The sequence below is a fragment of the Rosa chinensis genome, chromosome 3 (genome assembly GCF_002994745.2).
Source record: "Rosa chinensis cultivar Old Blush chromosome 3, RchiOBHm-V2, whole genome shotgun sequence".
NCBI lineage: Eukaryota > Viridiplantae > Streptophyta > Magnoliopsida > Rosales > Rosaceae > Rosa > Rosa chinensis.
The window spans coordinates 27445114-27506061 of record NC_037090.1 but is presented as its reverse complement, the minus strand read 5'-3'; the positions used below and the strand labels follow the sequence as shown (position 1 = coordinate 27506061).

Genomic DNA, 60948 nt, shown 5'->3' with positions numbered 1-60948 from the left:
GCAGCTAAAAACACCCCATTTACAAGAGAAAAGAAGAAAATAGTACACATACCCCTATAGATAGGCAAGTTGCCTGGCCTCGAATATCCAGTTGGATTAAACCAAATGTAGCATATAAGCTCAATCTTATTCAGACCGAAAAAAAAAAAAAAAAAAAAAAACTCAATCTTATGATTGTAATAGGCCTTTTTCTCGAACTTGCATAGAAAAAGAAACAAAATTCCATGACATCTTAGCTAGTAATTTGCAAAACCCAGTTGGCAACTCGCAACAAATTCTACACTTTCTTGTCCAAACTTTTTAACAAGTAGCTATACTATATAGTATAGCTAGGTAATCTTGGCTTGAGTTGCAGTTAAGGAAGAATAGGATGCAAAGAAAACCCATTTGCCAACCAGGTATTTCCTATCCCTAGCTCCAGTTTCTTTCAATTTTCAACTGTTATTTTTGGGCAACAACAACCTTGTCACATAGTATTCCTCTTCACACGTATCAACTTCCAAGCATCCCACTACTACTACGGAATTCTTGTCCACCACCGGTCATTCCCGTGTTATGTAATTTTGTTTCATTCAATAAAGGATCCTTTTCACAAAAAAAAAAAAGCATCCCACTACTACACGTGTCATTTCCTTTCCTTTACCTTCACCCAATAATTTTGTCCCCAACATATGCAAAATGCAATGCCATAGGGTTTTCAATTTTTGCATTTTTGTCATTTTTTTTTTCCTCCAAGGCAAGACAAAAAAAAACCAAAAAAAAGGGCATATAAATAATAAATGTGTGAAAACCTAATGAGAAGGCAGAGCGGTGGTGGTAGGGAAAGGGCGGAAGCTTCATAAGCACCTTACAAGAAGAAAACGAAAGCCGGTCTTCTTTGTTTCGTGAATTGAATGTGACCCTCTCTCTCTCTCTCTCTCTCTCTCTCTCTCACTACCTCCTCTCCCTCTTAAGACCATTGGACTCCAAGATTCCCTCTCGTGCTTCTCCTTGCTACAAATATGAGAATGTTTCGAGTTCTCGAGATATCTTGCAACTTCTTCTACCACCCCTCTGATTTTTTGCATCCCAAGTTTGTGTTGATTTGATCTCAAGCCTCCTTTACACACAAAACTTGAGCTTGAAAAAGTGGGTTTTGAGTCCTTATAGGGCCCCTCTAACACACCCCGAGACTTGAGCTCGATTTGTTTTGTGGACCAATTACTACTTACACAGAGGTACCTGGGTCTTAATCTGTTTTGTGGTTGTTTTTTTTTGGCTTGGTCAGTGTGTTTTGATCCATATGTTGTGGTTATATTGAGTTTGGGTTTTGTTTTTCCTTGCATTTTGATGTTCTTTGCTTCCTCCCCATGTTATGTCTTTTGTCTTGTTTTCCAGCTGTTGTATTTTCTGGGCTTCGTTTTTGTTCCTTTCTGTGTGTATATTTTCTATGTTGGAAGGAGAGCGTTACTGGGCATCTGGGTTTTGATTTTTTGAAGTCCATTGCGTTTGTTTCCATGTCAAAGTTTGTATTTTTATTCATGGCTTTGGATTTGTTTTGTTTTCATTGCAATTTGTTCCCTTTGTGCCTATTCAGCCTAGATCTTTCATATGTTACTAGATCCAGAGAATTATTCTCATATTTCTCACTGTGTTTTGATCAGGGAATCTAGAATTACAGGAGTATAGTTCTCAATGGTAAGCCCTGCATACTTAATTTCTGCTATATTTTGGTAAAAATAGACTTGTATCATGTTGGAGCAAGATGGCTGCTTTGTTGTGATTTAATATTGGGTTTTGTCATCAGGGAGAAGCCCCAGCATTCTTTGGTGATGAGCTTCAGAAGGGATATGCAAATGGGTTTGATCTGAAGTCCAAAGGCGGTGAAACATCCATTGTCGTGGGCAACAGAACAGTATGATACTTAACATACCAATATGATTTTCTCATCCAATGCCCCCCATGTTTGTTCTTCAGTGATTTACCACCAGGTCAATCATATTGCATTTTTTGACAGTATGTGATTGGTGGAGACTGTGAGGAATCAGCATTATCAATTGGAGTTCGGATTTTTGACAAAACTAGTGGTGAATGGTAAGTGTATATTTCTAGATTTTAAGTTAATTTCATTTGATTTTCTGTTGCTAAGATCTGGTTTGTATCTGCAGGATAAATCCTACTGTGTTGGGGACTCAACCCAAACCAGGTAAAGGCCATTCTGCAGTGCTTATGAGTGGAGATCGAATATTGATTATTAAGAGTGGTTCAAATTCAGATGATTTCGCCTGGTTTCTTGAGGTTGGTACCTTGAACACTATTGAGATGATCTGGGAGTATTGGACAATAAAAGATGTCATGTTTTTGAACTCATTTTGGCCATAGTATACCTTGAGATGGCAATGGAATATAGCAGGAGCCTGATAAATTTGGGATCAATTAAAAAAAAAAAAAAAGGAAAAAAAAAGAGTAGTACTTGTAGAATTGTTGATGCCACACTCTTCTATCCAGCAATTATTACTTGCAGATGATTACCGAATAATTCCTATTTCTAAAAGTGTTTTTTTTTTTCTGTTAGGTGGACACCCAATATGTTAGGCAGCAGAAGAAAATTTTAGGCACAGAGGTTGTTGCTTGGAGTAGGGGTGTGAGAGGCAGTGCTGAGAAGCCAGTAGTTATTAGTGGTCCTTCTGGGGTAGGTAAGGGGACACTAATATCAATGCTCATGAAAGAATATCCATCCCTGTTTGGATTCTCTGTGAGCCACACAACTCGTGCTCCAAGAGCTATGGAGAAGGATGGGGTTCATTATCATTTCATCGAGCGAAGTGCAATGGAGAAAGAGATAGAAGATGGGAAATTCCTTGAGTTTGCTTCTGTGCACGGAAATCTCTATGGAACTAGTGTTGAAGCAGTAGAAGCGGTAGCAGATGCTGGAAAGGTAAATGCCTATTTTTATATATTTTTTGACAAAAAATCTGGTTTAAATGATTATAAGGGTCTAGGAGCATGGCCCATTTGTTTATCCCATGTGAATGTCTCCTGGGATTACTTACAGAATCTGTACATTGATGAATCCACTTAGTTCACAAAATCACAAGCAAGGCCTGCATATTAGTCTAGACTCGAGACTGCTTGGGTTTTCAGGTTTGAGAGGAAGTAAAAGGTTTTTCCCCATCACGTGCATGGTCGACCTCAACCCTCAATCCTAAAGCATTAGATAATAAGATATTGGGTGTGCTTTGCTTGAAACATGCCTAATTTGTATCGTTATTCTTTCTCTTAATGTTCTTTGCTTTCAATGTAGATATGCATTCTTGACATTGATGTTCAAGGGGCAAAATCAGTGAGGGCTACTTCGCTTGAAGCTCTCTTTATCTTTGTGTGTCCTCCCTCGATGGAGGAGCTTGAGAAGCGCCTTCGTGCAAGGTAGTTTCACATGGCATTTAACTATTTCCGATTCTCGAATTCCATTTTTCTGGTTCCTAGTTGAGGATGGTTGAATATGGTGTTACAGGGGAACCGAGACAGAGGAACAGGTCCTAAAGAGACTTCGAAATGCCAAGTCAGAGATTGAGCAGGGGCAATCATCAGGCATCTTTGGTCATATGTTGTATAATGATAATCTTGAAGATTGTTACAAGAGTCTTAAGGTTGTCATTGCTTTTATTCTATTGCTGAATTGCTTCTGGTGATTTCATATATTTAAATTTTATATGTTAATTATAGCACATGCTGACATAGAGAGCTCCTCCTTTGTGCAGGAACTTTTGGGGCTGGATGAAAGTATGGCTGCTCCTAAATCATGTATGAGGTTCATCAATTGTAACTGTTGTTTCTTTGGATTCATCATTTTTGAATGCTAATAAATGGACATCTTATGGGTTGTAAATTTTAATTCAGCATCTAAAGTGGTTGATCTGTTTATCGACCATTCCGTTTCCAAGATTGACAACAAAATCATCATAAACTCCACAAACCCAGAACTGGAAAAGTCATCGACCAACATGTAAGTTTCATTGCTTTGTTTGTTTAGTTGTTATCTATGCCTTAGAGTTGGCTTGTTTACATTTATACATCTGGGATGAGCAGGATTGTGCTTGATGTGTCATCCCTCAAGGGAGGATCGCCTGGACGGACAAGAGGACTAAACATCTATACAATGGACTCAATTTTGGATGGTTGGGCTGGGATCCCACAATGAGCTAATATTTTCAAGCTACAAGAAGATCCTCTTTAGTTTTCTGTTTTTCTAATAATTTTCAATTTCAATTCTAATTTAAAAGAAGTTTGATATATGATTGTGAGGAATCATTGCATAAATTGAATTAATTCTTCCCATTCTTTGCTTGGTTGGAACAGATATTGAGATACTATTAGTCCTATTTTGGCGGCAAAAATGAAGATTGAACTAAGAGGATTATGTCAATAATCTGATTCGCTTTTTTCCTTCCTACTCTGTTATATTATTCTCTAGATTCGGCGGATTGCTTGCTGCTTTGGTTTGCCCTAGTTTAATAAAAGGTTGTAGTGCGCCAGTAGTCATGCTTGTATTAATCAATGGCCTCCACCATCTTCATGTACTTTAAATATCTGATGGATGCTGCATCTGTCGTGGCCTTGTTAATTTGTTCACTTTATGTTTAGGGTTCTTTCTTGTTTGACTAACTCAAAAGAAAGGAGTAGGGCAGCAATTGCATCATATGCTAGTCAAAAAAGGCGGAGGACTTTGGAGTTTGAATGTCTAGGTGCGGTGTAGAATTTCGTCCAGGAACTGGTCCTAGTCTGAGGAAGAATTGGTCAGATTTGGTAGTTGTGTTGGATGTATTCTTCTCCTGCTTGAAGACGTAGAGACTTCATCAAATTTTAAATTGACGGGATTTAGGACGATGATGTGACTTATAATTTAATCTTAATGAATCAATCCAATTAAAAAATTCGAGATTACAAGATCATCATAGAAACACACTAAAGGAAAGAGAAAAAAAACAAGACAAAAGACTAAAGTTTGTCGTGTTTTGGCATGGTGTAGATTGGGGGCATATATTCACTTAGGCTGTGTAAAGAGCATCTTTAACAGTATTTCTTATCATAAAATTAAGTTAGTACATTCAATTTTTTCTTTTGTTCTCAACTTCTCATCAAGAAGATTCTGAGAATAATGAACAATGGCCTTTAGTGCAGTTTTCGGTTGTGAATGTGAGATGACCTTTCCATTAATTGGCAAGCTAGCTACACCCTATCATTCATTCCAAACGCAGAATGGGAAGGAAAAGCTAGGTACCAAAAATCTCTAGCTGTCCTGTCATGGGGTGCTTCTCATGTGGGTTGTGTGACAAGGACCTGGCATTCATTTTTTGTTTTGTTTTGTTTGTATGTCTATTTGTATAGGAATAAGGGTGGGCATGGTCCTTACTCCTTAGTACTAGTCCTTATTCAACTTTAACCAGTTATGCATACCACACTGCTGGTTTGGTCTAGTGGGGCAAACAAACCTACAAGAAGGCCTAAGATCCTCCACATACACACAGTACATAAGCCAAACATTTGAAGGCATGGGCATTATGGCCCAGTTGGGAAGCTTCTGCCGTGCAAGAGTTGGAAATCTGCCACCAAAATTAGCTCTCAGCCTCAGTGGGGGACCCTAATTGCTGAATAAAGCCGCACAGGAGCAAGTGGAAGTTAGGATTATGATAGTTGGGGGCTTCCTCAGTTTAATTGGGTAGGATAGATCCTAAATAATGTAGGTCCTATTTACATTTTATCACTTCAACAATTCACATGCTATGTGGTTTGGTTCTTTGCTGTTTGTGTTGTTTCTTTCCTTTCACATGCTCAACAGAATGGAGGACTGTTGGCTTTGGGGGGCCTAATGAGGTATTATTGTTCGACTAGACTCTGCTTACACTGAACAATATAGAAACTAGATCCATCATCAATCAAGCCTCAAGGTAAAGAATTTTGATTCCACAGTGCCTTAGAGGAAACCAGGATGCAATGCAAAGTGAAGGTAAAGCAGATCAGTTACTTGGAGTCTCGTTGGCTCTCCGGATTGCCATGTTCTGGTGTTCATTCCCAACTGGTCATCTAATCTCTAGCTAGTTGCAAGTTTTGAACATAATATGTAAGATGGAGATCGACCAACAGCAGTATGTAACTATGTAATAGAACAGTAGGGGTTGTGTGGCTTGACCACCGTCGACCAAAAGTCACTATTGACTTTTATAATACATACTGTTTTAGTTTTAGTACATACTACTGCTGTTTAATTGACTTTTAACACTAAATATAAAAGTTTTATAAAAGTCACTATTAGTAATATTTGTATAAAAAAAAAAAATTATGGCAATGGTTAGGTTGTAGCTAGACCTGGCATCTGAGCCCGTGACCCGTAAACCCGCCCGAAACCCGCACGGTAAAAGCCCGCACGAACCCGTCCATTTATTAAATTCGTGTTAAAAAAACCCGCACGCAAAAAGCCCGCAAATAAACGGGCCTTGCGTGCTAAACCCACTGGAACCCGTGGAACCCGTTTACTTCCAAACAAACCTTCGAACCTTTCCGTCATTCACCAAAACGCAACTCTCTCTCTGGAACTCAACCCACTCTGAGCACAGCAACCTCCCATTCACTTCCGTCACCCAAATCCCAACTCTCTCTCTCTCGCTCTATATCTCTCATCTCTCTCTGCGCGCCCAATTTGTCAAGGTATTGCATGGATCTGTCTTTTGCTTTGGGTTTTCTTTGATTCCTTGCAGTCTTTGTATCTGTGTAAATAGTGATCTGGGTTTGCTTCAATTTCTAGATTTGGTAATAGTGATCTGGGTTTGCTTCAATTTCTGATCGTTTTTTGGTTATGGGTTTTTGGTGGGTTTTTGTTCTTGGAGTCGGATTTCGATAGTAGTTTTGGTTCTGGGTTCTTGGTGGTTTTTTGGTTCTGGGTTCTTGGAGTCGTTTTTTGGTTCTGGGTTCTTGGTGGGTTTTTGTTCTGGTAGTAGTTTTGATTCTGGACATGGAGATATGGCTGTGAGTACGATATATATCATATATCAGAGTTGAAGTGATGCTTGAGGGTAAATGTAATTACACATTTACAGTTGAATCCGATAATATCATACCATATTCTTTTGTCAGTTTTAGGTTGTGACTTTTAAGTGTCTATAAAGGCATCACTACACTTTGATATGTTCATGCTTAAGTCTGTGTTTGTGCTTGCTATAAACCGCATAAGGGAGCAAAGGCTATTGCCCCCTTTGAAACAGGAAAAACACACGTAACATATAATGCTTATGCATCTGATATTGGCCTTCCTTACTAGGCTTCCACATTTGATTTGCATGATGCAATATACTGCAGGTTGCATAATGTGTTTGATCAATTTTTTGTTTTTATAATCCATATTTAAATGACCAGTCATCATGTCTACATGTCAAAAGATGGCATTTGGCAATGTCAATTCTCATTAGTGAAATCAAGTATTAAACGTTGGTTCTTTTGTATTCTATTTCTCCTCAGCTGCCCCTTAAATTGAAGAAGCCAAGGGCAAGTATGTGGACCAGATGAAGTGTGTGCATCTTGAAGAACCCTAGAGTACAAGTCGCAAGCAAGGTGCCATTTTGGTCTAATAGTTTAATATAGCAGAAGGTTTGGATTTGACTCTTTGATCTATGAGGAAAGCAAAAAATAATGACTTTTTGCTTTGTTTAGATTTGTTCTAAAGATTTTTGCTTTTTTCAGTTTTTCCTTGTCTTAATCATCATTCGGGTTTCTTTTTTTGTAGATGAGTTTAAATGATGAGTCCCAATTTATATCTGTGGAGGAAAGAGGAGAAGATGCTACAACAAATGTACAAGGAGATGATTTGCCTTCTAGAAGAAATCGGACGAGAGGTTTTACAGTTAAGAAGAGGAAGAAGAGTTCTCAATGTTGGCTGTCTTTTGAGGAAATTCCTTTGGGTGAGGATATGATTGAGCGTGCAAAATGCAAGAAATGTGGAGCAATACTCAAATGTGATTCGGCAACAGGGACAGGTAGCATGTTACGTCATCACAATTCGTGCTCTACTTCCTCTGCTAGTAATGTTGTTTCACCACAATCTGCCATACGTTCAACTAAGTTTCAGTATGAGAAATTCTGTGAGTTATTGATAGAAGCTATTATCAGACATGATTTACCTTTCAGCTTTGTTGAGTATGAGGGTATTAGAGATGTATTTTCCTATATCTCTCCTGCACTTAAACTCCCTTGCAGAAATACTGTTAAAGCTCATGTGTTGAAGTTATTTAAGAGTGAAAAAGTGAAACTTCAAACTTTGTTAAGTTCTGTTCAAGGGAGACTTTGTTTGACTGCTGATTTGTGGACCTCTTTAGCAACTGATGGGTATTTGACAACTTGTAGCCCAGCGGTTAGCTGTTTATTCTAAACAATCATTTTTCATTGCAAGTACGGTAAATCTATATAAATTAATATGGTTGGGGCTACATAAATTTTTATTTTTACGAGGTTATTATTATATTGATGAATTAATACTTTATTAATTTATGGATGAATGAATATTTATAATTTAGAAACAGTATTATGTTTTTCCTAGTTGAGTTACATAAATTAGTCTAGTTTAATTAATTAGGTTTTCTATTTCTAGTTGGATTATTGAAATGTCTACCAAAGATGATCAAGATGCAGATGACATTTGTGCTTTGCCAACAATTTCGCCAAATGAAAGAAAATGTGCTAAATTTGATGCATGCATTGCAAAAAAAAAAAAATTACGAATGAATTCAATTTGCTTATACAAGGAAAAAGTAAAAAGACTATAGAAAAATATTTCAAGAAATAGCTTCTTTTTTTTTAACCGAAGGATTTATAGTATTAATATGACCCTAACCAAATGTTAAAATAGTACAAAAAGACTACTCCACTTGAAACATTTTAAGCTCTCAGTTGTCTATACCTAAGCAAAAACACTTCACATTTGTAGGCAATCTAGATTACTTGCCACCATACGTCGAGCTCACAATTGTGGTACAATAGATAACAAGTACTTCTATAAAGACTTATAGAAAAACTTTCACTAGTATAGACCTGCAAGCCTAAGCAACTACAAGCACCTTCCTCTTGGGGTCGTAGTTCTCAACATCTCTTGGAGGAGTAAAAATAGGGTGACCGTTGACCAAACTCTCTTTCTCCTTCCCTTGGATAGCCCACTCCTTTTTGGACCAATTATTAGGTCCAAAAGACCCAACCCAAGCCCAAGAAAAGTGGAACCACCAAGAAAGTTCAAGAATGTAGAAAAATTATTTTTTTAACTTTTTTAAATTATTTAAATCAAAGGTCCAATTTGCTACATCAATTTTCATTATAGTCCGGCCACTTTTTTATTTTTAATTGCGGTCCAACCACTTTTTTCGTTGTTCATTTTGTCCCTCAAGATAAATAAAGGAAACAAATCAAAATCTCATAATTTGGGAACTTTGTTTTCAGTTTAAATATTTAAATTTTGAATTTTAAATATCTCAAATCTAATCAAGGAAAATTATAATAAACAATATGCATTTAAATTCATGTAAACATATCATGTATACGGTGTATACCTACATGAAAGACCAATAAATTTTCAAACAATGTAATGTATCTATATCATAGACTCAAAAAAGAAAAAATAAGACAAACTGAGTAGCATCGTTGACACAACAATACTTAGAAGGGTTCTTGCCCAAAAGCACCAAAATGAGCCAAACTTTTCCCACTTACCCCAGCAACAGATTTTTTTTCCCACATACACAATTTCACACAAAATGACCATTTTACCCTCAAGTCAATTAAATAATTACAACCACTACCGCTCAATATCAATCTCTCTCTAGCTAGTGCCGATATCTCTCTCCCTCCCTCCCTCCCTCCCTTCCTACTGACCTCCGGCTCCGGCGCACGAGCCAGGGCGTCTCCAGCTCCGGCGCACGAGCTCCGGCGCTCGACCCAGGCAGTCTACCTCTCTCCTCCAGACTCGGGCCGCCCACCACAGCGTCGTCACCAGAGGAATCGACCTCGACGACTCGGTCCAGATCGGAGTCGACCTCGACGACTGGCTGGTCCTAATCCAGATCGGAAGAATGCTGAACCTGAAGGAAGTGAATCGGAGATTGGGGATGTTGACCAGGCTCCTTCACCTCCTCCAGCCACCACTTCTCCGCAGATCACAGAGCCGAATTCGAAGTCGACGACTTCTCTGCCAACGATGACGGCGGTTCCACTCCCAAATCCTCTTCCGCCGCGGCGATTCATCGAACACCTCGAGCTACAGGTCCACCGGTAGCCTCCGGGAGCTCGATCTCATCCCCTCTGATGCGGTGAGGACGATGATCTCGGGTTCTGATTCCCTAGCCAGCCGCCTCATGCGCTGTCTTCTTACTCCAACAATAGCGCCAATAACGGCGGCAGTGGTCTTCCGGCGTTTTCCACGACTCGACCTACTAGATCTTCGTCTCCGGCGGTAATTTTCGAACCTAGTTTTGAATTAGGATGCCGCTTTTGAATCTGATGTAGGTTGGCTAGGATGCTGAATGATTTGAATTTTGTTGAAACCGAGTTTGCTTTCAGAGCATTTGTTCAATTCTGGTGTTTATGTTGAGATCTGAAGAATCGATACTGTGAATCTGTTTTTGAATGAATTAGACTGAAAGAAGTGTCAACATGATTTTGGAGCTCTCAGAGTTTATTGGAGTGTTTCAAGAATGGAGTCGATCTAGATGGGGCAGAAGGCCTATAATGCAAGCAAAAAAGACAACAAAATGTTTTATTAGGGGCGCAAGTCCATTTGTTTCTTTGGTTTTTTTTTTTATTTGGGATAAAATGAGGGCAGAAGGCCTAGTAGGAGAGAAAAATGAAAAGAAAAAAGTTATATTGAGATAATAGAGGTCTATTGAAGGTCTATTAAGAGGCAATAGACGGCTATTAGGGGGCAATAGACGGCTATTGGGGGGCAATACATGGCTGATAGTCGTCTATTGGGGGGCAATAGACGGATATTGGGGGGCAATAGGCATTTTGAATTGATGTAATCTCCTTGTTTTTTTTTCTGTAATCAAAGTTTTATTTGTCTAAATTTAGGGAGATTAGTTCCCATTCTGGCAACTGAAAGTCCTATTGGGGGGCAATACATGGTTGATAGTCATCTATTGGGGGGCAATACATGGCTGATAGTCGTCTATTGGAGGGTAATAGACGTCTATTAGGGGGCAATAGACGTCTATTGGGGGGCAATAGAGGTTTATTGCCCATCTACTAGGGGGCAATAGCTGTCTATTGGGGGCAAAATAACTTTCCGGTGAGATTTTCAGCAAATTCCGGTGGGCGGCAGTAGGTGACCGAAATCCGGCGACCGGCGACCGGTGACCGGATTCCGGCGAAAGTTGGCCGGAATCCGGCGAACGTTGGCCGGATTTCGGCGACCGGTGACCGGATTCCGGCGGCCGGTGACGGGCTCCGGCGAAGTCTCCCATGGTTTCTCTCTCTTCTATTTTTTCTCTCTCTCTCTCTCTCTGAGTAACAAGGGGGTGAGGGTAAAATGGTATTAAAAAAAAATTAAAAAAAAAAAAAAAGGTATTAGGGAAGACTCTCTTAGAGTGTATTGGGTAAGAGAGAATTAAAAAAACTTAATGGGGTAAGTGGGAAAAAAATCCCTAGAAATGGGGTAAATGGACAAAATCCCTACTTAGAAATATAGTAATAGACTAGTCCATGGTCGAGTTCTAATATATATTATTCCTAATTAATAGGTAGGGAAAAAGAAACCAACGACACTACTCTACCTTTTTTTATGATATGAAAAATGGATCTCCATTTCTAGAATATTACCTTTGTAATAGGTATATATCTCTATGCACAAGGTAATGAAAAAAGAGCAAGGTAGTTTAAACATGGTTCATAATAAAAAGGTATGGAAAAAAAAAAAAAAATCATTGCAGCTTGCGTTTCCCTAAAGAAATTATCTTTGTACTAGGTATCAAAATTGCAAATATATCTATATGCACAAGGTAATGAAAAAAAGCTTAGTTTTAACATTGCTCCTAATCAAAAGGTACAAAAAAAAAAAAAAAAAAAAAGCCCATCGCAACTTGCATTTCCCTTAAGATATGAAAAATGCATCTCCCTTTCCAGAATATCTCTCCTTTATAAGATTTATCTTAAGGTGCAAAGGTAGATATGCACAATGTAGAGTATTACCTCTCTACATGGATCAAGATCTTCTTATGAAATACCCATCTGAAGTATCTATTTGATTGAATAATGAAGTTGAATAACATGACAATTCAATATTGAAGGTGTAAGTAGAAGAAGAAAGTGATGAGAATAAAGGAGAAGAAAAGAGACCTGATATAGGGTGTAGAAAATTGATGGTAATGTATGATTATTTTATTTAAGTTATAATTTTTTTTAATGACTATGCATCAATTAAGGGTTTTGTTATGCTGATGACATATTATAATATGTAAAAAATTAACTACCTTGCACCAAGGAGCTTCTCAAGCTTAATTGTAAAAAAAAAATAACTTTTCAATTAATTGACTCATAAATTATTGATTTTTTTGATTAATATTGTTATGGGTAAATTCGGTATGTCGAAAAGTAGAAGTTGACTTATCATATTAATATAGGAGAGTAAGTTGATGTGGATGCTTAGTCACTGGACCGCAACTAGCAAAAAAATTCCTCTGGATTACATTCAAAATATGTCATTGTTTTTGGACTTAAAACTAATTTTCTCGCCTTTGGGTTGCTCTAGCATTCGTCCGTATAGTTTGCAAGATGAATCAGTGAGCCTCTCTCCCCTAAGGCCATGTTTGTTTCCCAGAATCTGGGCATTGGGAAAGGAAAGTGTTTCATTTCATGCGTTTGGGACAGCCAAGGAAGGGAAATTGGTTCCCAAAGGAAAGAAAAAAGTGGAGAAAATTGGTTCCTCCCCCCCCCCCCCCCCCCCCACCCCCTCTTAAGGATTCACTTTCCCAATGGAAAGGAAAATGATTCCTTTCCTTTCCATCAACCAAACAGGGCCTAAGTGAGTAGAGTCTAGATTCATATCAAGTGGATAATGCAGACCTTTATTACTTCTCCTCATGCTACAATCCATTGAGGCTACCTTTATTACTTCTCCTCATGCCTCCAAACCACAATCCACTAATTAGCCTCAGTTGTGACGTGAGGCACTCATGCATGAAATGTATGAGCCATTGCAAATGTCTGGATAATATGACACATTATGTTTAGCTAGCACATCAACCAACATATTTCAACTCTCTGTGAATATGAATAACTTGTATGAATGTGAACTGGTGCATCAATTACTTGTAATTCAGTAGACCTGTAAATGGACAATGGACAGGATTTTGATCCAGATCTGCACCGAATCCGTGGTTATTGGATGAGTTTAGATTGAAAATTTGATCCATTGATCCGTTAATGATCCGGATTTGTTAATCCGTTTATTTAACAGAACAAACACGAATTTAGATTGATCTAATCTGTTAATGATCCGCTCAGTTTTTAAAATAATTAAATATTATTTTTTATTAATATATATATTTTTTTCAAAAATATAAAATATTAATAATACTTTGAAAATTTAGTTTTTTTTTTAATGAACAAATTAGTATTTTGGTTACCATAGTTTGTTGTCGTACGAAATATTTTGATAATGTAATTCAACTTTTAGCAATAATTTTCATGTTGTTTTAATATTTTATAAGGTATCATGATAAAAATTTGGGCAAATTACTGTTTAGTCCATGAAGTATGCCTTCATCCTCGTTTCAGTCCCTATATTTCTAATTTAATCCCAAAAGTCCCTGAGCTCAAAATTTGAATGCCAACTGGACCATTCCGTCCATTTCATCTGGTTACTTGATGAGGTGTCAGTTTTGTACTTGCCAACTCAGCGCCATGTAAGACACTGATTTTATAAAGTGACAAAAATGCCCCTGCTTCAGTTTCTTCCAAAATTTTCTCCAAAATGGTGAAGTCTCATGAGAGAACTCTCGAGGAGAGTAGATCTAGATTTCTCTCTCTCTTCCACCACTAGTGAATATCTTGGCACCACCGTGCCTCACCTCCACCACCACGATGTCCACCAGTCCTTGGCGATTCAAACCAGCTTCCACATCGTCTGGAGGCGCAGGAAAATGACTCACGCGCCGACGAAGCAATATCCAGAATTGCTTTGGACACCCAAACCTTTCTGGGTATTTGAATTCTCTTTCTTCTCGGCGAACCCAAATCGCCACCAATGACTCCTCCAAGTTGTCACCACCACCTCCCATTACCATGAATTTCTTCAACCTGCAAATTTCATCGTATTGGGTTCATAGAGGAGAGAGAGGATAGGAGAGAAAGAAATCGGGAGTAGGAACAGGAACAAGAACAAGAAATTCAATAAACCAAGCACTAAATTCTAACCCAAATTTAGACAATTTCATATATCAGAGATGAGTACCCCACAAAGTCAGAGGAGGAAGAGAAGAGGAAAGCTCTGGCATGCCTAGAGAGCAACGTCGGCGGTGATTTTGGTGGAAATTAGGAGGAGGAAGACGACATTGTCGAGAGCGACGCAGGCGGTGATGTTGGTGGAAATCAGGAGGAGGAAAATAAGAGGAAAGCTCCGGCATGAGGTTGTGAGAGTGAGCGTGACTGATTGGTCCACCGGCAAGAGGCCCAAGTCGGAGTGGTTGCCCCTCACGCACTGGGAGGTTGCGGCTGCTCTCTCTGTTTTCTTCATATTCTCCTCCGACCTCTTCTATGTCTACTTGACCATGCCCGCCATCGATTACGGTAAAATCAAAATCAAACGCACCATTGCTGATCTCCGCTTGCTCAAGTACATTCCCTAATTCCCAATTCTCAATTCCCAAACTCACTCTTATACATTTTTTTTTTCATTGATTTTTCTCTATAAATCATCTTGGGACCTATGCAAATGATTATCCAGCTCAATTCATTCTGGGTTACTGTTCTACATACATCTTCATGTAGACAGAAGGAGAAAGAAGATAAGAAAGAAGGCAGAGGAAATTTGGAAGAAACTAAAGCAGGGGCATTTTCGACACTTTACAAAATCAGTGTCTTACGTGGCGCTAAGCTGGCAAGTACAAACTGACACCTCATCAAGCAACCGGATGAAATGGACGGAATGGACCAGTTGGCATTCAAATTTTGAGTTCGGGGATTTTTGGGATTAAATTAGAAAAGCAGGGACTAAATAAAGACGAAGGCATACTTCAGGAACTAAACAGTAATTTGCCCTAAAAATTTAGTATGTTTACAAACCATAAAACATACTCCAAGTTATTAAAAATTTCAATTTGTTGGGATAAGAATTAAGATGTATAAGAAAACAAAAAAGGAAAAGAAAAAAAAAAAGGTAATTGTAGAGAAAACTGAACCCGTGTAAAAGAAAGGAAATAGGCGTATCTTACACGCAAACCCGTAAAGTACGCGGTTTCACCGCCGCCCCTAAACCCTTTAAAACCACCACACCTCTACCTTTCTTATTCCTCCCCAATTCTCTGTGACCCTAGCCCTCGCCATCGCCATCGCTCTCACTATCGCTCCCAATCAATTGGGCTTTCTAATTCTTAGTCTTCTTCCTGTGAATTTCTTACTTTAGGGTAAATTCCAATACCTCACCTTTTCTCGTTCAATTTTCTCTGGGTAAATTAGGGTTTTGCTTTGACGAAGACTCCGTAGAAATTAACCCATAACCCATTACTGCGAATTTTAGATTTATTTGGTCAAGAAACCTTCAATTAGGTGGAGTCCGAATCCAATTGGGAAAACGAAAAGACGGATTCCCGTTTCCTGTTTCTTCACGCAATTGACAAGTTTCCCTTTCCGACTTGGGAATAGATAGAATTCCTAATCCTAATTGGAAGTCTTCGAATTCTATAAAGGATTACCAGGACTTTTGGGTCTGTGTTAACTAGTTCTTGATGGCTTCTTCTCGCCGCATTTTCGTTGGGAACATCCCTTATGATGCCACCGAGCAACAGGTCAAGGCTCTCTGCGAGGAGGTTGGCCCTGTTGTGACTTTCAGAATGGTTACAGATAAAGACACCGGGAAGCCAAAGGGTTTTGGGTTCTGTGAGTACAGGGATGAAGCGACGGCGTTTAGTGCGCTGCGAAATCTTCAGGATTGTGAGCTCAATGGCCGGCGTTTGAAGGTTAATTTTGCTGCTAATGATAAGGCCAATCATCAGCCGATTGGTCTCCAAGCAGCTGTTGATGCAGCCGCCGCAATGGCGGGAGCTCTAGGCGGTTCTCAGCAGCAGGCATTGGCTAATGATCCTTTGACAGTCCATCTGTCCAAAATGTCGAGGAATCAGTTGGCGCAAATGGTCTCGGAGATGAAGGGAATTGCTGTGGAAAATCAGGAGATGGCTCAGGAGCTGTTGCTTGCAAAGCCGCAGTTAAACAGGGCTCTGCTTCAGGCACAAATGATGCTAGGAATGGTCACACCACAAATGTTGGGACAGGTTAATATGAGGCCAATGCTTCCCTTCAATAATGGCCAGCCGCAGCAGCAGCAGCTCGTTCCCAAATCGGAACCAGTACAGATCTCGGAGCCTCAGACTCTGGTCACCCCACAAATGATGCAAAAGCGGGCAATGCCTCCATTGAATATGGGCCAGCAGCAGCAGCAGCAAGTTCCAAAATCAGAACCAGTGCAAATCTCTGAGCCTCAGATTCTTCCAACGGGGGTGGACCCTGCTTTGTTGCAACAAGTTTTGAGCCTACCTCCCAAAACGGTGGCTTCATTGGCACCCGAACTGCGACAACAGGTCATTCAACTCCAACAGATGTATAGGCAAGATCAGAGGATCCCTTGCAGCAGTGGATGAGCCTTATCACCAACTTGGTTAGAATAGGATAAGCGTTTTGTTTTTCTGCTGTCACAATGTAAAAATCTTCATGTATTTGTCCTTTGGTCCAAACATTAATGAGAAATACAGCTTATTTTCAAATTCATTTTCCGTGTGGTTAATTTTCGTTTGATAAGAATAGTTGGACAGTTGTTTTAAAATCTTGCTCTTCATAATGCTTGGTTTTCATGCCAATTGTTCTATTTGTTTTGTGCACTTTATTGTATTCTCCTATGGTAATTTAAGTGTTGGTTTCTAAATTGTTACACTCGAAAATTCCATGCTTTCATGCCAATATATATATGCTCAATTATCAGACAATCCAACAAGGAATGCAAACAAGGAAAAACTTCAGAATTGGTTTGGTTATTTCATCTCCAACATGTAGCACCATAGTCTGGAAAGTTGCTACTAATGTTTGAGCTTTACTCCTATATTTTGATAAACCTAGTCAAGCCTAGAAATCAGCTAATTTAATTGTGAATAACTGCCAGGAAAAAAAACAAGTTTTGAGCTAGACACCTGCAAAATTGGTTCATTGCCACAGGAACAGTAAGAAGTCATTATCTCCAACACATGCTTTGCCAACATCAGAGGATCCTCTTTAGTGCAGGCATCATTATTAGATTGATGTTGCATATACAGGACTGTGTTTCACTGTAGTCAGTACATTTGTTAGAATAAGAAAGTTTTGTTTATTTACATTACTTAGAATAAGGAAGTTTGCTTCTAGTTTATAAATTGATTTCCGTAATTACTAACTATAATTACTAACAATACAGAAAAGAAGCTAATGTTTTTGTAAAATACGACTGGTCAGAATTTAGTTAGCCAGAATTCTTATTTAGATCAGCAATAACAAGCTCATTTTAACAAAAGCAGTCATACTTTAACTAGCTAAACCAGAGCATTATCATCTTTTGAAACTAATATCTCAACCTAAAAGGACATTGTGATTAGAGTGCAGTAGTTTCATCATGTTGTTCTTGTGCTTGGTGTTTCTTTCTTTTTTTTGGGTTCTCTTGCTGGTGTATCTTGGAGTTCTTATCGATTGTCTTGTGACTCTTGTCCACTTCTTTGTAAATGTTTTTTTGTTTGAGAAAATATGGTTTTGTTAGAGAAGAAGAACAAAAAAAATAAAAAAATCTAATATCTCACACATGAAAGGGTTGTGAAGAAGAGCTTTCATACTCCCAAGAGCAAGAGTAGAAGATGAAGATTTATACCTTCTACAGAACAAGTTGTGTCCTTGTGGTAGCTAAAGCCTTCTGAAGCATCTGAGAAGCTTACCGAAAAATTGGGACATGACAGTTGAGGAGAGATTATTCTGGGACTTTTCATGTTGCAAATGACACTAAGTGCAGGGATCGTGGATTACTGATTGCTTATATGAGATGGAATCGCATTCTTAGGGATTGTATGTTAAATCAAATGCAATGCCTTGTACTAACACTCACCAGTTACTACTTGTCAGGTGTATGATATGTATATTTGTGTAACAAACAGAATGATGATGTTAATGGTGGTTTATTTATTACCGATTGGAAATATATACATACATTATATGTTAACTAATCGTGTCCAATACATGAATTCAAGTTTGTATGCCTGATAATCTCTTTAACAAGTTTGTGTTACTACGATTGGCGACAAAGAATGACGTCCGGGCTTATAAAGCATGGTGTCTAGTTTCAGTTTAGCACTCTGGGTGTCCTTGGTCTCTCTTATTAGTGACTTTAAAGCTTATTTGTAAGCGCAAAGTTTAGTCCAGAACAATGACTTTAGGGAGTTCAACCTCACCAGTTAGCAGAAGGATTTTAAAATTGGCTAATTGAATTTCATGGACTTCCTTACTTCTTTGCATTAACTGGATATGTCTATAATGGTTTGACGGATTGAGCCTCCTCACTCATTGAGTCATTGCTTCTCTCCAAGCTTAATGTAATTATATATTTCATTGCGCAATATTGAAGGCATTTTAAAGCTTGTAACAAGATATCTCAATCAATATAACGTATCTTTCATACTCATTAACTGATAGTTAATCTTAAAATCGTTAGTTTTAATCTTGTAAAACACCCAAATTGCACAGCAAGAGAGGACCGCGAATGCTTTTAGAAATAGGAATCCCTATCGCTTTATAGAACAGCGGGTTAAGGCATCCCACATCAGAAACAAGAGGAAAAGAACAAGCTTTATAAGGGATTGGCTGGCATTCAGGCTTGTCCCTTCGGGGACATCCGATAAAATTGGAACGATACAGAGAAGATTAGCATGGCCCCTGCGCAAGGATGACACGCATAAATCGAGAAATGGTCCAAATTTTTTTTTTTTGGGCAATCTTCTTCCTCCCTCCTGCGAATCAAGCAAAAGGTAACTTCAGAGGTTTCCCTTTTCCTCTTCTGTTGGTTTTTTTTGTCAAATCCTTTTCTGTTGATTAGTTGGATTAGTAGCACAACTGAATTCTTTATTTATATCAAGTTTCTGGCTTTGTTTTTGGTTAATGCATATGAAATTTGGAATTTGATTATGCAAAGAGGCGTTGTTATGTTCAAAGTTCAAACAACTTTGATATTCACATGTCATTGTCCAAAGGACAAAGAAACTATGTCTGATCATTAAACTGACTAAGTAATCAAGCCTTGGAGGTAGATCAGATAGACTTTCTTTTGCTTAATTAGATGAGCCAAGCCTCGGAGAAGTGGAAATTCCTTTTGGTAACAAGTATATGCTAAACACGATCCACTGCAGTCAAAACTAGCATCTTCACATTGTATCTCTGCCATACCACTGACGTTTGTCATATCGAGTCAAGTTTTTAATGAAAATCTAATGACCGGAACAATCAAAGTAACTGGCACTAATCTGTGTTCACTCATTTTGGGTGTAGTGACTTGCTTATTGTTTAGTTTGGGGGCTTTTTCTTAAGGAGAACAACAACACTGGTTGGCTCTCCACACCTTGTGAAGCAAATTTGTGTTCACCCCACAAATGATGCAAAAGAGGTCAATGCCTCCATTGAATATGGGCCAGCAGCAGCAGCAGCAAGTTCCAAAATCAGAACCAGTGCAAATCTCTGAGCCTCAGATTCTTCCAACGGGGGTGGACCCTGCTTTGTTGCAACAAGTTTTGAGCCTACCTCCCGAAACGGTGGCTTCATTGGCACCCGAACTGCGACAACAGGTCATTCAACTCCAACAGATGTATAGGCAAGATCAGAGGATCCCTTGCAGCAGTGGATGAGCCTTATCAGTAACTTGGTTAGAATAGGATAAGCGTTTTGTTTATCTGCTGTCACAATGTAAAAATCTTCATGTACTTGTCCTTTGGTCCAAACATTAACGAGAAATACAGCTTATTTTCAAATTCATTTTCCGTGTGGTTAATTTTTGCTTGATAAGAATAGTTGGACAGTTGTTTTGAAATCTTGCTCTTCATAATGCTTGGTTTTCATGCCAGTTGTTCTATTTGTTTTGTGCACTTTATTGTATTCTCCTATGGTACGTAATTTAAGTGTTGGTTTCTAAGTTGTTACACTCGAAAATTCCATGCTTTCATGCCAATATATACATGCTCAATTATCAGACAATCCAACAAGGAATGCAAACAAGGAAAAACTTCAGAATTGGTTTGGTTATATGCTAAATTTTTTATATGCTTAACATAAAAAAGCAATGCAAACAAGGAAAAACTTCAGAATTGGTTTGGTTATTTCATCTCCAACATGTAGCAACATAGTCTAGAAAGTTGCTACTAATGTTTGAGCTTTACTCCTATATTTTGATAAACCTAGTCAAGCCTAGAAATCAGCTAATTTAATGTGAATAACTGCCAGGAAAAAAAACAAGTTTTGAGCTAGACACCTGCAAAATTGGTTCATTTCCACCGGAACACTAAGAAGTCATTATCTCCAACACATGCTTTGCCAAGATCAGAGGATCCTCTTTAGTTCAGGCATCATTATTAGATTGATGTTGCATATACAGGACTGTGTTTCACTGTAGTCAGTACATTTGTTAGAATAAGAAAGTTTTGTTTATTTACATTACTTAGAATAAGGAAGTTTGCTTCTAGACTTCTAGTTTATAAATTGATTTCTGTAATTACTAACTATAATTACTAACAATACAGAAAAGAAGCTAATGTTTTTGTAAAATACGACTGGTCAGAATTTAGTTAGGCAGAATTCTTATTTAGAGCAGCAATAACAAGCTCATTTTAACAAAAGCAGTCATACTTTAACTAGCGAAACCAGAACATTATCATCTTTTGAAACTAATATCTCAACCTAAAAGGACATTGTGATTAGAGTGCAGTAGTTTCATCATGTTGTTCTTGTGCTTGGTGTTTCTTTTTTTTTTTTGGGTTCTCTTGCTGGTGTATCTTGGAGTTCTTATCGTTTGTCTTGTGACTCTTGTCCACTTCTTTGTAAATGTTTTTTTGTTTGAGATAATATGGTTTTTGTTTAAGTATAATGTATTTGAGAGAGATTGATGAGAGAGATGTGTTCTTATTATTGAGAATAGGAGCCCTATATATAGGGATTACAAAGTGCTAGTTCTAATGTTACAAGGAATACCAATCCGTGTAGGATTGGGAAATCTAGAACCTTCACTCCTATTGCTACTCCTAGTTTGATAAGGCACACTAAATCGATATTCCTTCAACACTCCCCCTTGTGCCGCTTCAAACTTGGTGGTGACGCTTCATCCGTTGCCTCGTTAAAAACCTTGCCAGGTAACAAAAACCCTGTGGGATAAAAATAACCCTGGTCGAAGGACAAAAAGAGCACAACACGTCCTTCACTCTTCGAGATCGAACATGTAGACATCATAACTCCCCCTGATTGCTATAATCGTGGGAGTTCGGATAACTTTCTCAATCCGATGCTCTTCACATGTTTCTCGAAAGTGGATTTAGGTAACGACTTAGTGAATAAGTCCGCTACATTATCCTCTGATCGGATTTGATTCACTTCAATCTTTAGGAGTGATTGTTGTTGCTGATTATAAAAGAACTTAGGCGATATATGCTTGGTGTTGTCGCCCTTGATGAAACCTAACTTCATTTGTTCAATACAAGCTGCATTATCCTCATAAATGCATGTAGGTTCATTTGTGGTAGACTTCAAACCACAACTTCCTTGAATGTGTCGAATTACGGACCTTAGCCATATACATTCACGTACAGCTTCATGTAGAGCAATAATCTCTGCATGATTTGAGGAAGTAGCAACAAGGGTCTGTTTTGTAGACCTCCAAGATATCGCAGTGCTTCCCATGGTAAAGACATAACCAGTTTGGGAGCGACCTTTGTGAGGGTCAGAGAGGTACCCTGCATCAGCAAAACCCATCAAGACATCATTGTCGTTTTGATGGAGGGAGATAGGATAACGCCGGCCACCATGAGCGGTGGCGGCGCCGGCGGCGGCAACATGGCCGGCGGCCATTCCATGGACGGGGGTGTTTTGCCTTTTGGGGTCCAATCCCAATTTTCCGTCATTCCTTTTCTCTCTGTAGGGATAGAATAGGCCCATATCAATCGTACCTCTTAGGTATCGAAAGATTGTCTTTATACCAATCCAATGGCGGCGTGTTGGAGCAGAGCTATGTCGAGCTAACAAGTTCACTGCGAATGAGATATCCGGTCTTGTGCATTGAGCTAAGTACAATAATGCGCCTATTGCACTCAAATAAGGCACCTCGGCCTCTAATGGTTCTTCGTCCTCATCCCTTGGACGAAACGGATCTTTTCCGGGCTCAAGACTACGGCCGATCATGGGAGTACTCGTAGGCTTTGCTTTATCTTCATTAAAGCGCCTTAGGATTTTCTGAGTATATGCAGACTGATGGATCAAGATTCCATCACTACGGTGCTCGAGTTCTAAACCGAGACAAAACCGTGTTTTCCCAAGATCTTTCATCTCAAATTCGGATTTCAAGTATTTAGCAGTTTCCTTCAACTCATCTAGAGTTCCAATTAGGTTCATGTCATCGACATAAACTGCTACGATTGCAAATCCGGAACTTGTTCTTTTAATGAACACGCATGGGCATATTTCATTGTTAATATATCCCTTCCCAATCAAGTAGTCACTTAGACGGTTATACCACATCCGTCCGGATTGTTTTAATCCATATAGTGAGCGTTTTAATCTTATTGAAAACGCGCTCCGTGGTTTAGAGCCACTTGATTTGGGTAATTGAAGTCCATCTGGAACCTTCATATATATCTCTGAATCTAGATCCCCATAGAGATATGCTGTAACCACATCCATAAGCTGCATGTCAAGTTTTTCGGAAACTACCAAACTGACAAGGTAGCGGAACGTTATAACGTCCATTACGGGAGAATATGTCTCCTCGTAGTCAATTCCAGGGCGTTGTGAGAAACCTTGCGCCACAAGGCGGGCTTTGTATCTTACAACCTCATTTTTCTCATTACGCTTTCTAACAAAGACCCATTTATGGCCAACAGGTTTTACATCTGGGGGTGTCTGCGTTATAGGCCCAAATACCTGTCTCTTTGCTAGTGAATCCAATTCAGCCTGGATCGCATCTTTCCATTTAGGCCAATCCGCTCTTCGTTGACATTCTTCGACAGAGGGAGGTTCGATATCATCATATTCTATGATTCCTTTTGCAACATGATATGCAAATGCATCATCAATTGCCATAGAATTTCTATCCATCATCTCATGTACACTAGTGTAATTCATGGAGATCTCTCTATTCTCTGGAGTTGGTTCTGACATTGGAGCGTCCCCCAATGATGTCTCTTGGACATAACCATAATCCGGAATGTTCTCATGAGATGGATTATTTACATCGATGATTAATGGATTATTTTGTGCCAAACTCGCTTTCTTTCTTGGGCGAGAATCCATCGAACCTATTGGCCTCCCGCGCTTCCTGGCAGGAGCCGTGGGCCTAGCCACAACGTCACTACCACTGTGGACGTTGGCGCCATGCTCAAGTGCCCTTGAGGTGGCGTCATGTCCTCTAATTTTAGGGACATCAATCCTTGCAGGCACATTTGCAGCAGGTATGTGTGATCTCGTCACTTCAGCAATATCAGAAAACGCATCAGGCATCGATTCTGCTACGTTATGAAGATCAAGAATTCTCCGCACTTCAATTTCGGACTGTGCGGTTCGGGGATCAAGATGAGACAGAGTGGGGACAGACCACGACAATTCCTGTCGTTCCTGTTGAACATTTATGTTCTTATCTCCCCCTAACGACGGGAAGACTGTCTCATCGAAGTGACAATCCGCAAATCTTGCGGTAAAGAGATCGCCTGTCAAGGGTTCTAAATAGCGGACAATAGTTGGAGAATCATATCCAACATAAATGCCTAATCGTCGTTGAGGACCCATTTTGGTGCGCTGTGGCGGCGCAATAGGCACATATACTGCACACCCAAATATGCGTAAGTGTGAGACATTAGGCTCATACCCAGTCACCATCTGGGACACAGAAAAGGGTTGAGTGGCAGTGGGCCTCAGACGAATAAGCACAGCTGCATGCAGAATTGCATAGCCCCAAGCAGAAATAGGGAGATTGGTGCGCATTACCAATGCCCTAGCGACCATTTGTAGTCGTTTAATGGCGGCTTCTGCGAGACCATTTTGGGTGTGAACATGAGGAACTGGATGTTCAACCTCAATCCCAATGGACATGCAATAATCATCAAAAGTTTTTGATGTAAACTCCCCAGCATTGTCTAATCTTATAGACTTAATAGGATGATCAGGGTGGTGAGCCCTCAACTTAATAATCTGTGCTAGGAGTTTAGCAAATGCAGTGTTCCTAGTGGACAATAGCATGACATGTGACCAGCGTGTCGATGCATCAACCAACACCATAAAATATCTAAATGGTCCGCATGGTGGTTGAATAGGTCCACAAATATCACCTTGGATTCTTTGCAAGAATGGTATATTTTCTTTAGTGTCCTTTGCATAGGATGGTCTCGATCCTAATTTTGCTAAAGAGCAGGCTTTGCAGAACGAATAATGGGCTTTAGAAACAACCAATGAGGATTTTGGTTGAGCCACGAAGTCACAATGGACTTGAGAAGTAGAAATTGGAGTCAGGGGAGCAGAGGTGGCGTCAAAGCCACCCTTGGGCCGTAGGGGGATGGCGGCGTCGGCTTGTGATGGCCGAACTTGAAGGGGAAAGGCACCGTGAGGCGCAGGTGCTCCTCCTTGATCCAAATTTCAAGTTTTACTTCTTTTCGTTCTGAAAAATGGATGTCCGTGTGAAGTCTTTAATATACGGATCATCATGTCACGACCTGGGTGTCCCAAACGGTCGTGCCAAAGCCTATACGTGTCGGAATCCCATAAATCATCTCTCATGACATGGTTGGATTCAATGACTCGAATAGTGGTTGCATACAACCCACTAGAGCGACACATAAGTTTCTCTAATACTCGTTTATTTCCGTAGTCATTAGAGGTGATGCAAAGGAACTCTTGTCCATTCTCACAATGCGTTTCCGCATGAAAACCATTGGCTCTTATATCTTTAAAATAATAAAGTTCGAAAAACATGTCTACGACATGAGATAAAATAAATCGATACTTTATTAATAATATCCAATGATTACATCAAAGTTTCGTGACCATAATCTAATCCAAAGAAAAATCAAACATTAGACAAATTGTAGTCACTCAATTCGTTCGGTAATTCCAATTAAATATGACCAGGGAAGTAGAGAGAGATGTCGGTGGAGCAAAGCTCTCTTAAGTACCACTAATCTCAATTACTTTCCTAGACATCATACTTAATTGAGTACGCCTAGAGGAAAAGAGATATTCCAATAAGTCATTTTATTGATTAAGGCATAATTGCCATTACATAATTCTTGGAAATTAAAAGACTATTCTAAATAAAAATCTGCGGCATTCTATCTTCATCGCCAGATTTAAAGTCTTTTATAGCTCGATGTATTACCTTTGATCAGGTACTCCATAAAATATCATGAAGAGGATGCTCTCTTGATTGAGGTGTATTGACACAATACATATGGTCCCTAGAACCAATGGCGTTGGAATAGTGCAATCATGGCCAAAAATGGCGCCATGGTGTCCAACCCTATACCCTCAACGTCATGACTCCTATGGTCATGTTAGGGTTTTCTCAATCAATTTGTTATTTTGTGTTTTTCCACAAGCATGCATAAATAATATGATGCAGAGAGCCTCCGAACAATATTTCATAACTCTTTCAAAGTTATAGTGAAGCAGATATTATTCCATCGTGCTTCTATGTTCGGAAAGTTGTGAATGTTACTAAAACGTTCACTAGGCGCAACCCAAAGGTTGTTAGCGCTATCCTCATTCATGTACTCAAACTGGAGGGCCATCTTCATGTGGCGCTTCATCAGGGTAAATGCCCTGGAATTTTCTATCTCAGTTTGTGAGTCTTGAGCGGTTCCTTTAGAACAGGGCTCTTGGATTGTAGGCAAATAAATATCCCGTGCCCGTTGAATCCAATGGAGTAAAATCGAGCTCGTTCAAGTCTTACATCTTGAAAGGAAAGCAAGAACGTATTAGTTTCGGAGTCAATGCTTCCACGAAAACTAATATAAGATTTCTGAGCTATGCTACCAAGAAATCGATTTCCAAGAATAATTGGATTAGACCGAAACAATGATGTTTATATGGTCGTTAATCGATGCTTACGGACGCTCTTAGTCCGAAGTCTTACGAACGCTCTTAGTTCGTTAAATTGCGTGAATCCCCACGATTCCGCTTTTCAAGAATCGAACCCACGTTATAAGAAAGGTGGGATGTAGAAGAAGGGAGGTTTTCAAGTCCCCGAGAAAAGAAGAAGTATTTAAAATGCTGAAGGCATGAACTTTATTCTTAAAATACTTACTTGCTTAAATACTTACTTGTTGATTTCGGGTTTTGGATCACGCGCGTGTTGATGCAGGCGTGATGTGGTGTTGAATGCGTGGGGCAGCAGGGGCTGCAGTGATGTTGCAGTAGCAGTAGGTTGCAGCAGGAGAAAGAAGAGCTGCTGAGGTGGGTGTGCTGCAGGGGCAGCAGATATACGGCAGATTCTGTTCTGAACAGCTTGTACCTCGATTGGTGTACAGATCTCAATATGACTCCGATAAGGCTGAAATTCGGAGGTTAGATGGAAGAGACAGAGACGAACAACTTTTATGAAGAAAGTTTTTCGATCTGAGCTTCCGAACTAGACGTTTCGAGGCTTGCAAGAAGACGGATGTGCACAGGAACGGGAAAAAGATGCAGTGGGTGTGCGTTGGCTTGTTTGCGCAGCAGGGATGCTTCGGTGGCAGCAGGCTGGAACGCAGGGCTGCAGGGAGGGAGCAGCAGGGGCTGCTGTGCAAGGTTGCAAGCACACGGGCGCTCGGGCTGCAGCAAAGGCTCGGCTAGCTCGGGCTAGGGGCTGCTTTGTGAATGAGTTTTGGTTTTCTGTTTTGTGGTTAGAGTCGTGCTGATAACGTGTTTAAGTATAATGTATTTGAGAGAGATTGATGAGAGAGATGTGTTCTTATTATTGAGAATAGGAGCCCTATATATAGGGATTACAAAGTGCTAGTTCTAATGTTACAAGGAATACCAATCCGTGTAGGATTGGGAAATCTAGAACCTTCACTCCTATTGCTACTCCTAGTTTGATAAGGCACACTAAATCGATATTCCTTCAACAGTTTTGTTAGAGAAGAAGAACATGCTGGTGTATCTTGGAGTTCTTATCGATTGTCTTGTGACTCTTGTCCACTTCTTTGTAAATGTTTTTTTGTTTGAGAAAATATGGTTTTGTTAGAGAAGAAGAACAAAAAAAATAAAAAAATCTAATATCTCACACATGAAAGGGTTGTGAAGAAGAGCTTTCATACTCCCAAGAGCAAGAGTAGAAGATGAAGATTTATACCTTCTACAGAACAAGTTGTGTCCTTGTGGTAGCTAAAGCCTTCTGAAGCATCTGAGAAGCTTACTGAAAAATTGGGACATGACAGTTGAGGAGAGATTATTCTGGGACTTTTCATGTTGCAAATGACACTAGGTGCAGGGATCGTGGATTACTGATTGCTTATATGAGATGGAATCGCATTCTTAGGGATTGTATGTTAAATCAAATGCAATGCCTTGTACTAACACTCACCAGTTACTACTTGTCAGGTGTATGATATGTATATTTGTGTAACAAACAGAATGATGATGTTAATGGTGGTTTATTTATTACCGATTGGAAATATATACATACATTATCTGTTAACTAACGTGTCCAATACATGAATTCAAGTTTGTATGCCTGATAATCTCTTTAACAAGCTTGTGTTACTACGATTGGCGACAAAGAATGACGTCCGGGCTTATAAAGCATGGTGTCTAGTTTCAGTTTAGCACTCTGGTTGTCCTTGGTCTCTCTTATTTGTGACTTTAAAGCTTATTTGTAAGCTCAAAATTTAGTCCAGAATAATGACTTTAGGGAGTTCAACCTCACCAGTTAGCAGAAGGATTTTGAAAATGGCTAATTTAACTGGATATATTATATGAATTTCATGGACTTCCTTACTTCTTTGCATTAATTGGATATGTCTATAATGGTTTGACGGATTGAGCCTCCTCACTCATTGAGTCATTGCTTCTCTCCAAGCTTAATGTAATTATATATTTCATTGCGCAATATTGAAGGCATTTTAAAGCTTGTAACAAGATATCTCAATCAATATAATGTATCTTTCATACTCATTAACTGATAGTTAATCTTAAAATCGTTAGTTTTAATCTTGTAAAACACCCAAATTGCACAGCAAGGGAGGACCGCGAATGCTTTTAGAAGTAGGAATCTCTATCACTTTTATAGAACAGCGTGTCAAGGCATCCCACATCGTAGACAGAAGGAAAAGGAAAGGCTTTATAAAGGATTGGCTGGCATTCAGGCTTGTCCCTTCGGGGACATCCGATAAAATTGGAACGATACAGAGAAGATTAGCATGGCCCCTGCGCAAGGATGACACGCATAAATCGAGAAATGGTCCAAATTTTTTTTTGGGCAATCTTCTTCCTCCCTCCTGCGAATCAAGCAAAGGTTTCCCTTTTCCTCTTCTTGGGTTTGTTTAGGTTCATTCTTGGGTATTATTTTTTGGGTCCCGTGGAAACTGATTTGGAATTTGATGATGCAAAGAGGCGTTGTTATGTTCAAACAACTTTGATATTCACATGTCATTTTCCAAAGGACAAAGAAACTATGTCTGATCATTAAACTGACTAAGTAATCAAGCCTTGGAGGTAGGTCAGATAGACTTTCTTTTGCTTAATTAGATGAGCCAGGCCTTGGAGAAGTGGAAATTCCTTTTGGTAACAAGTATATGCTAAACACGATCCACTGCAGTCAAAACTAGCATCTTCACATTGTATCTCTGCCATACCACTGACGTTTGTCATATCGAGTCAAGTTTTTAATGAAAATCTAATGACAGGAACAATCAAAGTAACTGGCACTAATCTGTGTTCACTCATTTTGGGTGTAGTGACTTGCTTATTGTTTAGTTTTGGGGCTTTTTCTTAAGGAGAACAACAACACTGGTTGGCTCTCCACACCTTGTGAAGCAAATTCGGAGGAATCAGAATTGTGCTCTGCAAGTCCAAGTATCCAGTGTGTATTATATAAAAGCTGACTATTAACTGCCAACCATTGTAGAGCTGGACTAGGTATTCGCTATTTTGATATTCCAAACCGACCTAGTCTCGGAATTTAAATACTTGCTGTGTGAGTCTTAATTCAAATTCAATCAAGTTGGGTGACTGCCTTGATTGTCGAAGTGATTTGAATTTTTTCTTTCGTTCTCGAGGAGGGAATTTCATGAATGTCTCTGTACTTATCAAGTGGAAGCTTAATCATTTTGCCCAATTGGCATGGCATTTCAAACAAATACTTAAATTTTCAACATCCAAAATCTTGATTTTGACTTTGGACTGTTGTACTTAAACCTCTAACTTGGAAGTGTTATTTTTCAACAATGAAGACAGGCATTTAAACGACTATTATTTTCCATGATATGAATTAGGTCTCGCAAGATGTTAGGTGAGAACCAATTAGGCTACCATTTATGAATTTGTTTGTAACTGTCTATGTTAGCTCTAGTGTTGACGTTTGATGACCGATAGTGTATTTTGGATTGAATTGTTAAAAGTATGTTAATGATTGACAGTGGCTTTGATTCGAAATATACAGTAGATTGGTCGATGCTAATCTAAGTGGGAGTTAAACAATCAAAAGTAGGCATTACTGTCATAACAAGTGCCCTTGTGAAATTTTTGAACTTATGTACTATAAGCTCACCTTGTAGTTAAAAGAACTTTTCATCTATCAGAATTTGCAGTGCCTTTGATTTTATAATATACAGTAAATTGGTCGTTGCTAACCTAAGTGGAAGTTAAACAATGAAAACTAGGCATTACTATGATAACAAGAAGTTCCATTTATAACTTCTGAACTGATGTTTTATATTATTCATTTTGGTCTTCTGTTTGTTAGTTCTGAATCTGCACTTTATTCGAAATTCCCAAATTATCTTGAGTAGCTTTAGAACCTCGGAGGGGAATGTCATTGCTTGGTATCCAGAATAAGGAATATGTTTCATTATGAAATTATAGGATATATAATATATACAGAAATCTTATTAGAGGTTCAGATTAGTATCTATGCAATAATTCTGATCTATAGCATTTAAATTTTTAGTTACATCTATATATGTATGTATCCCTGATATTCCTTGGGTTGATTAATTAGAGCTTTACAGGGACAGAACTCACCATAGGCTTTTGGGGGCTGCTTCAGGGGAGCCAGCCCAGAGTTTTGGAAGAAGAAAAGGGTTACCTAGGTCTATATATATAAAAGCCCTTAACTTTCCCTTTTACTAAATCTCTCTAATAGTTTGAAATCTCTATTGATTACCAGTCTCTAGTCCATTAAATTCTCTGATCAATCTCATGCCCTGGTATGTATCTTATATAGGTTGGTTGACAAATTGTTTCATGTATTTTGGCTGATTGACTTGTGAGTTCAATTTAGTTTCTAAATTTTTTTTGTAAGTATGCTTACTAGGCCATGTTAATCATTTTTGCTTTTTATTCACCCAAGTTTTACGAGAGGCCAAAACCAAATTTTGGTATGTTATGGTTTCTCTTGTTCTCTATTGACTAGCTTTTGGCATCCATCTACTTTTAATTTTGACAAGTCAATTTGGTGGTGTATAAATTGCTTATTTGTGTTGAGTTTGCATTTTAGACGAACATAATAAGTCCCAAGTTTATAACAATTATATGAATGCATTTGCAGGGACTATTTTTAACTATTGGCGTCATGAAGAATGCATCTGAGTTGATTTTTTTTTTTTTTAGTTCAATCTGCTGCACCTAAACAATAAGAAAGAACTGCCACCTCAATCTGGTCTGAAAAGACTAAGTTTGAGTGTTGGAATCTGTGCCTTTGTTGTTGGGTTGGCAGATGCGATGGAAGTGATGGTGAAGAAATACCAGCATAGGTTCAGGAATGTGAGGGACGAGATGGATTGTTGGGACAAGCTTCAAGTTCTCTTAGTTTCTCAGTTCAGAAACGCCTCCACCATCATCCAGAGGTTGCAGGTCTCTCAGTTTCTCTCCAATTATTATATACCTTTTTCTTTCTAGATTCTTTAAAGATTTAGAATTTGTGGTTTTGCGGGTTCAATCAGGTTCTTCAAGATTCCAAAAACTATGGTGGCTTGAATGAACTTGTTGATATTCAAGAGGTGGTCTTGGTGAAGCAGATGGAGTCTTTGCAAAAACTCTTGCTTTCCATGAAAAATACCATGTACTTTCCTTTTGTTTCTTCCTTCTTTCATTTCATTCGATTTCACATTTTTACTTAATTTGACTTGGTGAATAATAAATAAGTGCTTATTTGCATTTTATTGTATCAGCTCACTTTATGGAAGAAAAGCCTATCATGACTAGTTTATCATATTTTCTTAACCGATCAAAATAGCAAATTAGACTTATAATTTCAGGGAAGAGTTTCACTGCATTGTAATGTCTCTTGGGAGGATTCATCGTGATGGTAGGCACATGATAAAAGGTGGTTCTAGTCAGCTGAGTACAAAACAACTACAGCAGCGAGTTGGTGTAAAACCCACTCTTGCAGATTGCTTAGATGGGCTTATGCTTCTCCAGGACATGCATTGCTCTGAGTAAGTAACTTGTCTATGTTTTGTCATTCTTCATTGCTAGTTTATCAAAGAAAAAACTTTAGCATCATTGAAGGTTGACTAAATGGCATGGCCTGGCCAGATTTTCTCCCTACATTTTAAGTCAGCTTTCCACAAATCAGAGTCTGTGTCTTAAACTCTCCAGCATATTGGATCACACCCTAATGCCCCAATAGTTCTTGTACTAATACATTGTTGCAAATTAGACCTTAAATCTTCGAAATACACTGTAGAAGGTGGTATTAAGACTATCTCCGACAACTTAGTAGATTGAGGCATCTAATGAGTTCCCTGCCGAGGTCTAACGGTGTTAGCAATGTTCCAAGGTGGTCAAACCTCAGACAAAATCTTCATTGCGCAGGAATTTTATCATAGAAGAGAGCAAAAGGTGGAGTGAGTATCTTTCTTGGAAAGTAGACTGATCAAAAGCTTAAGTTAGTCTAAGATGGGATTTCCCTCAGGAAGCTGTACATTGGCATTTCTGGTGTCTCTTTGCAGTTAATTATGAACTGTGTGAGATTTGGTAAATAAAGATTGTGGTTAATGGGGAGCTTTCTGAGGACTTCAACAGAGAGGTGAAGCAAGGAGTGCTCCATTCCGCCCCTGTTCCAATAGAGTCTAAGGCAAAGCAAAAGTGGTTCGTATGCCTACTTTACCTACTTGACGAAAGGGAACGAACTTTGTTTCGTTTCCAGATTTTGTATTGAACGCATGGGGGCCTTCAAATCATGTTTGAGCCCATGTATGTTCAGACGGCCTTATTTTCATTTCTATCTCCTTATTTATTTGTGTGATGCATGGAAACGTTGAGCCACTTTATCACTCACAATGTTATTACAAATAGATGGAAGGCAATGAAACCACAAGGTCTAGGCCTTTGATTTTTCACCTTTTTTGGCAAATAACCTCATTGTTATTGTGTGGCTTTGTTGATATTCTTTCATTTTAATATGGAACCTTAAAGCCCCTCCAAAGTCAGACTTTTTGCTGGCCCTTATTCCAAGGTAAATTTCTGATGAGTAATCATAGGGTTTAAAGAAACTTCAGTATCATCTCTTTGCTCTTTCTTTGTGGAACCTCCAGCACTTATCTTAAGCAAGCTTGATCTGCTATGGTACCTTCTTAATAAGCGAAAAGCCCTTCTTTTCCAACTCCTACAAGTGGCTAAAACTTAAATTAAACTCTGGTTTTGAGTTTTACTGTTCTAGTATTCGAAGTGTATTGATGTTGTTGCATGTTGATATGTTTTGAAGTTGAGATGTAGCAGAGTTTATGACAGCAAATTCTGAACTCACTTCCATTGATCAGTCATTCAGAGTTTCATTGAAGACGTTTAAAGGCCAATACGTTTACTGATATCCAATCTCATCATGATTTAAAAATTTATTGGCTTAGTCCAGGCCCCAGGTGAGGGAGTTGTAAAGCTCAATGCCAATGGTTGTAGTAGAACCATCTTGAGTGGAGGCATTGGAGCTGGTGGCTTGATTCAATATAGTTGTGGTGACTGCATTGGTTGTCTTTCAGCTAACTCTAATGGTGAGATTTTTACTGGAGAATTGTCTTCAAGACAACCAATGCAGTAAAAATCTCACCATTAGAGTTAGCTGAAAGACAACCAATGCAAACATGAGGGGGACCTCCATATCAATGGAAATTATTCTATGCACGACTAATACCCTATATCATGTTTGCAAGACTAATACCTTCTGTTTCGTTTTTTGAGAGTTCGCCTTTCCTAACCCATATTGGTTCTATTTAAAGTTCTTGTTACTGTAGATGCATGCGTATGTCATTATCTAGCATGGCTATAGCATACTTTCTCTCTCTCTGTCTTCTTTTTGGTGTCCTTTTTTTCATATTCAACTTCGATGTTTATGCACTTAAATGTTTATTATGTCATGTCTATCGCATTCTTATCTAGATGATCACCTTTTTCAGTACCAGTGATTTGAGTTCGCTGCAGCAAATCTTGATTGACCAGCCTAACATTCCCAGGGAAGAAGGTAAGAAAATCTTTGTAGTTTTGAGAGTTATAGTATGGCTGGTGATCCAACTAACAGTAAAAGTTCATGCTCTGACTCGAAACTCCTTTTTTTTTTTTTCAGTTCAATTTGTCTTTGATATCATATTTGCACAAGAGAATTGTTGATCCTTTATGTCACATGATTGCAAAACTTCCCTAGCTCTGGAAATGGGAACTACTTTAAGAGCAGAACCTCTGGGTATCAAAGAGTGAAGAGATGACATAGGGTTCTTGTATTCTGGTACAGACGAAGACGAAGTGCACAAGATGTAATATCCATTAAAGAGATGGAGCATGCAAGTAATTTTTTTTTTTTGGTTATAAGGGGCCTAAAAGGCAAAAACAAGAGCAAAAGAAACAAATTAACTAGAAGACCTATCAGCAGGTCTATTACTGGACTTTCTAACTCTAGCAACGGAGTCCATATCATCTAAATAAGCTTGCAAGACATGAGAGGGAGGGTCTTCAAATTCAACAGTTCCATAGTCATGGGTGATGCTATTGTTTACAAGACAATCAACAACAACATTGCATTCTCTATAAATGTGCTTCAGAGACACAGATTGCAACTAAGCAAGCAGGTTTTTGCAGCAAGAGATAAGGGAGCCAAGGCCCAAAGGGATGCAAGGATATATCACTGAAGACATGTAGCCAAGATGGCAGAATGTAATGATATTTTGATTGCCCCAGAAAGCTTGTGGATATTTGTCATTTATAGTCGTCTATATACTTATGGAGGCCCTTCCCTAGGAGATTCTTTTCATTTCCTCATTTTAATGGATCATCCTCGAGACCCATTTTTCATCAAATTTCAGTGATCCGACCATTCAAGATCTACCATTAGTAGATCATTTGAATCGATTTGGAATTGTTTAAATAACTTGGTAAACTTTAATCATTGTGTTAATCTGTTGAATTTTAACCGTTCATTAAGATCACTATATTTTAGGATATTCGATTACTAGCTAAATGATTTTGGATTTGTTCAAAAATTTGCATTACAAATGATCTTTTAGATGGAGATGGCCGAAATTTGATGAAAAAATGCATCCTACGAATGATCCTTAAATGCACAAAAAATGATTTCTATAGTGGAAGGGTCATTAACAATGTCTATACTCTAAATCATCATCTCTATTAACCATGTCTCTCTTACCTGGTTGCACATAATTGGGGCTTGGCAGCTTGGGAACGGGAAATTTCTACCTTTCCCCATATTACGCCAACGTTGGAAAAAAAGATTTCTCCTATGAAAAAAAATATGTTGGAAAATGGTTCCTTTTTTATTTTTTTTGTTTTTGAAAGGGGGCCCATTCTCTTTGAGATTTAATTTCCTTTGTTATTTTTAATCATTAATTACACGCACTAGCATTTAATACAAGCATGCATTGTCAGTAATTTATGAAAAAATTGAGAAATTAGTTTACTAATGATTATGATTGATCATATTAGAGAGTATAAGAGCATATGTGATTAAATTAAAAGTTCGGGGGCACAAATGATTTTAGGCATAAAATTCAAGGCGGAAAAATGAAATTATCTCTTAATATAAATATATGACTAGGGAATAAACCTGTAAATGGATAGAATTTTTATCCGTATCCGCTCCGGATTCGTAGTTATTAAACGCGTTTGGATTGAAAATTTGATCTGTTAATAGTCCGGATCCTTTAATACGTTTATTTAACGAATCAAACACGGATTTAGGTTAATCTGATCCGTTAATAACTAAATATTATTTTTTATCAATAAAATATTATTTTCCAAATATTAAATATAACAAATCTTTTGCTGAAACCTAAATGATGTAGTCTTCTTAATTAAGCTTTAAATATTGGGAATTTGGGATAAGTAAGGGTATTGTCAATATTGAGAATATGGGAATATGAAGCTAAAGCTTATTGATGCCTATGTTCTTTTTGTTCTCTTATCCAAAAACATCAATCAAGTATTACTTTGAAAATTTAGTATTTTGGTTACCTTAGTTTATCATTCTAAGGAATATTGTGGTTATGCAATTCAACTTTTGGCAATACTCTTCATTTTGTTTTAATATTTTACTCATATTTTATGAAGTATCATGATAAAAATAAAAAAAAATTAATATTATTATTCAAAATCTATGAATATTCGTCATTATAAACGGATCGGGTATCCGTTAATCCACCTTGTACGGGTTTGGATTGAGCTATCAACGATCTGTTGGGTTATCGGATCGGGTCGGGTTGAAATTTTTTATTACTAGATGGATTCAGATTTAGGTCGTCGTCCGCCGAACAATAATTTGATACATATTCACTAACTTAACATCCCACTAAGTCTTATTAAAATACCATTTTATGACTAGATAATTTCCAACCTGAATAACTTTCTATTAGTTTTTTTTCCCCCTTCTTTTTCAATTTGAGGATCTCATTATGGTCCACCAAAGGTTTAAATTTTCGTGGCTTGATGTTACTGATATATTTTTTTTTTTGACACCCTCCTTTAGGATTGTTTGCGATATCTCAAAGACTTTTTAAGCCCAAAAATCTGAAGCTCGGAGGGCCAACAGATCATTGCAACCCCTCCCTTAGCCACGTTAATAATTCAATACACTCAGATTTCAAAAATAGGACGTGGGGGTTTCCACATCTTGAACCGATATTTAAATAATATCCAAAATCTAATCGATACTAATTTTTGTGTAACAATATATACTAATATTTTTGAATTTTCAATCTCTACCTGAAATATTATTCGATTATGAGAAAGATAGTTTGACTATTTATAGTTCATGTCTCTTATAGTTCAGGTCTCGATTTCAAAGATAATTATGTTAAAAATTGGGAAAAATTTAGAATAATTTAGGTGTAAAAAACTAATGTATCAAAATTCTAGGTTCACGCATGTTAACAAAATGGTCGACTGGGAATTCTATCAAAAATTCAAAATTTAAGGGTAACATTGCGAACCTAAGACAATTGAGGAGTCATTTGGAGTCTAATCAGAAACTATATTTATCACATAGGTGGTATCTTCATGCGTACAATGTGTCTATTATTTGGTTTTCAGGTCTACATCTCAAAGGTGCATTCACTTGCGGTGCATGAATTTGAAGACTAGGATTAGAATGTGGTCCTAAATTTTACACCCTTTTTTTAGCTCCCTCCAAATTGGCCAAAATTCATAGACAAATACCAAACAAGATGCCCCACAAAAGAAAGGGAATCGTTGGTTTGGCGGTAGGCCAAAATTCCAAACACTTCAATTTTATAGGAACATGACTTGGAAATTTGGCCGGCTATATATATTTGCACCCTATCATGGGACCAAAGTGCGTTATCCCATTTCATCATGAACACTTGTCAAACCATCATCACATTGACGGTTTTGATTCCTTTCACTTTCTTTTTTTTCATTTTATTATTAGATACAATATTTTTCTAAGAAAAAGAGTGTGGATTATTTTTTTTTATCATAATATGGATAACAATTTTGAAACTTAAGATATGACAATTATCGATAGTAAATACATGCAACATGAACAACAAAGAATTTTAAAATTGGCATCTTGTTTAAGGATACATGAATGAGTAGTGCTACATACACCAAAATATTTTACCAAAAATTATGTGGCAGAAGCCACCTCAACATTTTTGTTTATCAATACTAGTGACATGGATTTTGACTAATTTAAGAAAACAATTTCTTAAATTATTTTATTAGGAAAAAAAAAACAAGAAGAAAAGGAAGAAGAACCCTAATTCGCATAGCCCCCATAAATCCTAGCTTCTCTCATGAACTGTAGGTACCCAACACAATTGGAATTGCCACCATGCAATTCTATGAAGTTTCACGTGCGATTTGTAAATAAGCAGATTGTTTATTGTCTATAATCTTTGACGTTCATGAACATGCAAGATTCTCAAATGGTGTTGCAAGTATTGGGTACTTGAGGTCCCGAAGGCATGAAGAAGTGACGAACTCCAACTTCAATTGGACTTGGAACCTCTAATTAAATCATGAAACAGGAGCTACTCACACAGAGTGATAGTTTTTAATTGGGGAGCATAATCGCTAGAGTTCTACATAATTGAAACCTTTAAACTAGTCGTAGTGTTCAATTACAACTATATAACATTCACGAATTTGGGTAGTTAACGTCTAAAGAAATCTATGAGCGGCACCAAGTGAAACTGTTAGCATAGAGTTATGCAAAAGAGAAGTAAATATTTTTTTTCTTTTTAAAAAAAAGAAAGAAATAATTTCATTGATGAATCTGTGAAAACATACAAAACATCCAAAGGGCGTTTAGGAGATGGCAGACCACCCCTAGCATCAACTAGACAAATCAACAATTACATATTCATGGAACCAAGGAGGTCCTATTTCTTTCCATAACTTTATACTATCTACTTTCACAGCTTCTTTGGCTAGCATATCAGCAGCACGATTGCTATTCCTTGATATTTTCTTCCAACTGATCATTTCAAAAGCTGGTTTCAATCTTCTTATTGCATCAAACATAGGTGATTCCATGATCAGATTAAAATGGGTGGAATTAAAAGCTTCAATCACATTCACTGCATCACATTCAACTTCTAAGTTCTAACCTTACAAATCCATTCATTAGACAAAATCTCAAGCCATAAAGCATAGCCAAAGCTTCTGCTGCATGGATCGAGATTTGTCCCATAATTGGGTGCATTAGAGCACCTTGCAAATTCCCATCACTGTCCCTCACAACTGCACCTAACCATGCCTTCCCATCTTTGAAGTTGCATGAAGCATCAGTGTTAAGCTTCAAATAAGATGAGGCAGGTGGAGACCAAGAAGGCTGACTAACTTGAGGATTCTGAACACCATGACCTTTTCTCAATTGCGTTGCATCATAACTACTTAGCCACTTTATTGCCTGAATGATGACCTGCTTTCCTTCTGTTACATTGTTCCCAAACTTGCAAGCATTACAGTTCTTCTATATTAGCCAACTTATCACTCCAAATAGAGCTAGCAGAAGTAAATTCCTTTTGAAAATTTTTAATGACATAAATAAAAAATAATATGGGGAATTTAAATACATGTAGGAAATGATGTGGTAGTGCCACATCATTTAGGATATAGTTTTAGTAAAAAAAATTTGGGCTCTCAAGCATTTTCCTACGTGAATATGTGTCTGGCACAAACACTAATTACTTGTATCAGTTGTAATATGGTAGAATCTTCTAGATATCCTAATCAATGTTTGATTATCTTTCCTTGTATGATTCAAATTTTGTACATTGTAATCGTCTTTATAAAGAGGCTTCTATTATCAATGAATAGACACAATCTTTCTCCCGAATCTCTTTCTCTATAACACGTTATCAGCACGAAACCCTAGAAAAAGAAAAAAAAATCTCGTAGCCCCTTGTGGTTAGCCTCGCTTGCCTCTACGTCAACACCAACCTAGTGCCCTAGCGCCTCATCCCCCCCCCCCAGCGCATTTATTCTGTGTTAGCTAGCCTCGCTTGCCCAGCCTACTATCCAGCAACCTAGTGCCAGCACGCACCTAGCCTCCACTAGCCTCTCTTTCCCAGCTCGCACCTGCCAGCCTAGTGTTCCCCTGTACCTAGCCACGCCTCAGCCAGCATCCAACCATCTCAGCTAGCGCGTCTCAGCTACATGCCCACACTCCCTCGACCAGAACGCAACTAAGCCTCGGCCAACACTCCTTGCAAGCCCCGGTTAGCCTCACTAGCATCCTTTTTCAAGAACAAGGCTTTCAAGCTTTGATTTTCAAGTAAATTTTATATTAAAGTTCTCGCTTACAGTTAAATTTATGTATATTCTTTTCTTCGGGGATCCTGCAACCTCTCTCTTTCTATCTCTCACTTTCTTTTTACGTGGGATTCTTAAGTCGAACTATGGGGGTTCGTGCTATATCTGAACGAGGAGTTGGTTGAGAGTTTTTAACGAATGATCATTGTACATCATTGTTTCGATCTAATCCAATATCTCTTGAAATTCATATTGTTTTCGTGGCATTTTTTGCTCTGAATGGTAGTTTTTGCTCTGAAACTAACCATTTTTCCTTGTTCTTATTTAGGATGAGTAACCTGAACAAACTGGACTTTCCTCCATTGGGAACAACGGGCTCAGGATATCACAAGTGGGTTCATGACGTCCGCCAACATCTCAAAGCCCAAGGGATCCAAGCAACGATCCAAGAACCTACCACTGATGTGCTCACCGAAGTTGTTGTTGATGCTTTGGACTCAAATAGAGCCAAAGCCATCATCCTAATGACTCATCATACCGATGAATCTCTTCAGTTCGAGTATCTAAATGAAGATCACAAAAGGCTGTGAGTCTCACTCGAATAGGGCTTTGAGAACGTTCGTGACTCCTAACTTCTGGATTTTGGAAGTGAGATGGCAAAATCTTCGCTTCTGTGATTTCAAGTCTGTACTTGACTACAATTTGGAAGCCCTTCGCATCAAATCCTTGATGGAATTCTGTGGTAAAGACATTAGAGATGCGATATTGAGTTAGAGGACTCTCTCCACCTTTCCCGTCTCTCCTCTGATTGTTGCTAAGAACTATCGATTTGATGTTAATGCAAGACGGATCACAAGGTCTCATGAGCTCATTGGAGGAGATTTCAGAATTCAATTATAGTGGCGCCTCTAAGGAAGGACGTCACGAGTGAAACCTTAACTCTAGGGATCAATATGGACGTCTTGAGCCATATAATGGCTCTATTCAAGAAGGTGACTGCCAAAATAAGTGGACATGGAGCCAAGGAGGTCGCTGTGGAAAGAGATAAGGGAAGATGCAGACATCAGAGAGAGATGTCTACATATTTTGATCTCGAAAAGTGAAGGGTGTGTACGTTGTACTCTTTTTCTCCTTCGATCAAGGTTATTTTTGTTCCATTGGGTTTTTGTTACTCGGCAAGGTTTTTGATGAGATAACGAGAGAAGCATCGATGTTTGAGCGATAAAAGGGGGAGTGTTTAAGGATACGTGAATATGTGTCTGGCCCAAACTCTGATTACTTGTATCAGTTGTAATTGGGTAGAATCTTCTAGATATCCTAAGGATTAAATTATGTTTACTACCTTATACTTTCAAGGGTTCATCAGTTTAGTCCCTGCACTTCTAATTTAATCAGAAAAGTCATTGCACTCTCCAATTTCATCTAATCGATCCAATCGGTCACTATTCCTTTAATTTTCGCTGTTAAAATGCTGACATGGGACCTTATCACAGGGAAAATTCCCTAACTACCCATCTCTAGGCAGCCCGCCGACACGTTAGTAATGTGAATGCAATTGGGTAATTTAGAAATTCTCCCCAAAAATTGACAGAGTGGTGACAGATTGGATCTATTTGATGAAATTGGAGAGTGCAAGGACTTTTCTGATTAAATTAGAAGTGCAGGGACTGAACTGATCCTTGAAAGTACAGGATAGTAAGCAGAATTTAGTCCATATCCTAATCAATATTTGATTAGCTTTCCTTGTATGGTTCAGATTCTATACCTTGTAATCCTCTATATAAAGAGGCTCCTATTATCAATGAGCACACACAATCTTTCTCTCGAATCTCTTCCTCTACAACACACACTATGGGAAAATCCTTATCAGACTACGCTTTTCACACAACGAAAAAAAAAATTCCATTGTGTGTTGATGAAAATGGCTTCAGACAACACGTTTAAAGAACTTACGTCGTATAAGGCTGTTGAAATTCAAAAGTTTTTATCTAGAAGGTCATTGCACAACACTTACAAGAATGGTCTGTTGTGTGAATGAAAAAAAAAATGGGGGTAGATTTCCCTCCTAGCTTGCTCAAATTTGGCTTCAAATTTATACTACATTGTACAACAGAATAGCTATATCTGTTGTATGAGTGTAGCTTGCAAAATATCATACAACTGTTTTTTTACTTTCTGTTGTGTGATAAACAGCGATATATTGGGAAGGTTTGGATGTGTATAGATTTGCCCCAAAATGGCACTTATTCCCTCTTAAAACCTACAGATTTTGATTAAGATGTATCTAGTGATTGCATGCTCCCACAACCAAATTAGTTATTTGTGTTGTGTGAATGAGTAATAACTAAACCTAGCACCACACTACATGCAATCAAAGCATATAGCGGGAACTTTCCCTCTTTGAAGTCTCAATTTAAATTTAATTTTTACCTAATCAGACAACATAACTTGTGTTTCTGTTGTTTAAGTCATAAATACAAAAGAAAAAAGAGCTATCTCGATCTAACTTAGAAGAAATATTGGGTCATTTTCAGCACTTGGACAAAATACTGAAATAGAGTTTTTTGCTCTTTTCTTTGAGCCATCTCATCAAAGGCTCAGACCCATCTCCTCAAACAGCCTTTCCCCAATTGTATCAATTTAAAATCTCCGATTATCAAAAATCCAGACGTCTTCGTCTTCCCTTTTTGCTCAGTTTCCTTTTCGTTTCAATTCGCATAAATTCAATCAAAGATTACCTCCATTCCTATCTCCAAACCCTTATTTCTCTGAATCCCAGTTTCCTTCAGTTTCGAAACAAAACACCCGACGTGACGAAACTGCTCTCCCTCAAATTCACAGATTCCCCACGCTACTACGTTCAAAAACGTAAAGTCAACTACACCCCTTGAAGAACCTTCCTGTTATGTCCCACCGTTCCTTTCTTTATTGGCGCACATTCTCTCTTACACACTATACCTTGCTTCCTCATAAACCACTTCCCTAAATCCTTCTTTCTCCGATTCTTCCCAGCCCTGATTCAATTTTGCTCCATTTAAATTACAGTAAGGATTTCAATTTGAGAGCTCAATTCGTTAAGGTTTGATTTTTGTGAAGTGTATGTTGTGTTTTTCTGAGATCTGAATCTCGAAGCTTCGATTTGATGGAGGCGGCCACCGCCACGGGAGCTGCTGTGATTCTGTACTACATGTTTGGCCGGAGAGCATCGTCGAAGCGGAGATTTCTCCAAGTTGAGATCGGCGAGGAGGAGACTTTCTCGGCGACAGGCTCAGGCGCCGGCCACGTGGATCGAGTCAATGTCCACCTTGTCTGATACGCTGTGTTTCACTTACTCTGAGACTCTAGGAAATGGCCCATCGGCGACTTGGCCTTCGGCATTAACTACCTCATGCGTAGGCAGGTAAAGTAATTGGCCTCAAATTTTGGAGTTTTTGCTGTAAATTCGACATTTTTGATGCTATAAGGTTCAAAATTTGCGTAATGGTTTATGAATTTACTGCTTCACCTTTGCAGGGGAATTTACAAGTGGTGAGTGTGTATGCTGGTAGTGATTATGTGTAGCTCAAAGGCGCTAAGATTATTGAGGTACTAAATTATTACTTGAAGCTGTTGAGGCTTTGTTATCTGTTTTCCAAGAAACCGTTTCCGGTGTTTTTAGAGTCCGGCGGTTTCTCTATGGAAGATGTCCTTTTTCAGAAGCCCAAGCCTGCTGTTCGTAAGCTCTTAACTTAGTTCTATGTAACTGCATTTGGTTATGTGCTTACATTGTCCTTCTGAGTAATCGAAATGATGTGCATGGATATGATTGTTTATTGCACGTATATACATTTGAAGTTCATCTTGAACTTTTTTAAGTAATGTGAAAAAACTCTATGAGTACACGTCTTTCTAGTTGAGGTAAATAAAAGTACATAATAACGAAACACTTACAGAACCTAGTTTTTGACCAAATAGCTTCTTATCTGGATAACATTTTAGATTGGTGTGAAGTTTCTTTCAATATCCTTTAGAATGAGGTATCAAACCTGCGTCTTTCTTGAGAATTAATTCATAGCAGCAGAAAGTAGTATTCATAACAAGGAAAAACTGATAGCAGAAAATGTTAGTCCATATTCTGTAACATTATTCATGCCAGACAAAAATGGATTGAGTCAAGGGGATCACTGGGAAAGAATAAAAGTATGGTGCAGACGCACAAAATTGCATATAAACTTCCTAATAATTCTATGATCCTTGTGATAAAGCACTTTTGTTTTTTATTTACTTTTGTGATAGTGAGTGATTGTTAATTGTGTTATTAATTAATAACATAATGTTGCAGCTTCTGGAGCCTGCGTTCACTATTCTACGTGATAAAGATTCAAAATGCTTTCTTATGTTGATATGTGGTACACATAGTATCAAAGATATACTAACTGCCACAACTGGTGCAGTGGCCCCTTTCCACCATTCGGTTTTGGATGATGGTGGAATAAGCAACTTAGTCCTAGGATATGCTCACTGTGGGATGGTTGTTGTAGCCCGTTAGATTGCTCAGCTCAGTACTCCTTGCTTGCTTAAGGCTCTTGGTGAATATCCTGAGTATACAGTAAAGGTGAATGCCATTTCATGAACTATGCATCAGACTTCTTTTTTCTATTTCTATCTATTTTGATTCTCCATGTATTATTTCTTATCTTTATGGTGCATGTTTTGTCTTCTTACTATTCTTTAGCTTAACTTCTAGCGTTACGTTTTGTTTTTGAACTGACATAAACTGAGTCATTCATCCCACACATGTTCTAATACTACATATTTACAGTTACTTTTCAAGGAAGTCTTGTGACTCAGCAACCAAAGTGATCTTGCCACTGAATTAAGCATGTGCCCATTCCCTCAATTATACAGACTATCCCTATTTCACATATTCCTATTGTTAGATTATGTGTAGTTCTTCTTATCTTGTAGCTTGGGATTTCGGGTTTCAAAAGAATTGAATGAATAAGAGGTGGTACTGATATCTGAATTGTCGGTTTGATTAGAAAATATACTGGAGGGTAACCATCTGGTTAGTTTTGGAAATTTGCTTTATTTAGCTTGGGGTTACTCAATGGACAAGGGAAAGCTAATTTATTTGTTCTTTTTCTTTTAACTTTGATCCAGGGAGTGTTCATCCTGATACAAGTCAGGTATAATTCCTCTACACCATGCTAACTTTTGTCAAGAAGTTCAACCTCTGTTTTACCGTTTACAATTGGTTAATCTCAGTTGTTCTTACGCTCTTTCCGCTTTACAGATTTTACTTTTAATTCCATTATTGGCACAAATCATGCTATTTGTGCACTTCGTTGATGAATCAGCAAGAAGTTTGTGGTCTATAGTCATCTGAAAGTTATTTTTGATAATGATGTGGGCCTAATTTCAGAACCCATTTCTGCAATTCTTATTATAATTTTATCTTTCTATCTTTTATTTTTCAGTGTACACGCTGATAAACCTATAAACATGCCTCATGCATATCTTAAACTTTATCTCTCTATCTTTTTCAAGTTTTAGATTATAGTGCAAGATTATGAATTATAGATCAGATTTTTCTTTTCCAAGCATGTGATTTTTTGCATAGGTGACAGTCACATACCTTTGTTTTCTTTCTCTTCCCAGAGTTTCATTCTCATTTCACTTAGATATTAAGTGTAGTGTTTCGTAACTTTGCCTAAACATGTTCTGTTGGATGTCTACTGATTACTTAGTGGCCACTTGTATTTTATTTTTCACAGAGACAGTCTAGAGAAGTGGAAGAGCAAAAGCTTATTGGCAGTGGAGCACTGGATTTGCAGGGACATGCCTCCAATGTATGGAGCAACTAGCTAAACACACACTGGCTGACAGATTTGGGAATGCATGTGTTGATATATAGACCATTTATCAGGTTCCTCGATCTAATTCAATCCTTACTTCTTAGGTCTCAATTTGCTATTATGACTTATGGTTTTGACTGAGTGAACTTGCAAGAACTAAGTCAAAATGATACATTGAGTTTAGAATGCCTGATGTTGTCGTTATTGCTTATTGTATTGTGCTATACTTCTATTGTTTCTTTTTCCATTGTTACAACCTCAAGTTTTGTTGCTACACATGAGTTTAGGATGCCTGATGCTGCAAAAATGATATTGTTGTTATAGCTTTTTTTTTTTTTTTTTTTTTTTTTTTTTTTTGTATGAGATTGGAAGGTTTCTATTATTCAATAGACTAGATTACATTCCAAGTCAAATCTAAATAGCAATGCCTAAGTACTTGCAATGCAACAAACTACTAATTGCATTTTCAAAAACTTTCATAAGAGCAACATTTTTCTAGTATATATTTGTGTATAAAAGGAAAGCAGAATCCTGTTTCACATCTCTTGGGATTCTTTGACTTATTAATTAAGGTATGCTGTGAAGGCGTGACTATATTATTATGTTTTGAAAGATCACCTGTCTTCCAAACTTGGGTTTGCATTACTAGATGTAAATGTAAGTCTTTTTATTTGGTCTTTCTCTGCAGCTTCTTGCTTGTGTCATTTTGTCATGTTGCTCATGGATAGTGTGGCTTTTGATGTGGGAGTATTGCATGCAGCTTCTTGAAACAAATTGATGTGGTGGCAGAAGCAGAAGAAAAAAAGAGGAGCAGCAGGAGCAAGCAATAGTCATGGCTGAAGTGGGCAAGCAATCATAAATAGTCCAATAAACACTTATCCATTTCTAGCAACTAATGTGTTTGCCCTTGATGCAATGTTAAACAATAAATTGTCACATATTCATGATTTTGTGGAACAATGACAAATACAAATTGTATCTTGGTGGATCCAATGTATTTTGAAGTTTAAAATATGGGTTGGAGTACTATTAGTTCATTTGATTGTTTGCATCAAATTTTATTTCCATTTGATCACTACTGTTCATTAGGTAAAATGGATGTTTAAATGATCATACAACAGATTTCTCATTTATCAGACAACGGTTTTTTCAAAAAATAAGTCTTCTAATTTACTCGCACACAACAGAAAACACTAGAACTCTGTTGTCTGACAATGCTTAACAAACAACGGATTTAAACAAGTTCTGTTGTCTGAAAGCAGCGCCTCAATTGCTGGGCAGCTACGTTTGGCATCTGCTGAGCCATCACACAACAGTTATAACACATACCCGTTGCCTATGTGTTTCTCAGACAACTGTGTTCCACCGTTGTCTGAATTTTCAATAGACAACGGCTCGCTCTACAACGGTGGCACTCCAAATCAGACAACAGTTTCTGTCTGTCGTCTGATACGTTTTTTGGCATAGTGACATCTCTTTTTGTCGTATAATTTTTTTGGAGATTGTGAATCCATAGGTTGTTTTTATCTGTATATATTTGTTACGGGCCATATCAAAATGATGTATGAGAGTTTACCCAAAGTTTACCCCATAAGTCAACTTATTATTATTTTTTTTTTTGCCTAATTCTTTTACCTAATTGACTTTATGCCTTGAGAGAAGTCAACTTATTTTTACCACCCAGCCCCCCATCGCACCTTGAGAGAAGACACTCCTATCTAGAACTATCTGAGCAACATGGTGTTCAAACACCCGATTGGCAGTGACCTGTTAGCGGCAAGGCGAAACCAGACAGACCCCAAAGCAGTATTTAGTCCATTGCAGTATTTAGTCCATTCCAGAAAAAACAGTTCAGTCCCTCACATTCTAATTTCAACAGATTACTCATTGTTCTCTCAATTCTCATGACCCATGCCAATAGGTCCAATCAGTTAACTCTCTGTCCCAATGTGTCGTTAACTCGTGATGTGACAAATTCTTCCATGCCAAATTAGCTTGGTGCGATCCAATTTAAAAATAAAATTACTATTATGGCCTCGACTTTCTCTCCTTTATATTTTTTAATTTTTTTTTTATTCTTCTCTTTTTTCTTTTGAGTGTTTCTATTCATACCTCCATTATTTGTATTTAGACCTCCAATGATATTTTTACCACTATTTTTCCAGTTTTGCCCTTATTGGTTTCTCTCTACACCTCCTTGCTCCCTTTGTACCTCCACTACGATCTGCCGCATCAACGTCTTCAATCGAAGAGATTTTTCTCCCCACTCCAAATGATAGTTTCATTACTCAAGTTGAGAAACAACCTCAGGAGCATCAACAACATCCTAGGTTATTCAAACATGAAACAGAGCACTCTATGCTACATCTATTTGTCTATTTTATTTCAATTGTTTAGGACCATATCGGAGAACCCAGAAGCCTAATGTTTTTCAGTAGCTTTTGTGGCTCTTTTTCTCATCTCTTGCTATTATTAACACCCCCAACTTGTTTAGAAGCAATTGTTGCCTACTTATCTCAAGTCCAATCCCTTTGTTGGCTTTAGGAACAACTGCAATCCTAATTATCAGAATTATACAAGGATACTATAGTAATGAGAATGAGAGAGAGAGAGAGGATTACCAACTAGAGTTTTATTTTTTGTCAATTTTTTTTCAGCTTAATTGTATCAAGGGTAAAATAGGATTATGAAATGTTCAAAAATTGAATAAGGACCAACTACTGATTTTGGAGGTATGAATAGAACCTCCATTTTCTTTTGTAATCCCCTCTCTCAGACCAAAAAAAAAAAAAAAAATTCTTCTCTTTTTTCTTTTTGTAACCCCTTTTTCATTAATTCCATGACCATAACACACAAGAATGGAGCTCACTCTCTCACCCGTTCTCAAACCCTTTGCCATTCGAGAAGCGTCAAACTCTGGAATTAGGTTCCAGTTAAGAGGACGTTCATTAGTGCTATTCCCGGGTTGTGACTGCTCTATCACATCGCCGTTGGGCTGAGATACACTCTTCGTTTCATGGTTTTGGACTCCTCCAGCATTCTGGTCCCTGCCTTTGTCGTCGTTTGGCTTCAAGATTGGATTATCCATCTCCATGACCAATTTGGATAGTTAAGTTCTAGATCTAAGAGGAAATTTTTAATGGCGGTCCTTTCGATTCCTCTCTCAACGAGAGCACCAATTGTTGCAACACAATGTTGTCAAGGTTGTCGACAAGATCACATGCACAATAGAGAAACAATATCAAAACCCTTTGTGAGTGAGGACCAATGTGGTACCAACCAAAGGGGCTCCGATGGTCAAATCAGTGGATGTGTTTAGGGTTTGTATGAAGAATGAAGTAACTTGTGTAATCTAGAATTACTTACTAGAGTAGAGGGAAATGATGGACACGCACACACACACACACTGACACTGACCGTGTTTCAAAAAAAACCTAGGAGTTGTGTAACCCTTTAGAGTTTCACGGTTAGTAGATGTTTAGGCGGGATCCTTACTTACGTGTTTGAGCATATTTAATGGATAAATCACCACATGCTTAAACCCGTTTATGGGCCTTCAGTCCGGATTGAATGGACTCGATGGGAATGACCTATTCTGCATGGGCTTTTGGGCATAGGCCAAGCCTTGGTCATTCCTCAGTTGATGAGGTGTTCGATTATTGGACTTGGTCCATATCCGTTGATGATTGTTTATAGGCCTTGTTAGGTCTATAATTACCTAGTAACTATTCCCCTAATCTTGCATTTTTGCTTAACCTTTGTGTTTATTTATATATATTTATTATGTTTTGCTTACCATGCTAGGAAATGATGGAGAAGCTTGGAAATGCACTAAAAAGTCGATCTTAGCACATTTTCCTACTTCGTCTAGGAGAAACCGAGCTAAGCAAGGAATGAGGAGCGGAAGACTGATCAAATAAACTCCAAATAAGTTGAAACTTTTTATATCCATTCTAGACATCCTGAGGATCATTTCGTATGAAGAGTGTAAGAGCTAGTTCGTAGTGAAAGGCCTTTAAAAGATCAGTCCAAGTTTCTGACTAAAAGATGAAAACTGCAAAACTGGACCTATATAGATTCCGGCAGAACTATAAAACTGCAAATGTGTAAGAAAGCTAGATGAAAACTGCAAATGTGTAATTTCTAAGTTAAAGACTAGATCCATATTTTGTGCTTACACATTTGTTAATCACATCTAGCTCTTCATTTCCTTTGATCTCCACCCTCCATTCATCACTTTTGCCCTATAAAAATACCCTCCCCTCATTTGGACGTTTTTCATGTCTTCCTTCATCCATTTCATCTCCTTTCTCTCTCCATTTTCCATAGTTCTTCATCATATAGTTCATAGTTCTTAGCTTTTGTGTAGAGAAAAGTGTATAGCTTCTTGGGTTTTGTTCTAAAACTAAAGAGTCTATACATCTTCGATCAATCACACTCTATCTTCCATATATACAAGCCTTGTTCTTCATAGCTTCTAAGAGTTTTGTGGATTTGTATGGCAATTTGGGTTTGAGAAAACCAAAATTTCCATACTTTGAAATATTTCTCACTATTTTTGCATCAAGGAGAGCTAGTTTGGTAACCAACCACTTTCTCCACTCTTCCACTCTTTTGCTTGATGTTATTATGTTTATGGGTTTGATGTATGTAACTATGGGTTATGAGTAGAATAAATTTGGAGCTAGGCCTTAGCCCTAGCCAAACTCATGTATAAAACAATGTGATGCCATGTTTTTGATGAATATGCATGTTTTGAATTCTTTAGCTACTTTACTTTAATGCTTTCTTACATGTGTTTTTGGATTTGTCACCTAGAAGCATGTTGTAGGAATTAATGAAATCGAAAACTTAAGCTTAACAATCTTTTGTAACCGAGAAGCATATGTAGCTAATAGGATGGTGGTCTAGCTTATTCTTAGAGGAAAAACTAGATTGCTTGGGTTTCTTACCTTAAAATTAATGCTTGGTTCCTTGAGTTTAAGAGTCGAGTGGCCTTAAGCTTGCGGCATCAAAACCCTTTTATGTTTTAGTGAATGGAAATGGGACTAAGGTTGTGTGATCTAGATTTGCTCTAGCGACATGGTTAGGTTGCATGATTAGTTGGTATCTTGGTTTCTCTAGCGAAAACTGAGGGGAATTTATCAAAACATGTTGTTATTTGAAAATGGGTTACATTATATGCATAAGAGAGGCTATGTGCAAAACCTATGCTCCTATTTATCTCATTGATCAAAGTCTCTATTTTATTTTATTTTTATTAGCTTAATTTATTTTTGTGCAACTTAGTTTACTTTATAAAAATTAAAATCAACAAAGCCGTTCACTACCATAATTGTTAATACCATTGTAACGTCTCGTATCTCAATTACCCGTTTACTAGTCATTTGGACGGTAAACGACTTTTATTTTCACTTTTACTATCGTTTCAATACGTTTAGTGGCCCTAAAAGTCGACTTTTTGTTCGGGTCAAAATTTGAGAAAAAGTTCTTCATAAAAGTTGTAGGGGACGTTAAACCGAGCGCGTGCATATGTAGTACGTAAAAATTGGACTTAGTATGTGAGATTTATGGCTAAAAATGTAGAATTTACTGTTCATGGTAAGTTATATATATATGGAAATTACTGTTGGTAGATTTCTATTTTTGGAAACCTACCCAACCGGGTAACTCTCCTTTCTCTCTCTCCCCGACTCTTTCTCCCCTCTCGGCCCGATCTCTTTCCCCTCCGGTTTCTTCCTCCTCCGGCCGACCCAGGACGTAATCCGGCCACCCTCAAGCTCGGTTTCTTCCCCTTGTCACGTCTGTGGAGGTATATTACGGTGATTTGGCCGGAGAAGCTCGATTTGGAGTGGAGGAAGCTACGGTGGCAGTTAGCCATTTTTGCCGATTTCCGGCGATTCAGGCCACTTCCGGTCACCATTTTGCCGTCGAAGGCTCGGTTTTCGACGGAGATCATTTCCCCTAAGGCCTTGCATTCCAATTTGCCGTGTAGAGGCAGAATCGACAACCTAGGGTTTGGAATTTCTGGGTTTTCTTCACCGGTTGATTTCGACTGTTTCAAGGTAAAATTAGATTGTGTTGTAGTTGAGAAAAAGATTGGGCGTGTTGAGTAGTTGTTGCTGCCGAAATTTGGTGGCCATCGGAGGTGGTGGTCGTCGGCGCGTGGGGCACTGTAGGTTGCGCGTGGAGGCGCGTAGGGGTGCTTTTTAATTTCAATTTTTAGCTTATTAAATTCTATAATTGTTGTAGAGGTTAAATATGTGATTTTGGTTAATTTTGGGAGAAGTTTGACATGGATTATGAATTTCCGAAGTTTGGGAGTTTCGGTTGTTGAATTGTGGGAATCCGACCTTCGGATTTCCCTTGTTCCGATATGGAATACATTAACCGATGGATGGATCTTAATGGTGAAGTTTGATTGGGTGTGGAAGAGGATTGGAGGAGTTGAGGTTATGGGTTTTGAGATTAATTATTGATTATCGTAAATATTTAGCAAATTGTTGTTTACGGATTATAATTGTGTACAGGACGTGATACCGACCTATCGCTCGACGAGGATCCTTACGCTTGGATACCACGTTAGCCGTATATCGTGAGTGGACTTTTGTTTTTAAGTAATTGATGCATGCATTATTTTAAAAAAATATGCTCTATTTATTCATCAATTTACATTTCGGGTATGAGATTATAAATTGATTTCGTATTATCTCATATTAATACTTTGATTATTGATTCGTTTCCGAAATTGCTTTTGAGTTATAATCTTAATGGTGAAATTATCTTTTTCCGAGGTGATTTCCGGAATTATTCTCTAATTATATTTTATTTCGATTTGAGACTTTTAAAGGAGTTTCAAAATGGGATTTCGATGGAGTTGTATTTCCTCTTTTTATATCGACTTCGGTTTTGGCATTGAGAATGCCTTGTTGTTGATTTTGGAAATGGATTTTGTTCCGGTTTACGAATAATATTATTTCTGCCTATTTATTTTGTATTTGAGATGATCTTGGCGTGCGGGGTCACGTCTTTATACACTTGGATTCTTATTTCGTGAGATATGTGGGGAAACTATACAGATTTATTGGCTCTCTATGATCTTCTTCCTCACCATACGCGGGTCATGTGAATAGGTCTCCTCCTCACTTACTTTGTGTTTGTGAGTGGCAGTGAGGTAGCTTTCTCCTCCTCACGTGGGTGGTAGTCGAGGTGATATTCTCCCCCTCACACAATCTATGTGTGAATGGAAGTTGAGGTTATTAGTTCTCCTCCTCGCACAATCTATGTGTGAGTGGCAGTCGAGGGTAGGTTGAGCCTGAGGGGCTCCATTCCCGTATGGTGAACCCATTTTCCCCATGTTCTTTTGTTGTTGTTCTTGACTAGCGGGGCTAGTCGGTCTTTTCTTAATTATTGCATGCATCGGAAGTTTTTAGAGAAATAAATGTGGGAAAGTATAAAATCCCTTTATTTGAAATTGTTTATTTTTGTCCACTCACGCTAACGTTTTTATGTGCTTTCCCCTGGGCCCTTCGGTTTCAAATGCCCAGTTCGCAGTGTAGCTGTTCGGCTTTAGGAGTTGAGGCTTAGCACCACCGCTGTCATCTATCCCTCGTAGGTTACTTGCTAACCTACTATGTGTATCATTGTTCTTTTGGTGTTAGACTGCTCTGATGACCTTGAGATTTTGTATTAATATTGTAACCTCTGACTTGGTTGAAATTTGAGTTAATTGGATAATTTGTTTTGAAGTGAAATTGAAATGCTACAGGTTTTGGGTTACCCATTTTTTTAAGGGAGGTTATGCCGAAATTTTTGGTAAACCTTCTTTAAAGGTGGGTCCCGCAGGGCCACTTCGGGTTCCAGGGTGGAATCCGGGGCGGACCCTGTCAACCATCCTCATGATCTTTAGCTTCTAAAGGGCTAAGGTTGTAAACTTGTAAACAGGTAGACTTGCATGTTTTGTCTAGGTTTCTTTTCATGGTGATCTAGTTAGGGTAGAGTTACTCGATCCTTTGGTACGATACTCTCACTTTCCTTTTACTAAAACTTGACCTCCTATACTTGGGAGTAGGGCACATCATCCACCAAATTTGCATACATATTCACGCTCAAGGATGTCACAACAGGCCTAAGCCCAAGTTTCGTGGGGACTTTCCAGAAGTGATTTCCATTTTTTCGTATTAGGTTTGGTTCTGGGTTTGATATGAATGTGATCAGTTCCCTTTTTAGGGTAGTTGGTCCTTTTGAAGCTTTGAGTCGTTTGACTCGAGCCATGTTATTTTGTGGCTCCACAATTTCCATTGGCCAAGTCTTCCAGTAGGAGCACCACGTCGAAAAACGCTCCGACGCCATTGAACTCACTTCACCGTTTGCTCGCAAAGAAGCTTCAGAGGCTCCATTACAGAGCAAGAAGTCGAAGAAAAGAAAGAAAGAAAGAAAAGCCCATTTTGGAAAAAAAGAGAAAAAGAAATAATAATTGAAAAAAAATTAAAAAAAATAATAATTAAAAAAAGGAGGAAGTAAGGGGTATAGTAGAAATTTTCTCTTAAAATGAGTCTCACCAAGCTGAGTTGGCATATGTCAATGAGTTAACTGAACATTTGGACTGAGAGTTAATAGATTAGACCTATTGGGTGAGAATTGAGAGAACAAGGAGTAATCTGTTAACATTTGTCCCCTAATGTATTCTTTCCTAGGGCTGCCACTTGGTTTGGTAATTACCAAACCGACCGAATACCAACCGATATTTTAGGTTTGGTAAACCGACTTTTTAGTAACCGAGACCAATAAAACCAAAATCGAAAATTACCGAAAAAGTTGGTTTGGTTTTGGTAAATACCGAATCTACCGATTGTCTAAATATTAGCTATATATACTATGGTTTTCAATATACATACATGTATATTAAGAAATAAACATAAAAGTTTTCATAATAGTATGAACATTACTCAATATACTACATAATTAATAGTACATGTATTTTGAGTAACCTAGTTCAAGATGGTTAAATAACCTAGTTTTATTGAAAATAGATAAAATTTGATGTCATATATACAAAAGAAAGCTATGATTAGTAGATGAATATGAAGTTTACGGTTATAAAATTGAAAAACCTAATTCTGTTCATTCTAATTTATATTACAAAGAATTAGTTGTTTTAAAGTGGTAATTCTGAAAACCGAAATACCGAATTTGGTAGATATGATTAAAAACCGAAAATTTTGGTTGGTAATTGGTAGCTCAATTTTGAAACCGAAATCTTTGGTTTTGAAGTTGGTAATACCTATAACCGATTCGAACCGACCAAATGACAGTCCTATTCTTTCCCATCAATTTAATTAATTTTTCTTTATTCAAAGCAAAATAAAATAAAATCCCACTTTCACTTTTATTGTAAAGCTTGCATCATATTTGACATATTACATAATTGTTTAGATCAAATGATGTTTTTCTCTTTATGCACATATGTTACCGTTGGAGATGCAAATTCTTAAGAAATTTCATACACTGAATATCCTTAATAAACTCTGAAACCTTTTCTTTTGGTTTTGCAAATTAAATCGTATAATATTGTTACAACAACTAAAAAAAAGATATTATTATCTAGGTTGACGAAAGAATGAACAATACACGAGGCAGCGAATGAAAAGGAAGCGGAAAGGCAGGCGCGGCCCCAGGGGAAGGGGGGGGGGGGGCATCACATCAAATAACGAGGGAGTAAGGAGGCGTGAAAGAAATTGACAACCATGATTAGACGCAGTGGTAACTATGATGATATTGTTTCAGTTCTTGGTGATAATCATAATTTATGTTTAAGAATTAATTTAAGATTATCGTTATTATAAGTCGTGTGGGATTGATTATAAATTTAAATTTATTTTTGGTGATGTGAGATTAATAGTTATTATTGCCAATGTATAATTTACTATTTATCCCAATCGTTATTCGTCATCAATTTTACAATGCAGCAATCAAAAGCTATTTTAATGTCAATTACTATTCATGCCCATTGCAAATAAAATCTGAGCCTTAGATTTTTAAATTATAAAAGCTAAGCTATCAAATATTGATGAGCCCGCCACTGACACCAAATAAAAAGGAAAAAGGTCGGCCGAAATCCCCACTTCATCGTTAGACCCACTGAAATTGGTCAGACCTCGTGGTCTAACGAAATCGTCTGACCTATTTTACATTAGTGTATTCAATTTTTTTTTTTTCCTTAAGTTTGGATTAGTCAACCAATTACACTACTGGTGCATTTGCTCTAAGTTCCAACCAGTGGATGTCTTGAAGCATAGAGTTATTGATAACTTGGCCAAGTAAAGCTTGAGTTTGAACTACGGTGTTGCTTATCTGGATTTTCCTCTTCAGTCTTTGATTGAAATTATGCTCTGATTATTTATTTTAGGATGCTAATTGAACCGAGCAAAAAATCTAAATACATCAGCTCTCAAAATTTATTCCTTAATTTCCAGTTTTTTCTTGATTGTGGAAAACATACAAAAAAAAAAAAATTTAAAAAAATGAAGAAGAACACACCCAAAAAAAAAACTCAGCTCTTGAACTAGGCGAATTCCTCCCAGATTTCATCTTTGATTCTGGTGCCTCTTCCACCACTCCCCATCTCTACTATTTTGTTTTCTCTATTGCTTTCAAATTACATCTTTGTTTTCTCTATTACCAACTAATTCATCCGTACGGGAAACTCCATAGATGCACCTTCAGCTTAGGCAATTTTGTTGATTGCATTAAATTTGGAGTCCTTGTCTTAAATCCGAATAAGTTTTGCATTATCAAAATAAACCTCAAAATCTAAAAATATACATAATTGCATAGTATCAGGTTCGCACTCCATGTCGGGTTTACCAAGTTGGAGGTAGAAGGTGATGCTTTAACAGTCATCAATACCCTGCATGACGATGGTGAGGATCTTAGTTGGGAGGGTCACTTGTTAGATGAAGTTAAATTTCTAGTTCAGTTTTTTTCAGTTTGTAGTTGGCGTTTTGTGAAGCGGGACTGCAATGAGGTTGCACATCGCTTAGCAAAGGAAGCCTTAAAGTTGAGTCAACCTTCTTTGTTTGAAGTCGGGGCCGAGTTGGCTCCATCAGTGTGTCAGTATGGACTGAGTGTGAAGTCTAAGTGGGCAGAGTTTTCTTCCTGACTTTGTTGAGGTTGAGGTTGTTGAAAACTTCTGTAACCATTCTCATTGTAATCTTCGTCTATTAATGAAGTTCTTCTTGATCAAAAAAAATATATATATATACATAACAGGTTCTTCAAGGCATCATTGAATTCAAATAAAATTCGATCTCCATCTTTATTTTAGATCCCATCATTGATTTGGTATGATAATATACAAAATTATCTACAGTGTAAGTGATAATCTTTTTCTTTGTTTTGGAGAGATCGCAGAAGATGGAGAACTTTTGTTGCATGTGTTTAAGTTGTAGTCTTTATTCGATTTTTTTTTTATATAAGAATATTTAAAATTTAAACGATTAATTTTTAGAATTAGGTATATGCTTAGATGTCACGTCCTGATTTTCAAGCACAAGTAATAAACAATTTAGACAAACATAAATACTTCAGGCGTGATTATTCAGACATCAACACTAAATACCTAAAAAAAAATTCGTTTTAAAACAAGTACAAGATGATGCGTTGAATCCACAATATCAATTCAGACTCATTCTTTAGAGTCATATATTATATTACACCAAGTTTACAAATGAAACTGAAATAACAATTTAATAGGTAAACAACCCCACCACACTCACAATACAATGGAAGACTAACAAGTGCACACAACAAATAAGTTTCTAAACTCATGACTGCAACGGCAAGGGACCACGGCTCCATCACGTTCGCCCTAAACTCAATAAGCTTATGAAAGCTCGTGTGAGTAAGCTCAAAACAATAAAGAAGAAGCACATGCTTAATTCATCTCAACCTAACGAAATCGACATGCAATTTTCACGACAAATAACATCAAGTTCATATCTTGTAATAACATGCTTTGGTAAGTTAATGCATGACTAAAACTTATTTGCTTTGTCTCTCAACTTAGCAAACAATTACAAAACTTCAACTAAAACAAGTCAAACTCAAATAATGTTGTAAAACATTTAAAACCCCAATAATCCAAAATCGTCCTCCATTTATCTCAACCGAATAATTATCATCTCAGTGACTATCACAATCATTGAAATCTCAACAACCCTTTCTTGAAAAATGTAATGCACTCATAATTTAAACCAAGTATAAAGTAAAGTCAACATATAAATTAGTTCAGGAAATCACATTAAAAGCATACAACCAAAATCATAGTAATCCTTGCATAGAAAATTAGTTTAGGGACTACATTAGTAATCCCTGCATATCTTTTAGTTCAGGAAATTATATTAAAACCAATCAATTTAGAAAACAATAATCTCTGCATATAATTTAATTCAGGAGATTATGAAGAAAACAAGCAATTCATTAATAGAAATAAACTAAAAATCAATAATAATTCATCTACTGATAATACAAATCACCACAACATCAATCTTAACATCAATCACTCAGAGCAACTCCAACAGATTCCCTATATTTTGATTTTTCTCTACTTTAGGGAAAAATAAGCCTCTTTTGCTCCAACAGATTCCCTATAACTATCTCTATTTTAGGGAAAGTGAGGAGAGAGAAAACCAAATTCTTTATATTTACAGCAAACTCCAAAATTTTAAAGAAGAATATGGAGATTTTATAGATTACTGTAAACTAAGGAATCTGTTGGAGTTGGAGAAGAAAAATAGGCTAAAGGTTTGACTTTTGCTTCTCTATAATACAAAAATTATAGGGAAGCTGTTGGAGTTGCTCTCAACAATAATTCACATCCCCTATACAACAATCATCATACAATTTATCACCACTTTGGTACTACTGTATCGATTATCATCACCTTGGTACTACTGTAATGATTATCATAACTTCATATGCGAATTATCCAATCTCAAACAATATCAAAAAACCTTTTCAAAATATTATTTTCACATCTCAAACCATCACCCAAAATCGTACATACTCCTTTCAAAACTCAAAACCGACAAAACTGTATTTTCTTCCCAAATTCATTTGTTTCCCTCAAAATCACATTTTATAACAATAATGATCACAACACGAAAAATATAATGCTTTTCATTTCACCAAACAATTCCAACTATATTTCACAATCTACTCAAACCGAAAATCATTTGTAACAAATCCTTGTTTTTACTTACCCATGAACCGTTGACGATCAAGTTCATATATTTCAAAACAAATATTTATTTGCAATGAATATGATTTTATAGCTAACAATTAATTCTACTAAAACTATCACATACTAATTTATCACCCAAAACAATGTGAGATTTACTCACCTCAAAATCCCGCTGTGTCTTCACTCTTCACATATAACCGAGACAAGCACAACATCATCAAACCCCGCCAATCACCTAATCATATCAAGGTCGCAATCAATACAACACAAGGCACACAATCGTTTTAAAGTTCAAAACACACAAACTACAAACCAAAAACTACATCAATCGAGATGATCGGAGACCACCTAAGGCCTCCGAACACTTCTAGGATCAAACCACCCAAACAATAGGACGATTTGACAATTGGATCCTCATGGATCGAAAACCGAACGAACTGAAACCGAAAAAAACCAACTCAGCCAAAAACAACTAATCGCACAACAACCGACATAATAAAATTTAGAAATCACTCGAAAATTAATAACTAATTTCTAATGTATTACATTAGATTTTTATCGGGTTCATTTAACAACATCTTTATTTTATTTTGTTTTTGGACCTATGACTCACCAAAAATAAAACAAATTAACATCATTTTGCGATTTCTTTTCTTGTTTATGTTTGTGTCGTTGGTGCTCCATGCTTTCCGAGTTTTTCCCCCTTTGTGATTGGACTCCACAATTAACCAGAATTGACTCGTGCCTTGCGTCCGTCCGTACACTTGCCTCATTGGCGGACGCCACTTTTCATTCCATTCCATTTTAATCCACCTCGCCCTCTATTTTTTAACCGGCTACTCCCGTAACCTTAATTCTCTTTACGCACCTAATCCCTTCCCCCCTCTCGCCGTTCCACCTCCCGAACCGGTTTCCCACGACACTCCAGAATTCACTGCGCCCTCTGCGCTGTCTGCTCGCACCACCACCATGCGCGCACACGTGTCCCAGCTTTACTGGAACCAATCCGGACAAAACTATCTCTCAACGAAATCATCAGGGGCATTTACGTAAAACTATTGTTCATTCATTATCCCCTCCACCCACTAGAATAACGCCACGCCACCGGGTTGCAGGAGCTATTTGTCAAACGGGACACACTCGAATTAAAAGACACTATTGGAACTTTCATGTGGGGTGAATTTAGGTTGAATTTCAATGGAATTTGACGGAAAAGACAAAAGGTTAAATTATTACAAACAACGTTTCGGCTCCTCTATTTCCTATTCCACCTTAACTACGTACCACTAACCAGTCACTCGCGCCCACGTATATATTCCTCGAAACTTAATTCACCGTAAATACCCCTGTCCTTTTCCGAAATTGGCGTACGCATCCAGTATGGGGATGACGTGGTGTGATAGGAATGGAAATAAAAGAATTGCCATAAATACCGAGACTTGGTGCGGTTTGGGTTTCTTTAGTTTTTCCAACTTTTTCCTTTTCCTGGTATTGGATAGGCGATTTTATCAACTCAAACTCCAGAAAAGGAATTGTTTAATTTTTGTTTTTTTGTTTTTTAAAACTCTTTTTAATTTTTAATTAATTAATTAATTTTGAGTGAGAAAGAAAGCAGGGGAGGAAACAGGGAATTGGAAATGGAAGAAGAGCAGCAGCAGCAGAAGCAAAGCTCGCTCTCTCTTTTATTTAGGTTCCCTCTCTCTCTCTCGCTCTCTCCCACTGTCTCGTTTTGCTCAGAAGAAGAGGAAGTTAGTCCAAAACACTAGTTTGAGAAACCAGAAGCCGAACAAGCTCTAGATCTGCGTCGCCAATGGTGCTGATGTTCTCTATTTCTCAGCTGCAACAACACTACTGGTAAGATTCGCTTCGATCACTGAAAAGACGCTGCCTTCAGAGCTAAGGTTTACTTTGATCTTGGAAATCATGAGTGTCTGGCTGGCTGGAATCTGTGTACGTAATCTCTTATATTGTTTGATTGTCATC

The 60948-nt window shown here is 37.8% G+C and overlaps 4 protein-coding genes and 2 non-coding genes across 16 annotated transcripts in view; all 6 read left to right on the top strand.

Annotated features, from left to right (window-relative positions):
- The first annotated feature begins 814 nt into the window (after positions 1-814).
- On the top strand, positions 815-4616 carry LOC112192550 (guanylate kinase 2). Its single transcript, XM_024332337.2, has 11 exons — positions 815-1217; positions 1644-1677; positions 1787-1894; positions 1997-2073; positions 2148-2277; positions 2555-2917; positions 3284-3405; positions 3494-3629; positions 3741-3783; positions 3880-3985; positions 4069-4616. Exons 2-11 carry the CDS (start codon positions 1675-1677, stop codon positions 4178-4180), a joined length of 1200 nt encoding a protein of 399 aa, XP_024188105.1. The 5' UTR covers positions 815-1217; positions 1644-1674; the 3' UTR covers positions 4181-4616.
- Positions 4617-15330: 10714 nt separating this feature from the next.
- Positions 15331-20253, top strand: LOC112192546 (cleavage stimulating factor 64). The gene is made up of 2 exons (XM_024332332.2): positions 15331-16610; positions 19875-20253. Exons 1-2 carry the CDS (start codon positions 15954-15956, stop codon positions 20124-20126), a joined length of 909 nt encoding a protein of 302 aa, XP_024188100.1. The 5' UTR covers positions 15331-15953; the 3' UTR covers positions 20127-20253.
- Positions 19108-19210, top strand: LOC112195556. Its single transcript, XR_002934615.1, has one exon. It is a non-coding gene; the product is annotated as a U6 spliceosomal RNA (small nuclear RNA).
- An 8506-nt stretch (positions 20254-28759) lies between the features above and the next one.
- On the top strand, positions 28760-35004 carry LOC112192547 (uncharacterized protein At5g43822). 10 transcript variants are annotated; one of them, XM_040517240.1, is made up of 6 exons: positions 28760-28960; positions 31276-31518; positions 31608-31726; positions 31923-32102; positions 34059-34123; positions 34226-35004. In XM_040517240.1, exons 1-6 carry the CDS (start codon positions 28883-28885, stop codon positions 34267-34269), a joined length of 729 nt encoding a protein of 242 aa, XP_040373174.1. In that variant the 5' UTR covers positions 28760-28882; the 3' UTR covers positions 34270-35004. The 10 variants fall into 10 exon arrangements, 8 of the variants coding, with proteins under 8 accessions (XP_040373174.1, XP_040373177.1, XP_040373176.1 ...); XM_040517243.1 differs by having other exon boundaries at positions 31214-31518; XR_002933549.2 differs by lacking the exon at positions 28760-28960 and adding an exon at positions 30405-30872 and having other exon boundaries at positions 31214-31511.
- On the top strand, positions 28816-28918 carry LOC112195557. Its single transcript, XR_002934616.1, has one exon. It is a non-coding gene; the product is annotated as a U6 spliceosomal RNA (small nuclear RNA).
- A 25428-nt stretch (positions 35005-60432) lies between the features above and the next one.
- The window catches only part of LOC112191932 (zinc finger CCCH domain-containing protein 30), a 4050-nt gene continuing 3534 nt past the window's right edge, over positions 60433-60948 (top strand). Inside the window, exon 1 of one of the 2 annotated variants that reach the window (XM_024331416.2) lies at positions 60433-60819. The gene's annotated coding sequence lies outside the window, so the exon portion shown is untranslated. Of the gene's footprint in view, positions 60916-60948 lie in introns of both variants that reach the window. The other variant, XM_024331418.2, reaches the window with a different exon arrangement.

Coding starts and splice junctions, on each gene's coding strand:
- LOC112192550 (XM_024332337.2), top strand. Junction 2,278..2,554: donor ATTTCGCCTGGTTTCTTGAG/GTTGGTACCTTG, acceptor TTTTTCTGTTAG/GTGGACACCCAATATGTTAG. Junction 3,406..3,493: donor GAGAAGCGCCTTCGTGCAAG/GTAGTTTCACAT, acceptor ATGGTGTTACAG/GGGAACCGAGACAGAGGAAC.
- LOC112192547 (XM_040517240.1), top strand. CDS start 28,883: ATGACACGCATAAATCGAGAAATGGTCCAAATTTTTTTTTGGGCAATC. Junction 31,519..31,607: donor CCATCATCCAGAGGTTGCAG/GTCTCTCAGTTT, acceptor GGGTTCAATCAG/GTTCTTCAAGATTCCAAAAA. Junction 34,124..34,225: donor TAACATTCCCAGGGAAGAAG/GTAAGAAAATCT, acceptor TTTTTTTTTCAG/TTCAATTTGTCTTTGATATC.
- LOC112192546 (XM_024332332.2), top strand. CDS start 15,954: ATGGCTTCTTCTCGCCGCATTTTCGTTGGGAACATCCCTTATGATGCC. Junction 16,611..19,874: donor AGACTCTGGTCACCCCACAA/ATGATGCAAAAG, acceptor TTCACCCCACAA/ATGATGCAAAAGAGGTCAAT.